Source organism: Oryza glaberrima, chromosome 6 (assembly GCF_000147395.1).
Source record: "Oryza glaberrima chromosome 6, OglaRS2, whole genome shotgun sequence".
In the NCBI taxonomy this organism is placed as follows: domain Eukaryota; kingdom Viridiplantae; phylum Streptophyta; class Magnoliopsida; order Poales; family Poaceae; genus Oryza; species Oryza glaberrima.
Genome location: NC_068331.1, coordinates 27,923,001 through 27,983,948, shown reverse-complemented (window position 1 = coordinate 27,983,948; position 60,948 = coordinate 27,923,001). Strand labels below are relative to the sequence as shown.

At 39.2% G+C, this 60,948-nt stretch overlaps 5 protein-coding genes and 2 pseudogenes across 7 annotated transcripts; 3 read left to right on the top strand and 4 right to left on the bottom strand.

Moving 5' to 3' along the window:
* Positions 1–12,900: 12,900 nt before the first annotated feature.
* LOC127777192 (L-arabinokinase-like) lies at positions 12,901–20,925 on the bottom strand. 2 transcript variants are annotated; one of them, XM_052303735.1, is made up of 28 exons: positions 20,696–20,925; positions 20,434–20,625; positions 20,262–20,345; positions 20,047–20,123; positions 19,762–19,828; positions 19,541–19,598; positions 19,348–19,415; positions 19,195–19,257; positions 18,782–18,835; positions 18,587–18,689; positions 18,393–18,502; positions 18,185–18,304; positions 17,882–17,938; positions 17,429–17,592; positions 17,183–17,342; positions 16,435–16,518; positions 16,035–16,157; positions 15,733–15,863; positions 15,573–15,654; positions 15,267–15,354; positions 15,044–15,087; positions 14,871–14,966; positions 14,693–14,769; positions 14,381–14,581; positions 14,126–14,291; positions 13,776–13,847; positions 13,441–13,644; positions 12,901–13,272 (listed from the first exon to the last, which is right to left on the bottom strand). In XM_052303735.1, exons 1-28 carry the CDS (start codon positions 20,804–20,806, stop codon positions 13,144–13,146), a joined length of 2,985 nt encoding a protein of 994 aa, XP_052159695.1. In that variant the 5' UTR covers positions 20,807–20,925; the 3' UTR covers positions 12,901–13,143. The 2 variants fall into 2 exon arrangements, with proteins under 2 accessions (XP_052159695.1, XP_052159696.1); XM_052303736.1 differs by having other exon boundaries at positions 15,327–15,354.
* Positions 20,926–23,235: 2,310 nt separating this feature from the next.
* LOC127775915 (uncharacterized) lies at positions 23,236–25,246 on the top strand. 2 transcript variants are annotated; one of them, XM_052302228.1, is made up of 2 exons: positions 23,236–23,401; positions 23,898–25,246. In XM_052302228.1, exon 2 carries the CDS (start codon positions 23,921–23,923, stop codon positions 24,932–24,934), a length of 1,014 nt encoding a protein of 337 aa, XP_052158188.1. In that variant the 5' UTR covers positions 23,236–23,401; positions 23,898–23,920; the 3' UTR covers positions 24,935–25,246. The 2 variants fall into 2 exon arrangements, with proteins under 2 accessions (XP_052158188.1, XP_052158187.1); XM_052302227.1 differs by having other exon boundaries at positions 23,236–23,409; positions 23,898–25,245.
* Positions 25,247–25,724: 478 nt separating this feature from the next.
* LOC127777917 (uncharacterized) lies at positions 25,725–28,115 on the bottom strand (annotated as a pseudogene).
* Positions 28,116–34,679: 6,564 nt separating this feature from the next.
* Positions 34,680–36,836, top strand: LOC127775502 (uncharacterized; annotated as a pseudogene).
* Positions 36,821–41,009, bottom strand: LOC127775503 (methyl-CpG-binding domain-containing protein 2-like). The gene is made up of 5 exons (XM_052301751.1): positions 40,819–41,009; positions 38,862–39,474; positions 38,337–38,390; positions 38,023–38,174; positions 36,821–37,630 (listed from the first exon to the last, which is right to left on the bottom strand). The coding sequence occupies exons 2-5, from the start codon at positions 39,455–39,457 to the stop codon at positions 37,356–37,358; spliced, it is 1,077 nt and encodes a 358-aa protein (XP_052157711.1). The 5' UTR covers positions 39,458–39,474; positions 40,819–41,009; the 3' UTR covers positions 36,821–37,355.
* Positions 41,010–53,409: 12,400 nt separating this feature from the next.
* On the top strand, positions 53,410–55,163 carry LOC127777390 (auxin-responsive protein SAUR19-like). Its single transcript, XM_052303969.1, has one exon. It carries the CDS (start codon positions 53,690–53,692, stop codon positions 54,110–54,112), a length of 423 nt encoding a protein of 140 aa, XP_052159929.1. The 5' UTR covers positions 53,410–53,689; the 3' UTR covers positions 54,113–55,163.
* Positions 55,164–55,759: 596 nt separating this feature from the next.
* Positions 55,760–56,702, bottom strand: LOC127777383 (auxin-induced protein 10A5-like). The gene has a single exon (XM_052303963.1). The coding sequence runs from the start codon at positions 56,602–56,604 to the stop codon at positions 56,200–56,202; it is 405 nt and encodes a 134-aa protein (XP_052159923.1). The 5' UTR covers positions 56,605–56,702; the 3' UTR covers positions 55,760–56,199.
* Positions 56,703–60,948: the final 4,246 nt, after the last annotated feature.

The following is a 60,948-nucleotide window of genomic DNA, read 5'->3' as shown; positions in this document are numbered from 1 at the left end:
ATAAGTAAATTTGACATCTTTTCGCTCATCTTTTGGCTAAACGGCGCCTTTTCCGTGGGCAGCAACGCGTGGAGTCGTCATGGCGCATGCAGGCCTCTCATTTCGGCCCTTTCAAATATTTCTTACTCACCAATGTCACCATGCATGCATCATGATTAGAGCTTTTGTTTCAAAAGAAATAGTATGCATGATTAGTGCTCGAAAGCAAGCTTTTTAATGTGAGGATTATAGAACATATAAAAATGCACAAAAGGCATAGATTCCGGACCATTTCCAAGATCCTCACTTTTTCATATTCTGTTCAGCTTTCCATTTTTTTCCAAGATGAACATGTACTCTTCGAGTACCAATGGCCAATTGGCGAGCAATGAACTAGTAGAGCAGTTTTTGTTGCAAGCTGCCCGTACGTGGTCATTTTGTGTTTGGAACAAAATATTTACAAGATGATGGATCGATGTTTCTGCATAAAACAAGATTAAAATAATTTCCAGTAAAAATTGGCAGTTTATCCACCCATTTGATTAATCAGGCAATCATAGTGATGTGTCCACGGTAAGGGTGAAATCAATCGCGGAAATTCCCAACTGACTGATGCTCGCTTTTGATTTCTACTACCGACCGAGCCACGTGTAAATGAAAACGGGTGAAAATGAAAATAGTAATAGTAAAAGATATGGAAAAATCGTTTCCATATTTTACATATTATTGAAGAAATTGCCATTTTATGATATAATAGTTACCGTATTTCTAAATACCATAGTATCTATGCTCCATATTTCTGTTTGAACCATAGTTAGAAGCCGTCAACTCCCTAATCAAATCTGTGACCTAAGTGATAGCTAAAGGAGGAACACATTCTAATTTACATAGTGCAAGATTAAATTTATCTGGTGATATCATATAGTTATGCTAAGTTAAATACTAACTTGAGTATGTGATTTTACAGTTCAATTTTTATTACCAGTTTTCGATTGATACTGATATGTTCCTTTCCGTATGATTCTATTTTTGGCTTTAGCTCGGCTCTCTTTGATTCGCATGAATTAAAACAAATCTTAATAGGAAAAACGTAGGAATTAGAGTGGTATACTTCTCAATCCCATATGAATAAATAAAAGGAAATAAGACATGAGCCCTTTAAATAGTGTCATAGGAAAGAGCCCATGCCTCTTGATATTTTTTCAATAAAAGTTTACCTATTGAAAGTTCTCTTTCTTTTCAAATGAATAAAAGGGGCATATATGAAAAATTCTACTCCTATATAAATTTAAATCCTATAACAATCTTTTGCTAATCCTACGAACCAAATGGATCCTGACTGTTTACCGTTCCATTTCCAGAAGATAAAGAACTGGTTTGGTTTGAGCCAAAAACAACTTTCCCACCATTTTGGCTTTATTTGGGAGAGCTTCTCCTAGCTGCAGCTTTTCTCAAAAGCTTAGAAACTGAAGAAGCTAGGTTTCAGAGCTTTTCCAGATTCTGAGAAGCTGACTAACAAAGAGCTGCTTCTCAGAATCTAAACCTCTCCAAACAGGACCTTTGACCGTTTCCGTCCCTACCAGTGACATGTGACTGTGAGCCTCGCCGGTACATGCATGTACACGAAACACAAAGGTCATATCGGACGGCCAAGATCCGTTGATCTCGCCGCGGGCAAAGGTGCATCGACCGTCTGATGATTCAGTGAAGAGTGAATGTACTCCCTCCGTCGCAAAAAAAAAACAAACCATGATTTTCGTGTCCAACATTTGACCGTCCGTCTTATTTGAAAAAATTATGAAAAAATTAAAAAGACAAGTCACGTATAAAATATTAATCATATTTTATCATCTAGCAATAATAAAATATAAATTATAAAAAAATTTCATATAAGACGGACAGTCATTACGTCAAAACTCACAGGATATGGTCGGAAAATGATGTGATTTGATTTGATTTGATTTGATTGGACGAGAAGCGAGAGTGCAGTGCAGTGCAGGCTTTTTCACGCTCTCCGGTTGGGGCGTCAGGGGACACTTGCATCGACACCTGGGCCTCGCTTCTCTTCTTTTCTCTCCTTTCGGTTTTTTTTTTACTACTCCATATTTTAACTGCGCGCGTGTAGGATGGAGCTGAGAAATCGTTGGCCGAGGAGTAGTAACTTTTGGGGGAAAAAAACGGAAAGGCTTTCAGAAAAAAATAACGATTGATAGGGAGAGATGTTAGGCTGTGTTTAGTTTCACACTAAAATTAAAAGTTTGGTTGAAATTAAAACGATGTGACGGAAAAGTTGAAAGTTTATGTGTGTAGAAAAGTTTTAATGCGATGGAAAAGTTGGAAGTTTAAAGAAAAACTTTAGAAATAAACACGGCGTTAATGTGGTAGTATTCGGATGCATGTGACTAATTAGTCCCTATTATATTTAAGGTTGGGACATTAATTATAAGTATTAAACGTAGATTAATGATAAAATGTAATCTATAATTTTAGACTAATTCACGAGACAAATCTATTGAACCTAATTAATCTATGATTAGCATATATGATGCTACGGAAAACATGTGCTAATTATAGATTAATTAGGCTTAAAAAATTCATCTCGTGAATTAACTCTCATTATGCAATTAGTTTTATTATTAGTCTATATTAATACTCCTAAGAGCGCATATGACAGGGACTAAAATTAGTCCCCTCTCATCCAAACACCACCTCAAGATTCTGAGAAGCAGCCGGTGAGAAATTAACTGGTGAGAATCTAGAGAAGCTGGGAACCCAACTTTTAACTTATAGGTCATTTTCTGAATTATACAATTACAGCTTCTGATAGTCCTTGTATTTAGGAAGACGTCTGGTAACATCAACTTTTAAAAGAAATATCTAGCTTTTACGAGAGGTGATGCAATTCAACGCTTCAATTCATGATTGGTCACAATGACACTCACTGGCTGCATGAGATCAACTCCGTATAGTAGCAGCAGCAAGTGCAATGGGAAGCAATAGCACTAGGCATATGAGAGAGAGGGAGAGATGAGGCTGGGGCCCTGCGGTGCACGGCGGCTGCATCGCGAGGAAACACCATGGATTTCCAGTGTCCCCTTGCTCTACGACACCACACTCCCCTCTCACTGCACCATCTATACCACTATAGCACTCACTATGCTGCCCTCGTATCTTCAGAGCAGGTATAATAGCAGCTATAAATATATTTTAGATAAAATAAAAGAGAGAAGTGTAGCGGGCTATGGATCTGTAGCCAGCTGCAGTACGGACTCTAAGACGTAATATGTGTATGACATGTGGGATCAGATATTAATATTATAGTAAGCAACTATTGTATGAATTGGCTATTAAATTGATTATAGATAATTGAAGCTAGTAGTTAGCTATATTATTAAACTTGCTCTCATGAGATATTGTACTAACTCCTTACAGTACATGGTCAACCGGTCATTACCACAAATTTCTGCTTACAAAGGCCAAAAGAAAAAAAGAAAAGGAGATGACAATGTACCGTAAACAACTGGAACAATTACTCAAAAGGTCAAAACGACTCATATATAGGCCGTGTTTAGATTAAAAAATTTTTGGCAAAAAACATCGTATCAAATATTTGGACACATATATAAAGCAGGAGCATTAAATGTGGACGAAAAAAAACAATTACACAGTTTGCATGTAAATTATGAGACGAATCTTTTGATCTTAATTACGCCATGATTTGACAATGTGATGCTACAGTAAATGTTTGCTAATGACAGATTGATTAGGCTTAATAAATTTATCTCGCAATTTACATGTGGAATCTTTAATTTATTTTGTTATTAGACTATATTTAATACTTTAAATGTATGTCCGTATAATTAAAAAAAAAATTGGCCAACGAAGTAAACACGGCCATACTTGTACTCCTGTACTACTAGAAGAAACAACAGAGACAGAATTATATACTCGTTGACGGAGAAAAAGTTGGCAATCGATCACAGGTACACACGCATGTATGAAGTGAAGATGATTTGCTCCCAAGTCTGAAGTTGCCATTGGCCAGACAGCCAGTTCATCTACCTGTACGCTTCTGCCGCTGCCAGTATATGTACTCGTACAAAGAGTACGCTAGTTGTGGCCGTGTACTAATTTGCTGGGACAAGCTATATATTGAGGTACGGTACTTGGACGCAAAATGGCAATGAGTGTGCATCGCTTGTATCTACTGGCCACCCCACCACCAAGTGCAGGCAGCAGCTAGATTATCTACTGCACTCTGCAGGGTGATATCTCTCGCAACGATTCTTTTCATGTCTCACTCGCTTTTCTACGTACTCCAGCAAGTGCACCTCCTCTCTCTGCACACAAAAAAGAAAGAAGAAGATAATTGGGCGACATTGACCAAAATTTGCGGCTAATGAAAGAATCTCTCATTTATATATCTTTGTAAAATAAAAGATATTCTCATGATCCTAAAATGTAGCCATATTAAGTTAAAAATCCGACTATACTTTTAGAACGGAGGAAGGGAGTATACTATATTATATATTAATTAAAGGCTTCGACAAGACCAAGCACGACCTGTTTAATGCCGCAAACCCCCATCCAAAGAATTTTATAACGACATTGTGGATGTCCTTAATCTATAAAGGAGGCTCCAGGCCAACAGATAGAGGGTTCTAACTCTTAGCAGCTAGCACTCTTACAAGATTCTCATCTCATTGTAACTCATTCTCAATCGCTCATAGTCCATATACAGAAGTAGGGTAGTATTACATATCTATGCAGCATGAACATGTATAATTCCTCGTGTTCATTACTCTGGGATTGGGGCCCGGACTCGAATTGCCAAATCTCCAAGGGAGAGTATATACACTTCCCCGCTAGAGAAGTTTCACACTATGATAAATGTAATTGCATTCTCTATTTGGTTAGCAAATAATAATAGGGAGTAGTCTAGAACCAACTAATATACATCTTCACATGTCCCAGTCGTGACAAACTTTGGAGGCATCTATCTAGACGGGTATATGAACCTTTTCCCTCTTTTATAAAAGTGAAAAAGTTTGTTTGCAAATGCACTAATAACCATCTACTAGCTAGCACTACTCGGGACGGGTTGATATACAGAGAAGGCATATAGTAGCTTGGTAGCCGACATGATCATCCAGGTCCGAGAAAATGATAAAAAGGATAAGCTGCTTTAGTTTGCTGCACGAGCTAAGGAGAGCTAGCTAGCACTCGGCGGCCACACAAGCCACATCTATCCATGAAATGACAGCACCAAGCTAGCCATGTGATATGTGCGCATCTTACTAATTTGGTAAGGTGTGATTGACTGAGATTGCCGTATACTCCCTCCGTCACATTTTTTAATTGAAGTTGTGGGTTTATATATCTAATGTTTAACCGTTCAACTTATTTAAAAATTTTATAAAAAATTATAAAAATAAGTCACACATAAACTACTATTTATGTTTTCTTATCTAATAATGATAAATATAATAATTATAAAAAATTTTAAATAAGACGAACGGTTAAATGTTAGACATGGAAACTCCCAATTGCACTTAAAATGGGATGAAGGGAGTAGATATGAGTGCTAATTTCCATAATTAAGACAAGTGATGATTAAATTAACTTTGTTTTGACTCTGGATGCATACTATATATGCTACAACAGATTTTTTTTAATTAGAAAATGATAAACATAATTGGGAGTTACTTTGTGCACTACTCTGGTCCAAAACAAAAATCTGTCTTTAGGTTTTCTAGCAGAAATTAATGTTAAGAGAAAAGTATTGGCAATCTATATTCTATGATACTGTGTTTGAGAGAAGGAGAAAGGAGGAGAATGGGAAGATATGTAAAACGAGGTGAGCCATTAGGGTATGATTAATTGAGTATTAACTATTTAAAACTTCAAAAATTAATGGATTAATATGATTTTTTAAAGAAACTTCCCTATAGAAAATTTTTGCAAAAAACACACCGTTTTAGCAGTTCGGGAAGCGTGCACGCGGATAACGAGGGCAATGTCCTCTTTCTCACAATCCCTCAAACGCATAAGTTTGTTCCAATTCAACGATTTCTATTGACACTGTTCACTTCTGTAATATATATACCGGAGACTTTATCAATTGTCCTATAATATGTCATCCGACTAGTATTTTTTTAAATTTTTTTTATCCAAAATACCTTAAAGAAATACAAGATTAACAATCGATTGATTTATACCCTTAGAAGTTTCAATTTTTTTATGTAACATCCTTACATAACATAGATATTTGTATATAAGTTTTAAGTTTTTTTGGGAGTTTTTATCCTTTTAAAAGTTTTTGGGGTATATGAGAGCGAAATTGCTCACACAAAATATAATAGCACAAAAATATTGTGTGCAGCATATGAAAGATTATTTGCATTAGAAAGAGCACGGCAAAAAAAAATTCTATATAGTATATAACAGATAAATTATATTAAAAAATAAAATGCATAAATCTTCAAATTTATACATAAACTTTCGTATATATTGTGTAATATAAAAAAGACTAAAAAAATCATAACTTTTTCTAATCTTTGGATAGGATAAATCAATTATGAAACTTGTATGCCTATATAAGAGTATTTTAGAGCAAATGTAAATGCTGGAATTGTTTATATTTTAGGACTGATAAATGGAGTAATTAACAAAAATTAACTGACCCAGAGGCACAACACAAGTGCTTAACATTTTTCTCATTTGTGAAAAACATACATGCTATTTGTTAATTCCACACCGGCCTAACTATTTCTTTTCCAGTATGCAACCCTTGGTAGTTGCATGCATATACAGCAGCTTCGATATGATCAGCTGCTTGCATGATTATATGCATACGCGCATGCACGCTTGCATTGTGCAATATCATTACATCCGTACGTAGATGAAGCACGTCATGGAGAAAAATATATAAGCTTATTTATACAGTCAAACTAATCATGCTCTACCTCTAGATTATTATTAGCTAGGTCAAGTCCATCACTAAATAGTAATTAATTATTAATAAAAGCTAAACTAAATTACATATACTAGCTGCTTGCATGTTGTATATGTGTTTTGCACGCATCAAATTGTTAATGGTTATACTGATCATTAGCTAGCTTTAGGACGTAAATTAAACTAAGATAGTTAGGATACTTAGCTACGTAGCTGGTGGACACAACTACCGTACAGAGTGGCCCTTGCAACTGCAAATGCAATCACTGTCCTGGCTAGCTAAGCAAATCAGAAGGGTTGTTCACTAAGCTAATCCCCTACGTGCTGCTTTTCAATCTTTCGTACAGGGAAAAAAGACAGCTAGCATATATGTACAGAAAAGGACAGAATTTTTAATATAGTGGCATGTGTATGATTAATCTTACTTAATTACAGTAGTACTGTGTGTCCTTAGTACCACTACTCCATTCGTCACAAAATATAAGGATTTCTATGTGTTTTCAAAATATATCTAGACAAAAAGATATACATATACATTTTTAAAAGATGTGCAGAAATTATTTTGTAGTAGATGTAGTAATATCTCTACTATTATAAAAATTGAATATGTTTTTCCAGTATTTTGGTACATTATTCGTGTATGAGTCGGTTATTTAAGTTCGTTTGCTTTTGAAAATACATATCCGTATTTGATCTGTTTAAAAAAACTCGCATGCTAACTTGAGACGATCGGACTTCTAACTACAGCTCATGATTTTCTAAAAATATATATATCCAAGCGAACTCTCACAGTAAATTTCATCATAACTAAACCAAATAATAATAATAAGATTAAAATAGAGTTCACCCGTTGCAACGCACGGGTATTTTTTTTCTAGTTTAGAATAAAATTTAGAAAACTGTAATTACTTGGATAAAACTATCACTTTACTATAATTTTAACTTTGTAGTACACCACAAGATTATAACAATAACAAACGATTTTGTCAGAAATTAAACTGTAACTTTATCTCATATGTGTATATGATATGTGAGTCCAATATAAAACGGTATGAGCATTGCAAATATATATATGACAGGTGGACCCAACATCGTAACACTCTCTCTGTTAATATTTTAGTACACGGTTGTTGCATCAGCAAGGGCCAAAGGGCACCTCCTGAACCACACAAATGCTAGAGTTTTTTTACCCACGCCATCCATACATGAGCACACGTGAAATATATGCACGGTAGGAATTTCTCTAATGTATGTTTGTAACAATTTTAGAGATAAATTTAAGTTCAATAAATTTTACAAAGAAATACGTGAACCGTAGGCATAAATGAATAACCTTGTCTCTATCCTTTGGAGCGACTAAAATTGCACGGAAATTCTTCGGCGAAGAAAGTGAAACTAAAGGCATATATTTCCTCTGTTACTTTATTTTTTTAAAGTCCCTTTCATTTATAAAAAAATAAGTTTATTTTTAAAGTAAACATTGCATCATAGTTTGTGAAAGTAGTGAATAATTATATTGGAAATAGATAAAAGCGAGGAATAGTTACATACTTAATTTAATAAAGTAGGAATATTCTATTTTTTTAATTTTGTATTGGTATACGTGAGATGTGTGAAAAATAAGATTTATTTTGAGACTAATGAAGAGTGATAAAGGTGAGGACACCCAGAATGCAAAAGCAAACACTGCATTTTTCCATCAACAGCGACGCAAAACGGCACGAGGGCAAACGAAAGCATTGGAAATTGGAAAGGATCGGATCGGATCAGCCGCTGGGATTGCGAGACTTGTGTCCTCCTGTCCACTGGGTGATATTGATTCAAGTGACACCTGCGTCTTGTTCTGCCGCTGTCATCCTCTCGTCTGCTTTTGCCGACACACATGCTTAATTGGGCTGATTAATTAACCCCTCTCGTCTCTTTTGCCGACACCATATTAACCTCACGGCTAGCTTGTCATCCAACAAAGAACAACCTGTCAAGATTTTAAATCTCGACTATAGCAGTAACTATTTTCGAAGATATCTATTTGAGTAGTGTCTAGCTATTTGTTCTTATAAAAGCAAGCTTAATAGGAGAGCTTACTACCAGCTACTCTCTCCGTCCTAAAATATGTACAGTTTTATACTGTTCATGTTCAACGTTTAACCGTTTGTCTTATTTGAAAATTTTTATGATTAATATTTTTATTGTTATTAGATGATAAAATATGAATAGTACTTTATATGTGACTATTTTTATTAATTTTTTTATAATTATTTTTAAATAAGAAGAACGGTTAAACGTTAGACACGGATATCAACGGCTACACTTATTTTGGGGAGATAGTATTAGCTTATTTAAAAGCCAACATATATAATAGATTAGCTATTTGTCCTTATAGAGTACTCAATTTTATCTGCTATTAGTCACTATAATTTTATTTAGCCTGCTATGAGTTATTTGAGAGGACCTACCGTTAATATATATCTTAGTCCGTTATCTAAAAAACTTAAGTCATGAGAATTTCGAACCAATTCGGTATATATGTAGGAGAATTAATTGATCCTGCCTGCTAATAATGTCTAATAGTAGCTAGTACGAAACAGTGATAATCAGAGATATATATATATCGCTGATAATATACAGCAGCATATCGCTCTTTGTCAAAGACAGATCGCGCAACATGTGCTTTTCATCCGGTATATTAGCTGAGAGCATTCAGCATTTCGATCTCTTTTCTCAAGTGGTGTCATCTCATGCTGGCCACTGCAATAATTCACTTAAAATAACTGAAATGGGTGTTTTTATGCTTATCAATCTCAATTAGAAATGGGTCATGGTCATGGATTCTTTGTTCAATCTCCTTTATTCGGAAAAAAGTGTATTCATCCTCGAGAGGATATCTTCTCATTTATTTACATGTTACCTGAATAGCTATTAATTTTCTTTTAAAAAATAACAAGATAAATTTGTATAAGATATATATCACTATGCAAACATGTAAGTGACTTCTATAGAAAACAAATATATATAACTCCCTCCACTTGAAGTACTCATAGCTACTCCCTCTGTTTCATATTATAAATCGTTTGACCTTCTTTTAGTTAAAGTTCTTTATACTTATCAAATTTATAGAAAAGATAGCAAAATCTACAACACCAAATTAGTTTCATTAAATTCAGTATTAAATATTAAATATATTTTAATAATACATTTATTTTATATTTAAATGTTACTATATTTTTCTATAAATTTGGATAAACTTAAAGATGTTTAACTAAGAAAAATAGTTAAACGACTTATAATATGAAACGGAGGGAGTACTATTTTAATTCCAACTCTCAAATGCATGCTACAGTACTACTTAATTAACCCAATCCACAGTTAAAGACGGCGAGAAAAATATCGATCGGATGTGCAAATTTGGGTATGAAGATTACGCATCCACGACATAGGTAGGCGACGTGATTCGATCACCGATTCCGGCACGTACGAACGGTTGCGAGTGACGCCTAGTGCATCACGCATTCGCTATCGCCAGATGGATGTGATTTCTCTGCGCTACGGTGTTTTGCACCAAGAGATCAGTGGTAAGATTCTGGCAAGATTTGTTGGAAATCTCCCACTTTGTCCATCCGAATTGGCTGACATTGAGGTGATTTGGGCCTAACCTTTTTCTGCTAGATACTTGGGGGTTTATGCTCCAGGGAGTTTGATACCAACATGTCGTGTCAAGATGCACTTGATAGTGCAGTGTTAAGGGATATAAGGTTTTAACCCCGTGATCCCGTGTTCAATCTCTAACACGCTCACAATTTTTTCTTAAAAAATGTTTGGAGGGACGTCTTTTCGTCTAAATCTGGTTTTTTCAACATGTCGTGTCCATTTTAATTTTCTTTTCTGCCCCACTTCTTCCATGTGGAAAATTCTCAAGCTAGGAGTGAACTGAACTTGTGCCTTAGCTATGGGGAATCCAGTTAATTTGATGGCCCTCACAACTTCCATTTTAATTTTCCTTTCTGCCCCACTTCTTCCATGTGGAAAATTCTCCAGCTAGTACTGAACTGAATTTGTGCCTTAAGAGCAAGTTTAATTGTGTAACCAACTACTAGCTCCAATTCATCTATAGCCAATCTAATAGCTCATTCATACAATAGTTACATACTACAATATTAATATCTGGTCCCACCTGTCATACACACTGTCTTGGAGTCCGTGCTACAGCTGGCTATAAATCTATAGCCCGCTGCCCTTCTCTCTCCTCATTTATCTTCTTAAAATATGTTTATAGCTGGCTTATAGCCTGCTATTGTAACTGCTCTAATTAGCTATGGGGAATCCGGTTTAATTTGATGGCCTCACAACTTACAAATGTGCTTTAGTTTTGGTGAAATTAATTTTAGGTTGAGGTAGCTAGCCAATTAAGGTCGTCGTTGATTTGGTCAGAGATACATGACTGATTAAACCATGGTTGTTCTGGCGTAGACGCTGGGCTAACTGATCTGTGATCGTCCTTTTAGCTAGTTTCGTTCTTTTTTGTCCCTGTAGTAAATTTTGGCAGAATAGCGAGGAAACGGCAAGTGTTTTGGGTTCATCCCCCGTCGCCTAATTAGCCGTAAATGCGAGCACTCGTATCAAATCTCTAGAATTTGAATCTGGATGGGCTAGTTCCACTGCAAGAAACCCAACCAGTTGAGACACTTTCACTTCACATCTAATTATTGATGTGATATAGTAGTTAGCATGATACAATTCAGTTTGGATTAGATGTGACCCAGGAAGCACAACGTCATGCCACTGCTTCGACCAACCAGTATTTTTATTAAAGCTATGTTAGATAAGCCATGGAAAGAAAAACAAACGAAACAAACAAAAATAATTTATGTTCAAAACAAAGCTAATACTGAAAAATGACTGGTAAAAAGGAACTAAAAAATTAAATTCAAACAAAAGATATAGAAGTTAAATTTTTTTTATTGGGCCGATAAACTAATGAACAGAGGAGACGAGGGGAGATATTACATTCCTGTTGCTTTTTTGTTTGTAAAAATAATTCCCTCTCTGTCAATAGCTTGGTATGGTAGCGTCACACAAGACAACAACCTCACCTGGGCCGGTTGACATGTTTGGCAGGCTCAGCTCGGCTCATCGGAGATGCGGCCCGATCTGTGTCAACAAGGCCTCTGCACACGCTGATGGGCCAGGCCGAACAAACTACTCCCTCCGTTTTAAAATGTAAGACTTTCTATCATTACCCACATACACAGAGATATTAATGAATCTAAACACATACATGTGTCTAAATTTATTAACATCTAAATAAATGTAGACAATACTAAAAAGTCTTACATTGTGAAACGGACGAAGTAGAAATAAGTTCGCTTTAGATCTCTCAATTTGTCGGCCAGATTGATTTTCGTCCCTAAACCGAAAACCAGATATAACCCGTCCGTCAACTTACAAAACCAGTGCAAACGATGTCCTAACGTGGTTTGGACGGTGGTTTTAGCTGATATGGCGCCTATGTGGCTAGTTCATCTTCTTACATGACGTTGACGTGGCATTAGAAGCTAGAATTAAAAATTTAAAAAGTAAAAACAAAATAGGTGGGTTCCACCTGGTACTCAAATAAAAAGCTAAAACAGTGGGACCCACATGTCAGTAGGTCAACCCCCTCTCATCCCTCTTCTCTCCCCCTTCCTCTGCTCGAGTGCTCCATCACCGCCCACTTTTGCCGGTGCCTGGATCGGCTCATCGCCATCGTCAAGACCCCCACGAGGAAGAGGAGATCGCGGATGCAGATTCTGCCCACCGGCGCGATGGGCTGCGGCTCTCGATGCGAGGCAGATAGGTGTCGCCGGCCGTCGTCCTCTCCTCGATTTGCAGCCACCCAACAGATTTCGCGAATAGTAGTAGTATTTTTTTAATACGGCAAAATAATTGCATTGGCATGGATCCAATTGGGTTCTAACCCACAAACCAAAGTACCAAACCACTAACCTTTCAGAAGAATCCAGTATTTCACATTTTCACAGTTCCACACGAAAGCAACCCAACGAATTGGCTGTCACACGAAATCTACAATTGCAACGACTGTGCCCCAGAATGGAGCAATTAATCAATGAACGAACAATTGCAGTTGACAGGATGGCACAATGTTTTCAATCAACGGTCTTGATGAAACTCATTGACAGACCGAGTTGCACGACAAACTGAAAGCCAATCTCTTCATTTGGCAGCAATTGGTGACGAGGGGCGTCGTCGGATCTTCAGGTAGCCGAATTTGGCAGCGCCTGGGGATGATCCATCGAATAGGATTGGTAGGTAGCCAGTTGCTGCCTTGTACCTTTGCTGAATCTGCAAATGCCCAAGGCAAAGCATAAAGCTAATATCTCTCGCATGATACAAAAAGAAACTAGTGCAAGAGTGTAACACTTAATTCTGATGTTAGAGTTGTTTTCCAGACGTAACGTAGAACATCTCTTATTACTGATTATGATCGTAGAACTGGAATTCCAAACATACCTCGATGATCTCCTCACTGCTTTTGAGGCAGTTTTTCCCCATGACGCAAACTGAGCCTCCGGAACCTCCTCCGGTAATCTTAGCACCAAATAGACTAGGACTTTCACCTTTTGACATATTTCTGTGCTGCATTTCTTGTACCAGATTAACTAGCAGATCAGTCCCATCAGAACCAAGACCACATGCATTATAGCTGTAGTGGCACTGCCAACAGTATGGGATGAAAACATGTCAGCAATATACAACAAATGTCATCAACTGTACGTTTAGATGGTTAATCTTATGGTCAAATAAGAGTACACGATACACAAAGTAGTGGAGATGCTCAAATTCACCTGGTACATAAGTTCTCCAAGGGCTGACAATTGCTCATCGGTATTAGCTGCTTCTAAGAGTGCTTTGAAGGTCTATATGCCACAAATTAAAACAACGTTAATAATACAATCAACATTTTGTTGGACACGTTTCAGACCCCCTTTTCTAAGTAAAATGTTCTGCAATTTTGATGGTAAAAAGCACAGAGCATGTCAACAATATCACCGCAGCATGTTTCCAAAAAGAGTAAATTCAAACAACAAAAAGCTTCATAAGGGTTCCCACCATACAAATGTATTGCTGCCTCTCAGTTTCAGGAAAAGAAAAACAACTGCATCAAAAGCAAATAGTCCAAATGGAGAGATCTAACCTCAACTCGAAAGTTCTCATATATGGGATGCCTAGTAGGAGCCTTCACATTGTAAGATCTTTTAGGGTCAATTGCTGTTACTGTATCATCGTGATCTCCATATTTCTTCAAAAATGCATCTCCAGTAATGACCTCTGGAATATCTTTTGAATAAATAGCTTCATATCTGAAATTGAGATGTAACTGTAAGATATCATTATCCGCGCAATACCTGAAACGATGTGTGTTTTGGTGAACACTATGATAAGAGTGAACCTGTGAGGTGGTATGTTGCACAAATACTCCAGGGAAGCTTCGGATTTCAGTAGTTCTATGGCATTTTGTTTATAGTCATTAGATTGAACAGGAGCATCAGAAACTGAGGATTCTGAAGCTAAGTCGGATGCTGCACACTTGATCATTTTTCGTCCCATGTAAGTGCCTACCCTTACAGATCCGTAATCTCCCCCACCAACACTACCAATTCAAGCAATAGTAGAATACTGCAATTAGCTCCAATTCTTGCAATCACAAAAGTTCAGCCTTGATAAATTGATAACAAAAGGCCCGGTCTGGAAAATTTTCTACCTATGCCGTATCCCTGAGTCCAGACCCCAAAACCGCATATGATTAGGAATGGCAACCAATTCCTTCACTTCTGCAGGCTGCAGCAAAACTGCGATCAAACAAATACAGAAGCAACATTGTTTTTTTCACTGGGTTAAAGATTTGATCTACCTTGCAATGAATATTGAACGCTACTAACCTGGCAAACCATCGCAAGGAGTTTGTTAGCTTCTCCACAAGCAGATGTCATTTGGTCCATTACTCCACATGGAGCTCCGACAACATGATTCTCAACCTGAAAGACCATAGGCCCATAAACGTCAAGGACTTAATGAGTTGTATTTTACCACCAAACATTTCTTAAGACCATACCTTCTGACAAAGCAAAGCGAGGTCCCTTGGAGCAATGTTTAGACCTACATACCAGAGCAAAAAATACCAAGGATGCTATTTAGTACATGAAACAGTGTTTAGTTAAATATATTTCAGAATTACACAGAATTGGTTATAAGCCCTAAGTTAACTCATTGTCTACTCTGTCCCGAAAAGAGAAAAAGAAAGTAGTGGAAAAGTAACTACTGTCAATTCTACAAACCATAGGCAGCTGCAATAGCAGCCATAGTTGCAACCTCCACTGATGCAGAAGAAGAAATACCTTTGCCTTCTGGCACATCAGACGAAACCTGAGTTTCAGTGCATAACAAAAGTAATCACTATTGGCCAAAATATCATTGTCGCATATGGGCAAAAAGAAAAAGGAGGAAATGTATGTCTGTGCATTTGTCATTCTACTTGAATCCCTAAAAGAGAGTTTAGAAAATAATTTCCCTAGACCAAAAAAAAGAAAAGAAAATCACACATGCACAATAAGGGAAGACAAAAAAGTGAAGCTTAGGTGTACCAGAATGCTCATGCTGTCAGTGAACTTCACATCTAGCTCAGTCATCAACACTAGAATTGTTCCAGCGACATAAGCAGCCCATCTGAAACAGGATGGAGTTAACAAACATGTCAACACAGTTGAGCAGTTTAAGCTTCTGTGGGGAATAGAAGACATTTACTTCTGGGATGGGTTGCGACAAAAAAATTCTCTGGCTTTCTCGTAGGATATTGCTTTGTCGACATCCATTAAATCTGACAATTTCATATCAAAAGTTGGTGAACGGTTACTCAATTCAGACCCAAATGATACCTGTGAGAGAGTTTATTGGTAGTAAGCACCATATGAATTTCATAATTGAGATTTTTTTTCTCATGTAAGAATTAGCCAGGACAAGCATTTTCAGCATATAACTAATATGCAGTATCCACGTTCACTGAGGATTAATAAAAAAATATATTTGGATGATTGAGTAGAACATACTATTTGTACCACAGGTTCCATGCCTCCGTTCTCAAGCCGTCTTGCCTGTGTATTTTCCCATAGCTTCTGATTGCTTGGGTGGTTCCTCTGTACAGCAACATGACAGGCTTCCCGAAGGGGCAGCTAGTAATTGCACCAAAACTTTTAATTACAACTGACTAAAACAGAAGATGTATTGTGGTGATGCCATTAGATGGTTCATTTGCTAATACACCATCCACCAGTGCCAAGCAATGCTTTTGGATCAAACAAGGAGAATCACAAAAAATGGGACTTACACATCCCAATTATTAATTATTTAAAAGTCGGGGGGGGGGGGGGGGGGGACAAGGGAGAATAAAATCGCCTAACTTAAAGATCAAATACAGAAATATGATTTTTCACCTGCAATTGAGCATACCTGCAAGACTAGACTTCCTGAATAGTCACCAATGCCACCCATGACATCTAAACGACCAGGTGCCCTTGCTATATACATTTCCTCCTGAAATGGAACCACGCAAAAAACAAATAAGGGATTATGATTACTCAGTCATTTATTAAGCATTTTGAATGACTTCCTTCAATTGTTAGAACAAAAGGTTAACAAGAATAATTGATTAATCAGTTATCAAAGCCCAGTTTCGATAAGAGTTGAGAAAAAGAAAGATCGGTTAAAGAAACAATTCAATGGCCAAAAAAAAGAGAGAGCTGTTTGGACATGTTCTGCGCCATGTAATAGATATGGAAATTATATGATACAAATCGTGGTCAACAATGCCAATCACAAAAAGGATCTGCAAACTGTATTATCTTAAATGTTTCCCTTGAATTATATTTCGTAAGAAAGCATGAAACTAACATATGGTGAATTGACATGTGAAACTCACAAGGACCATGTATACTACATCAAAATGAGATACGATTTACTTTGATCAAACTAATATAGTAGCTTAGTGAAACTTAAAATGAAACATCACAGGATCATTGTTGATATATTTTGTGCATTTAGGAAGTTATTAGCTTATTATCTGATTGTACATTGTTGCACCTTTATGCACTCTTGCAACAGCTACACTCTAGACATGCTACATGAACAGAAGAAGCAAAATTTGGTGCATGTGGTAGTATAGTTTAGCAGTAAAATGAATACAGGGAATTCCAAGTACCTCCCAGTCAAAGAGCACAGATGCAGCAATTCTCTCTTGAGGTTGCTTCCCATTACTCTTTAACTCACTTTGATTAAGTTCAGATAAGCTCTTCAAAAAGGACATGGTATCTGGTAATCCTTGCAGTTCCCCATGAAGTATCTCAAAGTCTTCAAAACATCTACCAGAGTTAAACTTGTTATGTCAGTAACGAAGTCTATTGTTCAACAACTACCCAAATATGAAAAGAGAGGGCATTTAACTCACGATTCGGTGCTTTCTTTTGTTTTAATATTTTCTGAGATTGGACAGGCACCAACTTCTGTCTCGGAAAGAGAATACCAGTCAGGAATCGCTATATCTCTCCCTGGAGCCCTTTGTAATTGATACCCTAACACTATGGCGTCTTGCAATCGTCTTGCTCCATTGAACTATAATTACAAATAGGATATGTTGATTGGCTCAGATGATTGTACAACAGGGTTTCCAAAACAGATCTAATTTTTTTGACAATTTAAAAGAAGGAAACAGAAGTTCCCAGTTCAATGAATGCTGGTTTTACATAGCATGGAGCATAGAAAGTTTCAAAAGAAGCTTACTGTCCTCTAACCTCCCTGAGAAAAGTTTTCCACATGAAGTGTAAAAACTAAAGAGCTCAGGATGAAAACAGGCATATGAGCAAAAAGGTAGACATGGAAATCCAACCCTGTTGTAACTCACTTTGTCAGAAATACATTTCTTCCCAACAGCAGTGTCCTCGAGGATTCGTGCAGCCACCTGAATGGACAAGCATTAGTTTATCATAACAAAGAATACTTATACGGAATACAATCGATTTAGTGACTATGCATCTATCCTTTTCATTTTGGTCTAGATAAATGAGTATTGCTTTTATCTTATCACATCTGATTCTGAACAAAAAAACAAAATAAAATGTTGTTGCATTAACCACATAAATATTGTGAATTTTGGCCAGTTTGCATGAAATTATGCAATAACCTGGGAAATCAGTTGCAAAATTACCTCACCACCATTTGTTGGACCATCATAGCATGGTTGAAGTGTGAGAGCACGGAGTAGATAAGGTTTCCAGTGCCCATGAAGGAAGTCCCTTCTGGTCATTTCAATACTGCCCTGGTAGTGCTGAAATAGAATGGGACATGGCGGCATTTTTAGCATAGCTGTACATAAGTTATTCCTAGCATAACTTGATGATTAGAAATGATTCAACCTCAAGTAAATTCCGCAAAAATGGCTCTTCATTAAAATAATCTCTGCGGACAAAGATAAATGGCAGCTTGTAGGCCAAAGCCTCACTTGCAGTTCCATATCCAATTTTCCCTATAGGGTAGTGAGAGTAAGCAGTGCATAGCAAAATATAGAAAATATGGACTAGTATTAAAAAATGAATATATCATGTTTTACCAAGCATGCAGTCAGATGCTGCCATAGCATCAGGTGTGTAAGCATCTTTTGCAAGCTTAATGAAGTTTGGAGGAACCTCTTGAGAATCAGATGCACCGCAGACCTTTCATGAAGACAGTGCTAAGTTTTAGACAACCACACCGGGCAGATGCTTTACTTATTTAAAGGATAGAAATCCAGTATAAAAATCTATACCAAACAGATCCAGCCATCAGGCAGCCATTCTTGCTTCAGGTTCCATCCTGCTGGCTGGGGACAATAGTACATTAATAATTTCGTTTTATTTGTGATCATACTTCTTTAACTCGAATAAAAACATAGGAGCATTCAGTAATGAAGTCAAGATTGGGAGCTTTCAACAAAGCATATAATATGAAACATGCTGTTAAAACAGTACTACAGTGCAATCATGGTTTTTTTTTCTGTTGCGGGAACATCACGCGATGATATATCTAGATACTAGCTAAAGGCAACATAGATTCAAAAAAAAAAGCACAAGATTTATTTCAGGATAATTTAAAACACAGAGTTATATAAAACAATATCAAAGGGGGAAAACAGAAACATTTCACCTAAGCTTATGAAATTTAACCATAGGGAACGCCCACCTGTCCCCCAAAATTAAAAACCACCACCTTCGCATTTTCTGCTATTCCAAGTTCCTTCCTCACCTAATAGATCAAAATAGGGAAGTGTAAATTAAGAAAGCAGAATGTTGTTCAAGCCCATGGAGCATCATTCATCAGTAGAATCACACAAACCTCTGATCTAGATTTGCGTAGCCCTCTTACCACAAGAGGCACATCAGTGACATCACGGAAAGCCGGCACTATGGATTGAAGGAAAACTCATTTTTTTAAAAAATTAAAACTGAGAAATGAAATACTGACAATTTTGTCCGTTCGAAATATGAACATTTTAAAGAAAGAATAGGAAAAACACAAATGAACATACTAGGGCAGTATCCAGGTAGTCGAAGTAAGATATCACAATGAGAATAATCCTCCGCTATCTGCAAAATATTGAGTAGATAGTTGGATATTGAGCAGGTAATCGTATCTGCACATGGAAAAGGGAGATTGCTAGAGGAGACAATAGTGCAGATAACCTAAAGGCCAGAATTTGACCACTCTCAACAGGAAAGGGTAATGAGCTGATGTGGGAAAAAAACAAACCTGCCAAACAATAGAACGGTGATGATCGCCAGATGCCACAATATATTCTGCATATATGTAGTCCCAACTGCAGATTGCACATATAGTGAAACAATAGCGTATTATCAGTGTTGCTTGATTCCGCAATGCTAAAGTATGCATCCTTATACTATGATATGCAATTCTATTTGGCATTCTAAAGTTTGGCAAGACATGGAACTGAACATGAGGTAGAGATGAGTTGTGATGTGCCAACTGATTCATTCAAAACAGATGAAGTAAAGCGGGGAAGAGACATAACCCCACCTAAAATTCCCAATGCAGACCGAGGGGATACCAACATCTGCAGCCACCCTGCAGGCCACAGGAACAACATCCGAGATCTGCAGGCCCCAAAAGCAACAACAGCACCCACATTCACTTCAGTCCAAGTAAATTTCACTCTTAACAAGTAACATCCCCCTCCTAAAAATAGCAAAATGCATCGCAATGAGACAAGAGCAATCCAGAAGTAGTAGTACCACTAGGTCTGCGTTGATGGAGGTGAGCCACTCCGCCTCGGTCCTCAAAATCGACTCGCGGGGCACCACGGCCGTCTCATGATACTGCATTCCACAGCAATTCAGGCAAAAATAGGTGGAAAATGAAGAGAGAAGCAGCAGCGTGGAAAGCGAGGAGGGCGTGGGTGAAAACCTTGAGGAGGGAGGCGAGGGGGTCGACGGTGAGGGCGTCGGTCTGGACGGCGCCGCAGTCGAGGATGGCCCTGCGGATGTGGAGGAGGCCCTGGGAGGACGGGGAGCGCGGCAGCTCGGCGGTGAAGACGAACTCCGGCACCGCCGTGGCCACGTGCACCTCGTGCCCCGCCGCGATCAGGTGCCGCACCACCTGCGATGGGAAGCGAACGCTACTGAACTGCTCCAGTGAACACGAAGCGCAGCAGCAGCAAACGGAGTACCTCGATGGCGCGGGTGGCGTGGCCGAAGCCGTGGCCGGTGAGGTAGAAGGCGAAGACGAGGCGGCGGTGCGGCGGCGGCGGCGCGTGGGCGGCGTCTCCGGCGGGTGGCATGGTGTGGTGGCGGAAGGGAAGGAAGCTTTTGGATCGGAAAGGGAAGAAAAATGGATGGGATCCCGTAGCGTTGGTGGTTGCGCCTTTTTGCTCTCGTTTTGGAGGGACGCTTGCTTCAACTGCCACCACTCCGACTATTCGCCTCTCATAACAGTCCACTCCCCCTGTCTCTCTCTATCTCTCTCCCCAATAATACGTACTCCCCCGTTTTATTTTAAATACAGTTATAGATTACGATGCTTAACATTTGATTATCTGTTTTATTTAAAAAAATTTAAAAAATAAGTCGTACATAAACTACTATTCATATTTTATCATTCAATAATAATAATAATAATAATAATAATAATAATAATAATAATAATAATAATAATAATAATACCATATTAAACACAGAAACTAATAACTACACTTAACATGGGATGAGGGAGTACCAATTTTTACATAATTAAGAAAGTACTAAAATAACTTGGGGCATAAAAAAAAGATATTCCCTTCGTTTCACTATGTAGCAATTTAGGACGAGATTAGACCCAGACTTATCCTAGATTTATGAATCTAGACATACCCGTGATTAGATTCATGATATGGTATGTTCAAATTCATAGTCGGATCTATAGTAGATTGGTACATATTGGGACGGGAGGAGTAATAGGTCGAGGGATAAAATAGGAAAGAGCTAACATATGGGAGAATAAACTAGTACACAAATTAATAGATAAGAAATAAAAATATGTCTCGAGATTATAAAACCCCATATATCATGAAACAAATTAGAATGTCAAAATCACTTATCCTATATTTTTTTTGAGGGGAAGAAAACATATATTACTCCGGGTCAATGAATCCACAGACTATCTGTGGAAGAGGATTACAATTTCCTTCCGACCAGAAAACCGAACAAGACTCCACCCTAGCTTTGTTTGCAAGGAAGTGGCTAACTGAATTTTGACTTCGGCTCACTTTCCTGATGACAATCTCTCTGTCACCACCAGCGACAAGCATCTTCGCTTCCTGAATGATGCTATACTACCTCGCCTCATCTCACCTCTCTTGTTCTTCTCTAATTTTTTTTCCAACTACATGATTACATCCCTCTCACACTATTGTGCCTTTCGTTTTCTTAACAAGAGAAAAATATCTCACGACTGCTGACTATTATTACACATTCATTAATAATAAGAAAAGGACGTGACTACACTGAGAGTGCTAGCTAGATAGAGTTAAAAAGAGACACCCTTCTTTCCAAAAAAAAAAAGCTACTAGTACACTAAGTATCTATATATTTTTTCCTTCTTAGAGAAGTTTCTCTTAAATTACTTATCTGATTTATAATCCGATTACGCCGTTGTGTTCATTGCAATTAAATCTTTACAACAAGATCTCACATGATTATATTTTGATGAAAAATTACAAATTACTTTTATGATATGTCTAAATTACTTTTAGATTTCACTAAGTTACTTCTTAAACTATAAAAGTAAATTCAGTAAGTCTAAAAGTAATTTATATATATTATAGAAGTAACTTAGAACAAAACGAATGTAACTTTGGCATGTCATTTGAAGTAAATCCGTTGTAGAGATAAAAACATGACTCTATCTAGAAATTAAATTAATCAGCACAAATTATGGAATTAACTAAAAAGTCATATTTTATCCCTACAACGAATTTACTTCTAATGTCGTGACAAAGTTACTTCCGTTTTGTTTTAAGTTACTTTTAGAATATATGTAAATTACTTTTAGACTTTATTGAATTTACTTTTATATGTCTAAGAATTAATTTAGTCAAATCTAAAAGTAACTTATACATATGATAAAAGTAACTTATGTATATAATAAAAGTAATTTACAAATATAAATATTTTTTATCGTAACATAATCATGTAAGATCTTGTTGTGAAGATTTAATTATAACGAACACAATGGTGTAATCGGATTGTAGACCGGATAAGTAATTTGAGAGGAAACTTTATTTGAATAGGAAAAAGACATCCACGTGAACTTTATTTGAAAGGAAAAGACACCCACGTGGATGGACATCATGACGACGTGCACAGTTAGACAGCTCTGAGATGCGTCACGCTATAGAGCTAAACCGAGAGCGCTCTCGAAATAGATTTCGCGATAAGAAAATTGTGTTTAACTCTCTCCATCTCAATCAAAAATAAAACAGAACAAAAATAACTATTTGGGCCCCCTTGCAGGCCTGATCTTTGAAGCCAACATAGCTAAAGATCGGCCCATGTCCAGAAGGCCCCTGTATTGCTGGGCGGCCTTCTCCCCACTAGATGGGCTCCCAAGTTTGTTGGGCCTCGTCTCCGAATCTATCACGAATTTGCGAGCCCACTACATAATTCTCTTAATATATTTCCGAATCCGAACTGTAGACGAGTCCTTTTTTTTTTGTTAGGGTAAAAGGTCTTTTTATACGGATACCCTTCGTCCCAAAACAAAATCGAATCCCCACCTCTTCGCCGGCGCCGACGAAGGCCGCCGCGCCCCTCCTTCCGCCAGAGCCAACAGCTCGCAGTCCTCCTCCTCCACCACCGCGGAGTCCACCGCGCGCGATTCCTCGCTTCACACAGTGCAGGTATTCAGGTATGGAAGCCCTAGCTAGCCTGACTGGATCGTTGGCTCCATTTTATTTTATTTTTTTATTTTTGCTGCGTGTGCGTGGTGAACAAACAGTCGAATCAACCATGATCACGGGCGGGGTGTTCAGGGTGAACCACCAGTCCACCGCCACACCCCGCCCTGCGTGCCAGCGCTTTGTGATGTTTAGGTTCTTGGATGCAAGCACGCAGTGGAAGCAGTGTGCCATCGAGCACTCAAAAGTCACAAACTAGAGACACCCAAAGTCACACTAGGAAGAAATCTAGTAGTATGAGCGGTTCTGTTCAGGTTTCAGATGGCACGCTTGGCACTAGATGGGGGTGAGACACTTCTGCTAGTTTGGTATCTGGAAAAAGAAAAAGAAAAAAAAGTACATGTTCCTAATCCATCAGACTTGAATATATAGGGGTTTACTGCCATATCTTATGAACAATGAGCTGGTCTTCTAATCCATACACTTTGCTTCTTTGCAGGTGTTTTTGTGCCAGGTTGAGCCATGGAAACAAATGGTACAGAGAAGAATAACTGTTCCAAAGAGTTGATGGTACCCTTGGCCCTTTTCGCTGTGGAATTGAACAGCAAGAAGCGACTGCTGTTTGATGTTTCAAGCCGAAAGATCCATGGGGTAACCAGTACGGTGTTTCCAGATGCTTTCTGTGAATTTGAGAATGGTGGGTGGCTCCTAATGGCGCAGCACAAGCCGTTGTCCTTCCAAGATCAGATCGTGTTCCTTGTTCATCCTAGCACCGGCACACACTTGGACCTACCGGTACTTCGTTCTCCTAATGAGGGGTTCTTTGTTTTCTATGTTGGTTCTCATGGAATGCCTCTAGTGGTTGCATTCATTGAGATCATGAGTGCTGTTCCAACTGCCCATATTGCCTGTCCTGGAGATGTGTACTGGAGCATCTATAAGCATATTAGTGATCCAGAAATGTCAGAAGCTATGCACAAGGTCCAGAGTGCTTTGATCGTTGATGTGGTGTTGCTGGGGAAACAGGCTGTGTGCGTCGATTTTCATGGGCAAATCTTGTCCTTCAGCATCACTGATATGATTTGGAGAACAGTGTCATCTTGTCCTGATTGGAGTAAACAAGATTCTCATTTTCTTGTTGCGTCCAATGAGCAAGTCGTGGCCATATCGCATCCTTGTAAAACAGGGAGTGCTTTCAAGTTCTTTAAGCTGGATCTACAAGCAATGGAGTGGTCACTGCTGGATGACAGGGAGTTGGATAATACCAGCTGGTTCCTTTGTAAGGGCCAATCGTACCGTGTGAAGGAGGAAGGGAAGAGGAGAGTCTACTTATTTGGTCCAAATAAATGTGCCGGCTCAATCGTGAATGGAACTGAGGTGGCCACCTTCACTGGTTCATTAGGTCCTTCAACACTGAAGTCCATCACAAATATTTATGCATATGATTTAGTTGATGAGACTGTTGAGACAGTGATACCAGCATCAATCGTTACAGAAGTGCACCGTTGGATTCTCCCTAGTACATTCGCTACTTGAGCTAAATAGTGCCACATATTGGACATGTGGGCTTGAATTTGATTCTACTTTTACTTTTTCTTCTTATAGGTCTTGAATTTGTGCAAATCTCTGTAGGAAACATTATCATTTCTTTTGACATTTTATGGAGGCATACCATGTATATACATGTAAGCAGCTTTGTAATTGTACTGGTTACAGAATGATCAGTGGTGAATCTTTATGGTTTTTGTTCCTATTGCTATTTTGTAAACTCATTATTTGAGCATGGGTAATAACTGTTGTCTTTGTTTCTTCATCACCATCCCCAATCCTCTGCCTACATGGCTACATATAATTTCAATTACAAGTTATAACTGTGGGTTAATGTCTTTTGAGGCAAATATCTCCTCTTTCAACTAGAGATTTGATATCTTACTCTCAACCTTGAACAGCAAATTTTCCAATCTGTCAACAAAATGGGGGAGCTTACATCTTGAATTTCCCCCGACTTTCAGCTCAAAAACTATACTCTCAACTTGAAGTTCACACTTTTCAAGTGAACACAAAAATCATAGCCAACCACCATCAATATTCAAATCTACATTTGTACCTCCCAAAAATCACATAAATGCCTTTACACTCTCATCATCAAAAGGTTTCCATGCATATACTTCAAAAAGTTTGGAAAGGAAGAGAGATGTTAAAATTATCACGAGAAAGTATCCGAGTTTGGGGAAAACTGTGGCAACTGGTTCACTGACAAAGAATTATGTTGTCAGGAGGCAGAATAAAATTGAACATCCAACTGGCAACCGTTTTACTTTGTTCAAAATATATTCTCTAAAGAAAACGAGCAGCATACATCATTCAGTATGTGAGAGTTACATTGCTCTGCATGTTTTGCAGAAGATCACAGTGTATCAACCTATAGAATGAGGCACAGATCATCCAGCATAGGACATAAGTGGTAGCCCAACAGGAAAAACAGCTTATTCCAAATGTTATCTCACAGTTGATTCATGCAGTATTGCGACAGCCGACAGGCACTGGCAGTGGATAAAGCGCAAAGTACATGGCGCAGGTTTATTGAACAGGCTGGCAAGAGTTGCCTCTACCTGTATTGATCAAAGAAATTCAGTGTCAGAATTTTATTGAGAACGATATCAGACAGTATATAGTAATTAGTTTCAAAGGTATCCGGACTTCCTCATATGGAAATGCATCAAAAAAAAATTATCAACTCAATGAGAATAGAGAAGCATTTTATGATTATGGACATGAATCAACATCTGTAGTCCAGTTTAGCGTTCTGATAATTAACTAATTAAGAAAATTAAAGTACACTAGTACAGTATGTGCAGTCTCAATATAATTACTAACTCTTGGGTAGTTCCTATGGCTGCGATTGAAGCAAGGTCAACAAATACAACTAGAAGATACTCACAAGGTAGTTACTGGAGTTTTGCTAGGTTCGCCTCTTGGTACGCAGCATAGCCCAAACACTGCTACAGGTAGCGTGGCGAAGAAAGTGGCAGGGCTTTATAATTTCATTTTGATTGTTTTTCCAGCTGTACCTGCAGAGAAATATAAGCATTCAAATGTTATAAGTATATTTTATCCAATCAAAACATTTTGCATCAAGTAATCAGGCGGTGTTATACTTACATAGAGCAGTCGACATCCGGTATCATGTTTCCAGTGAATAACTTGCATTATCCGCTTCGGATGATGGGAGTACAAAACCTCCTTGTCTTGAGACTGTAAATACGTCTTTCCCCTTCAACCTCTTTTCATCAACAAGAAGCTCATCTCCAACGACGATTTGGTATGATTTAGCTACTTCATTTGGGAAAAAACTGCCACCGTTCACAATTTATAGGTAATCAAAATGCTTTACCAGTGAAAAGTTCATCCCATATATTCTCACTGAGCCGTTCCAAATCATAAGTTCTAAGCCCTCAGATGTTTGCCTCGCACAACACAACGAACCGCTGTCAGTTAACCAAAAAAGCATGCCCTGATGAATGGTGAGGCTATTCAACCCGCTGTGCTCATAATCACACCTCACCAACCCTTTGCTCCAGCCACCAACCTTAACCGATCTGAGCCAGATTGCAGTTATAGCTTCTTCTCCGAGCTTTGGGGGATGTTGTCGCACAAGAGCTATTGTCACATCGAATGGTGGGTTCCCGATAAAATATCCCTGATGAATAATCTCCTCAGCTTCGCCAACAAACCATCGCTTCTCTGTGTTAACATTCCAAAGGCTGATTATATTTGCCTCTCTTAGTAAGAACCAGCTACCATTGGAGTACAACACATCGTCAATATCAATCTCCATATTCTCCCTGTAGAAGGTGCTCTTGGTATATGGAGAGAAACAACTCATTCCAGGAGAATGGACGTTGCATATAAGCAATACAGTTCCGCACATTTCTTTTTCATAGGATCCTAAAGGAGGCAGGCGAAACAGAGGGGCCTCAGGATTAGCTGCCAGTTGTTTGCATGCATTTCGAGAGGGCCTGAAATTTTGCAACAAATATAATACTTAAGGTGAGTACATGACATATCTATGCTAAACAGCATACACAGGAAATGATAGACAGAGGACAACATAAACAGGAAGTGACAAAGGAAGGTTGAACTGTGTAATGAAAAATGAATTGCCAATAGAAGTTTCAGAAACATCGACGTACGCGTAATCAAGTTCATTGTCCTGGATCCTGACTAGAGGGGCTTGAGGAAAGCTCATCTTGAGACCTGGCCATAATATGATGCCTTCTTCTTCACAAGTATCTTGTAATTCACTACCACATGATACATCCGTAACAGCCTTGACACGAGTACATAGTTCATTTCCTGAATATATACACAGTATGCAGTAATTTATATGTGAGAGCACTGAATGTAACTCATGGAATAACCATAGCAAGAACTCCGAAAAGGAGGGGGCCCTTCAAAAACATGGATGACAATATGCATTAAACATAAATACGGAAGACCAACATGAAGAAACTAAGAACTTGACCAAACGAAGCTATACCTATCAGAAGCATAGCACAATTAGCATAATAACATATTTTCAGTCCTTCCATCTCTAATCCTAATAGAGTGCATCAGTATGTGCTGCAAGGCATACAACTAAAGCATTGGTGATTTACATTGCGTAGACTAACCTTTTGAATCCTCAGTTTGATCAGTATGAGACTGAGAAGATCTCGAAGCACCACTAATGTTACTGCATGAATCCTCAGCTTGATCAATATTCATCATTATGTCCCCCTGTTGCATCCAGGAACCCAACCGTTAAACATGACACCAGAGTTTAGAAAGTGCCAAATATGCGCATAACAGTAAAGAAGCAAAGACATTTGAAAGAATATACCTCCCAATTCACATAGAATATAAATCATTCAAATAAAAAAGAGAGAAATATCAGAACCAGTTTTGTTAACAACTAAGATCAACTGTGTGCAAATAATTTCTCCATAAAGATGCAAATTAGCCTAATGTACATAACCGGAAGGTAAAAATGATTTAAACTGCATGCCATGTGATAACTAGTAAGTGCCAAATGGAAAGGGAATATTTGCCATTCTTTTACTCAAATGATGTTGATCATGTTGTTGTACTTCATGTGAATATTCACTACTGTGTAAATCAATCCAGTATGGACACACCATTATATTTGAACCTGCCCCCTAGTTTTGTTGAGGAGTAAATTTTCAACTAGAACAATATTGACACTAGGAATCATTTTCCAGTTTGAGAGAAAGCATCTGCTCTTGTGTGAAAGAATGCATGACTAAATGTGAAAGACGACATGAGTACATGACCAATAACATGAAGAAATCATGTAAGACAAGCATCCATAATGAAACAGAAAGGCTGCAATTTAAATGCGGGATTTCCTTTGTGAATAATGGCCGGGATCACAATTGCACTTAAATTCCAAGCTTGAAATATCTTACTGAGCAACCATTTAATGTAAATAATTGAAAATGATAAGAACACAGCCATCCAAACTACATTGACACAAGGATGTTCCTGACTTCCTGTATAGTGACTTACTTTATCAACTGAAGTATACAGCATATACATCAGAACGAAAAGAACACAAAAGATAAGTACGCACGAAGTTCGTTAAACATTTTTTAGAGAAGGACGAAGTCCATTAAACATGAGAGCTAACTTTTGTATTGGGACAAAATGACATAAATTCGTTAAAATACGGCATTATATGGATCAAAGAACCACTAGTGCGATTTATTTGATCAGTAACTAGAGGAATAAACCTCAGGAGTCAGGAATCCAATAGTTTCTAACAGTTGATCGGGCGGAAAAAAAAATATGATGCCTAATCACAAGATTCAGAGGTAAACCGTCAATTGGGGGAAGAACTAGAAGCAGAGGATGAGGTGAATTAGAACACGTACATGTCGCGCACACGAATGGCGCCGACCAAACGGAATCGGGCTGAGCGCACGGGGCAAGAAGTCCGTAAAAGCAGGGGAAGAATTTTCCGTCGCCATCGCACTACAAGGAAGTAGGATCTCGTTCGTTCCCCGTCCCTGCAACGCATACGCATGAGCAAAAAAATCCATCCAAGAAGAAGGTGTCAAGAACGCACAATCGCGCAAGAACCAGGAAAAAGAAGAGGAATTTGATCGCGAAAGAGTTTCATCTCCATTAGTTGGGGGCAAAGAAGGCAACTCACCCGCAGATTCACCGCGCCCGCCCGGCTGCGAAAGGAGATCGAGAACCCGATGGATCGAAAGCGCCGCCGCCGCGCGCTTCCTCCAACAACCCGAGGGATCGAGAGCGTGCTTCCTCGGGCCGGCGGAGGAGGCGCACCTCACGCTCGCGCTCCGGCCGGATTCTCTCCCGACGGCGAAGCGGACAACCCCGAGAGAGAGGGGATCGAAACCGCCGCGTCCTCGGGGAGGACCAGGACGCGCGCCCCGGCCGGCTTCTGCTCCGGCCTCCCTCGCGCTCGCTCGCCGGAGACGCCGCAGATGGCTGAAACCCTAACCCTCGACTCCGAGAGAGAGAGAGAGAGAGAGAGAGGTGGAACGCGGCGGCGAGGAGGGGGGCGAGCTCGCAACGGCGAAGAGGATAAAAGAGAGGGAACCGAGAGGGCTTCGCGAAACTTTGAAAACCCCAGGAGTCACTGACCCGTGGGCCCCACCCCGACCCCACCGTGTCAGAAAGACGTTTATACGTGTGCCTGTACCGCCTTGACCAGTTGACCAAAAATTAAGAGTATAGATTGTTGGATTGAAATATGCTTATCAAAAATAAATTTTTTAGATTTGGAAATATGTCTATCAAAAATAGATGGGGGGAGTACTGCTGACTGAGACGATCTCTGTAGCCGATTTCCCTTGACACTTGTAATCTTTTGGTTTTAAAAGTGTAAAAAAATTGTAATATTGTACTTCATACTTTAAGTCATTTTGAATTTTTTTTCTTTGATCAAACATTTTTAAGTTTGACTAAGTATATAGAAAAATATTACAACATTTCTAACCTAAAACAAACATATTATCAAACTCTATTAAATATTAGTTTTAATAAAACTAATTCAGTGTTGTAGATGTTGCTAAATCTTTTCTATAAATTTAGTCAGACTTTAAGAAGTTGGACTAGAAAAAAAAATAAAACGATTTATAAACTATAATATAAAAGAGAGAGAGTGTGTGTGTATTTCATATAGAAAAACGTCAATTTTACTCCCCAAAAATAATTAGTTAGATGATTTGATATCCTAAACTATTGTTAAGCTCATTTTACCTCCTAAATTATTAAAAATGGTTTACTTTACTACTTAATAATATTTCTCTTTTATGTTACGTTTTATACCGGTTGTATTCTAGTAATAGAATTGGATGGAGTATTTTCTTGTAATAAAGCTCTTACATTTATTTCTATAAGTGCAATCATATTTCTCACAAAGTATAGCAGTTCTAGAGCTGTTCAGTTCAGGTTTACACGAACCGTCCAAATTAAGCTTTGCCTTTCAGGAGTGCAGGGCAGTGCAGCACGGTCAGCGCCAGATTTGGCGCGCCCTTTCGAACTGATGTTTCATGGGCCGGGCCTAATTGGTTAGAGCCTAAAGCCTAATTGAAGCAAACTCCCCTCTTAAAAGTTGTACTTATTAAAAGTCTTGGAATAAGATCACTTTGACTCCCTTAACTAGTGACCGAATCTAATTTGCATCCTTCAATCGTAATACCAGATATCTCGACCCCTCAACTATTAAAACTGGTACAATTTGACTCCCTCGATGGTTTTGGAGAGTGGTTTCGCTGACGTGGTGTCTACGTGGCAGTGTTGACTTGTCTGTGGCGTTGATGTGGCGCTTAGGTGGCATTAGAGTTAAAAACATAATGTGGGTCCATTTGTCATCCACACACACACAAAGAAAATGTGGGCCCACTGACACATGGGACCCACTTGTCATCCTATCCTCACTCCTTCCTTCTCACTCTCTCCCTTCTCTCTCTGACTCTTTCTCTCCCCTTAGACCGCATCACCGCCTGTCGCCGCGACGAAGGGCGAGGAGTCATGGCGGCATGGAGCGCTCGCGGCGGTGGAGGGCCTGCTGGCTGCTGCTACTGCTCCGGTTCTCTCCATTGTCGGAGTCGACGCCGCCCGTGCTGACAGAGTCTCCCAAGGAGGCGACGAGCACACCGAGGCTCGGACCCAGCTTCGTCGGCGGGACAAAACGGGACTCGACGAAGGCGGTGGAGCTCTCCTCCTTCTCCTCCTCCTCCAACACCACCTCGTGTAGCTCCCCTCTCAGTGCGCCGGCAGGTAGGGGTATCCGTCACCGCCGCAAGATTGGGGATCGGGGGGAAGAGATGGAGGGGTGGTGAGAGAGAGAGAGAGAGGCGGCAGCGCGACGAAGCTTGGTGAGGGAGCTCTAGGGTGGCGGGGCCGGCTGTGATGGGGACGACGGTGACTGGGGGCAGGCTGGTGCACCTGCTGCTCCTAAGGCTACGTCAGCGTCGCTGTCGACCTCTCCGCCGAAGTCGCCGCCTCCGACTCCTCTCCCATCGATCGAAGTGGGGCAGAGCGGCGAGCGAGGAGGATGCCGCCCCCTGCTCCAGGCTCTCCTTCCTCCTCCCAACTCACTAGCCACGAAGCTTGCCGTCGGCAGCCTCGTCAGCGCCGCTCCCCGTCGTCATCCCGTTGGCGCTGCAGCAGGATGGTGCGGCTCCGCCTCAATTGCCTCCTCACCGTGAGTGCCAGCATTGAGTCTGCAGCTGCCTTCACCGCCCACGGCTGCGATGGCGCGTCCCTCCCGAGGATAGAGGGGGAGAGAGGGAGGAAGAAGGGGTCAAAGAGAGACTGACATGTGGGGTCCACATGTTAGTGGGGCCCATAATGTTTATTTTGGTGAATGAAAAATGGTCCTGCATATATTTTTTTTAATTCTAATGCCATATAAGTGCCAGTCAACACCACGTTGGAAGAAGACAAAGTCAACACCACCACGTAATCGCCACGTCAGTGAAACCGCTCTCCAAAACCACCCAGGGAGTCAACTTGCACCGGTTTTAACAGTTTAGGGGGTCAAAGATATCTGGTTTTGCGGTTGAGGGTCACGGATTAGATTTGGGTCACTTTTAAGGGAGTCAAAGTGAACTTATTCCTAAAGTCTTTGCTGGCTTGCTCGGTTCATTTAGGCCCATTCGGCTCTAATCCTTTAAATGTTAGTGTGAACCTTTAAATGTCAAACCTTAAAATATGGCTGAATTTAGGGACGTTAACGAGCCGAGCTTGAGCGAGGTCGTTTGTTGAAACTCGACACGAGTCTATTTCACCCCCGAGCTTTTGAGTAGGCTTCGTTCGAGCTTGATTAAGGTTGACCTTGGTAATCTAGCTCAACCATGACTGAGTAGTATAGCGTATATTTTAGGGATATTCTCTTATAAATATAATTATCTTGAGAAAATTAACTAAGATTTTGGGATGGCCTGTCGGATTTCACTCGACTGCTGGGGTTCTCTCTTCATATTGTTTCTTTCCCTCTTTCCAATTGCAAATGCCCCGACTCATTGAGAACATATCTGGTCAAAATGAGCTTAAGTGTTGGAAAGTCGTCAAAATCAAACCTAAAAGTTTTATAAATTCATAAAAAAATACTAGAGATAGTGTAGATATGAAATACATTCTCACTAAATATCAAGTTCAAACTCAACTTTATTTAGGAGTAAAAAAAAGACAAATTTCAGGTGAATAGTAACATGACACTATTCATCTAAAATTTTTTCCCTCTTAAACGAAGTTGAGTTTGAAGTTGAGATTTGGTGAGAATGTATTTTATATCTGCACCTCTCTCTAGTATTTTTTTTATGAATTTACAAAATTTTTTGGTATGATTTTCATGAGTTTTCAACACTTAGCTCTTTTCACCGGATATGTCCTCCGACTTATCAGAGTAACTATGACAATTCATCTTGATGCCATCCAAAATGGATTTATCAGTTGGGTAAGAATTGCTGGTAATTCAAACCCATGTTAGCTGGCTGCCACATGCATATTTTATCTATTCTTTGGGAATATATCTTGTGCACACAAGATTATGGTCCATTGGTACACAGTAGCTAAACAATATCACAGTTTTTTTTTTTAAAAAAAATCTACATGTACTCATCCTCCATTTAAGTAAAAAATTTCAAGTTTGGATTCATTACACAAAGAGCAGCAGGCAATAGAAGATTTTGCAATTTCTGATTTTTCCTTTTTTATTACCGCTAAAATGAAATGAATTTAATTTTGAAGTTTTATGCATTGATGGAGTAACAGTAGAAGTACATGAAGACCTTTTCTTTAGAATGTCTGATGTTTTTGTTAGTTGATCTATATTGTGAATACATCCAAAATATGTCCGCATACGCTATCCTTATTCAAATAACAGACAAAAAGAAATCCAAGCCATTCATATCTGACTTGATTCAAAAAAAAAAAAATCCGTGTTTGGCTGAATTCGTAGTCCAATACATATTAGAGGCAAATTTGTCACCCCATGTCTAGCACTCCCTCCATTTCATATTACAAGTCATTTTAATTATTTTTTAATCAAACTTATTTAAGTTTGGTCAAACTTATAGATAAACATAGCAGCATTTTCAACATAAAATAAATCTCTATCTCTACTATTATAAAAATTGAAGATGTTTTTGTCGGTATTTTGGTACGTTATTCGTGTTTGAGTCGGTTTTTAAGTTCATTCGCTTTTGGAAATACATATCCGTGTTTGAGTTAGAAATATAAAAGGAGTCGTATAAGAAATCTCTTTAAAAAAAACTCATGCTAACTTGAGATGAAATACAGACTCCTAATTACAGCTCATGATTTCCTTAAAAAAATATTCAAGCGAATTAACACAGTGAATTTTAGCTTACCTAAACCGTATAACAATTATAATATAAAAATAGCATTTACCTGTTGCAACATACGAACATTTTTTTAGTCGTATTAAAAATATAATCCTTATTATATTTAATGAAACTAATTTAGTGTTTTATATGCTGCTAATAAACTTGATCAAACTTAAAATAAAAAAAATAAAACAACTAATAATATGGAAGGATAGAGTACTAGGCAAACAAAAGTTTCCAAATTCTAATCCAAGCCAGTCAGGTCAGGTCCATTAAAAGACTTTGGAATACGGACATGGTCGCGTCACTTTCGGCCCGGCCCAAACGAAACCAGTCCGCCTCGGTCTCTTCTTCTTCTTCTTCTTCCCAATTTGCATCCCTACTTCCACGGGAAGCATCACCGAATCGGCGAGCGAGAGCGACTCCTCCGATCCTCATCGCTCCCTCCGCCTTGCCGCCGGCGCCGCGCCCCCGCCGGAATCCTCATTCGCTTCGCCTCGCTTCTCTTCTCCGAGGTGAACTTCCCTCGATCGATCCCTTGTGCCAAGCGCGAGTATTAGGGTTAGGTCTCTCTCTTGATCCGGTGGTCGATTATTTGCTCTGCATGCGCTGTGTAGATTAATTAATTGTCCTCTTGGCCTCGATCCCCCATGATTGGTGATGTAGTTAGGGCGCGTGATATTCTTTTGTCTGTTTTTTACCCGGTATCTATATCCAACCAGATATATGTGATATTTTTAAATCGAAAACTTAGCCCCTCAAATAACCCAATCTAAAATTTACTCCTATGGAGATTTGAACTTAGGACTTTGGAGTGCTACTCTACGTGCCCTTTCGCTCTGAACATAAGTGGGATTTGGTAGCTAATAGTAAGTATTTTGGAATTAGGAAGCATTAGTAGGATTCGAACCCATTGTTAAAGAAACCTATTCACCACTCACTATTTGTGACCATAATAGCATTGCATTGCAAGTTATGTAAACCAATGGTTAAATTACATTATTCTGGACTCTATCTATTAGCATGCTACAACTTGGCTGCACAGGATGGTAGATGCTAGATAGTGTGCCATGTAGTATTACATTTGTATAATATAAGCACTACTCTAATTGTACCAAATTATCAATCTTTGTTCTTTGCTTATATCTCACAGATTTGGATATAGTATTACACTGTATGTAATATAAGTAGAGTTTTCATTGTACCAAATGATCAACCTCTGCCCTTTGCTTATCTCAGATCTGGAGGAACTAGCTAGTACCAATTAAGATTCACCATGGAGCCAGATGCTTCTCCAACAAGTACCACTTCTTGTTCCAAGCAATCCAAGCTACCATTGGCATTGTTAACTCTGGAATGCAACAGCAACAAATGTTTCCTGTTCGATCCATCCACCAAGCAGACCCGTGGAGCAACTGACATGGCCGCCTTCTTCCCGGACGCCGCGACATTGGCGTTCGAGAACCGCGGGTGGCTGCTCATGGTCCAGAACTACCGCCATAGCCCCCGGCGAACCGTCTTCCTGTCCACGCCGGCAACGGCCGGCGGGTGGACCTGCTGGTGTTCCGCTCCGTCGCCGGTGGCCTCTTCGTCTTCCACATCAACTCCCATGGGGAGCCACTGGTGGTGGCCTGCGTCGAGACGGCCTCCGATTATCCCACCATCCTGCCCCGGCGACGTGTACTGGACAACCTACAAGAACACGAACACCTCCCCCCCCAGCAAGCTCGCCACGGGTGGCGCCGCGCCGCGTTCACATTCATCGTGGACGCGGCGTTGCGCGGGAAGCAGGTGGTCTGCGCCGACTACCGTGGGAGGATCTCCGTGTTCGACATGACGGAGATGGCCTGGAGGACGCCGGTGCCCTTGCCGGGGTGGAACTGGCAAGAGGATCACTTCCTCGTCACCGCCTCTGGCGAAGGCGGTGGCGAGGAAGAGGAAGAAGAGGAGGTCATCCTAGTCTCGTGTCGCCGTCGCGATGATCGGTTCTGCGAGTTCAAGTTCTTCAAGCTGGATATAGCAATGGCGCCGTCGCCATTGGACGCCGGCGATCTGGATGGGTTCAGCTGGTTCCTCTGCCGTGGTAGATCCTCCCGTTTAAGGGAGGAGAAAGGTGGGAGGAAAGTGTACACGTTCTGCCCTGACCGGCTGTGGGGTGAGAGCAGAACGATCGATCTTGGAAACGGAAAGAAGAGGAAGATGGCTCCTTTCAATCCACGAGGTTTGATAGAGAAATCCATCACAAATGTATATGCACACAATCTGGTTGATGGTGTTGTTGAGGAGCTTCTCCCGGCATCGATTGTGACTGAGGCACGCCATTGGGTTCACTCTGCTGTCTTCAGTGAACCATTTGCCTGATTCTAGAATTTGGGTTAATTGGACCTGATGATGCTAAATTTTCAAACATGGCATTTCAGTGTAAGCCTAGTGACATTGTCGGAGGAACTTCACTGCTTTCATCTTTTGACATTTTCTTCTGGGTAATCACATGATAAAACATGGTTCCATTCACAGGCCCTTGCAAATACAAAATGTTCTTGGCACATACTCATGCGTAGCTCTTCTTTCAGTTTTCTGGATAAGCAGATTTTCAGTGTCAGGATTTCCTGAATATGAATCCTTAAGTATCTGACTGGTTAATCGAGCATCAACACAAAGCATCCAAAGACAAGAGACAGAAAAACGAAGCATAAAACATCTGGCACACTGATAACACTGTCTGTCTACTCCAGACTTCCATGTTACAATACCAGTACAACTACCATATCAACATATGTAGCAGGCTGTCCAAGGAAAATATTCTGCCAAGTCTATCAGACTAATGCTGGCTAACATATTCTGCCAAGTCTATCAGACTAGTGCTGGCTACCTAGTTTTGTGGATGCTACAGCCTATGTCATGGCCATGTTAAGACGTAGTTAGATTACCAAAATTCGATGCTTAGCGCATCTGATCAAACCCAAAACATTGGGCATATAGGTCGAAGTTTATGTTTCTTGAGAGGAGGTATAGACAATGAGACGAACCAAAAGGCAGACTGACAGAGACAAAGGCACTGCACCCAGAGTTCACAGCGAAACAAACTCGACGTCGCTTACGCATCCTCCAGACTGATCTTTGGATGAACCAGGTGGAGTCGATTGAGGCCCCGTTGCTGACACTCGCCCTCGTTTCATAGTTTTCTTCTTTGTGCGTGGAGGTAGTGGCGCAGACTCCTCGGGCTGGTGCAAGTCTACAGGGTATGACACCTCAGACTGGCTGACATCAACAGATCTTGAGGTTGAAGCGCCAAGCTCACCAAGCAGTTCGCTGCGTGTAGGGGGTGCCCAGCAGAGTGGATCCACTGAAAAATAACAATGCATACTCGATAACAAATATATCAGCAAAAGCTCCCAAGAACAGGTAGTTTTGACAGGATATAGCTATGGGATGAAACTGGGGGAAAATATATTCAGTTAATATCACAACACTAAATGATATTTAGATGGTGCTAAGATCAAGAAAGGATGTAAAGTAGCAAAATGCAAGGGCATCATGAGTACATGACTTCTCACAGCTCATTTGACTGAAAATAACTAGACATGCTTGCATTGCAAAGATACCTCCAACTGTGCCATTTGCGCAGCAACTTACCTTGTTTGAAGCACGCCTCCTTTCCAACAATGTGGGGAACAAGAAGTTAAAAATGAAAAAATAAGTAGAATAGATGCAACAAACCTAGGACTGATAACACACCTTGCGCAGTCTCAAGAAGCTCTGGTAATTCAGGAGTTGCTGCATATGTATGCTTCCTGACACAGTCTTCTTGCAGAGGCTTGGGGGTGGCGAAAGAGAACTGGGTTAAGTTAACCCCTTGCCTAATGTAGTGTGGGTTCTCTGCCAAGTACCTAGTATATGGACATAATAATTACATCATTTCCTGGGAAATATTTCAAGAACTTTCCAGAGCTTCGTTTTGTTGTACCAGACCAACTAGAACTAGGTACCCCAAGTAATACACTAGCCACACAAAATATGCAACAAAAAGAGCACAAATGGATGAATCCCACCTCCCAACTTCTACCAATGACCTCAACTTCTTCCCAGTTGGAGAAGTGTAGTACCTGAAGGAAAAAAGAAAAGTATTTCACATATGTCAACCTCGAGTATCTTGTGTGTCCTACAAGCAATGTTGCTGTTCGAAATATCATATAATGAAAAAGTTCCTGAGGAAACTGTCAAACATAATAATGGCTGTTTGCATTATTCAAGCAGGCATATCATAAGGAATTAGTGAGATATTTGCTATGGTGTTACAAAGTATTAACTGAAAACTGTAGAAGCTTCATGATCATAGGTGGTACTAGTATGAATAAACTTGAGATCGCACTAATTATTTAGAAAGTGTTAACTAATCTTAGCAGTTAGCAGCTAGTCAAGGCATAAATAAACAGGACCAGTGTGCCACGATTAACATGAAGATGCTATTAGGCACATAAAGAAAGAAGTTTGATATCCGAATATGGAAACGGCCAAAAATATGGAACCAAATATCAGGTACTACTGCAAATCCAGGAAAGGAAACAGTGACATACACATCTGCAAACTTGCTGCAACCCTCTCCTCTGATTCTGACCTCTCTATCCCAGCCAGGAGGAGTCTGGGAAATGCTTGCCTTGTCAATCGCCCACACCCTACTTCCATCCTGTGATATATCTTCAGGATCAACGCAAGATATAACACGGTTCCATTCACGAGCTCTTTCACATACAAACACATCCTGACAAATATTCTCACGTATCTCTTCATATTTCTCTTTTGTTGGGATGATCCTCCATTTGAAGCAGTGAGCACATTGCACGGTGTAAGCACCGATAGATGGTAAAACAGTGTTATATCCGTGTCTTGGCTTCATGTATCTTTGGTTCAGCGAAGTATAGTTATCTATAGGCTCAGTAACTTCAACTTCCCCTTGTTTGTCATACGTGATCTCAGGATTGTACATGACAAGGTGCTTTGATGTGTCTTCCATTGAGTAATCCTTGTGGATAGTCGCATCACCATCACTGTCATCATCAATAATGTGTACCTCAACAGTGTCATAGAACTCGCGAGGCTTCTTTTTTGAAGGTTGAGACTTGCGAGAATGAACTTTCATAGTGTTGGGGTTATGACCTTGGAAAGTCCTCATGACATGCTGTCTTTTACCTGTAATAAGGAACACAGGGTTCAATAACAGCAGCATGATTTCAGAAAGGGTATCCCTTTCTGTTCCCCGTTAAAGAAAACAATACAATATGATAGTAATTCAATGACCAGAAGGAAATCAGTACATCACATGAACTGCAGCATCAAAAAGATTATATAAAAGAAGTTGAAGTTCATCACCAGTGAAAGCTGGGGAATGAAAGCAATCAATTCTGTTAACTACCTCATGCAATAACTAATAAGTATATGTCTTTGATAAGGTTCCAGTTATTATGTCTTTCACATGATGAAATGGAAAATTCATCCATTTTGATGGCCGGATAATTGTTATATGCTAGTGCACAGATCAACCAAGTACACAAAAATATTGGTATACCTAAAACATGAAGTAACAGAAAATCTGGGGGGAAAAGTTATATCATTTCCTTCTGCACCTAAGTAACAAATAAAACTCTTGACAGTTTAAGAGCTACCTCCATGAACTTTGTACCCTAAATTCAAGACAGGATCTAGTGATGTGAAGTTGACACCCACTTTTAGCGTCTATCAGTCACTAAAGCTATGTTAAACACAACACACGTGCCAGGCCATTAGGCCAGGCACAAATAATTTTTTTGCTGCAATATGCAGGTTAATAGTAGTGGTTTGTACATACCAAACATCAAAAGTACCACCTTTGGACTTTGGAGTCATTACGAAAGATAAAAATCCACATGCAAGAAACCAGCCAAACAACCAACTAGAGTACTAGACAAATGGGAGGGACCAGAGCACTCCTGTTCCTGCAGAATGGAGCCCAGCAAGAACATTTACTCTCTGAATCCTAGCAACAGATGGTTTACTACAGCAGAATGAATCTTTCTCGAAGAAAAAAGAAAGAAAAGAAAGAAGGAAACCAGAGAAAAACAACAGAAATAGTGGGGTTGTATGCTAGTACTAATCTTTGACCACCCAATCACAAGTAAGCTAAAACAAATACAAGAGGGGAACAGAAACAGAAGCTTCTTGTACTTTAAAATCCCCACACTACACACAGCCCCACAAAAAGAAACCCTCTCTCTAATCGCGACACCGCCGCTGAAATTCAGTGAGGCCAGCCACGCGAATCGATCAAAGAGCAACTAGAGAGCACGTAGTAGTACGCAGGGAGAGCGCGAGGATCTCCCAGAAACTAAAGAGACGCGGCGAATGGGGATCGTTCCTGCCTGCCTTACCTAGGTCGTCCCGTAAAAAGAAAAGAAAAGAAAAGAAGATGGGGGGATGCACGCGGCGCCTCGCGACAAAGGGCAACGCGATCAAAGGACGAGGTAAAGAGAATGGAGAAGAAGAGGGGAGGGGAGGAACCGAGTATGTCGCCGCCGAGTATGGCCTCCCTCCGGGGAGACGAGGAGGAGAAAGAGCGTGCTCTCCTCCTTGCCAATTCTTTTCTCCCTCATCAGCCTGCTCTCTGCTGCAGCTTCTCTTTTTGGGACGCTTGGGTGGTGTACTGTACTGTACTGGTGAGGGCGTGAGATGAGAGAGAAGAGGAGTGGGTAACGGATTAGCACGACGCAATGCATCATGCATGTATGGTATCAGACGGTTTTGGTAACTCTCGCCGGCGTCTTGCCGGCGCGCACTCCCGGCTCACAAGGCCCACGCGCACGAGAGAATTTTTTTTTTCTCGCTAACCGCCGGTTTTTCCGTTTTCTCTTCCAAGTTTTTTCGTTTTTGCTTTTTTTGCGCTTTTTTCATATTACTTTTCTTAATCTTTTAGCACATGTGATTTTTTCAAATGTTTTGAGTTGAAAGTTTTTAAATATTGACTTGAAAATTTTCAAATCTAGCCTTGAAAATTTCAATTCTCGAGTGAAAATTTTTGAATCTTAGTTGAAAGTTTTCAAAATTTTCAAATCTGGACTTGAAAGTTTTCGAATATCGAGTTGAAAGTTTTCAAATCTCGAGTTGAAAATTTTCAAATCTCAAGTTAATTTTCAAATCTAGACTTGAAAGTTTTCGAATCTTAAGTTGAAAGTTTTTAAATCTCGAGTTGAAAATTTTTAAATCTCAAGTTAAAAGTTTTCAAATTTTTCAAATCCGGATTTGGAAAGTTTTCAAATCTGAGTTGAAAGTTTTCAAAATTTGACTTTAAAATTTGAAACTTAAATCAAAAGTTTTCAAATCTAACTTAAAAAATTAAATTTTCAATCTGTTAGTAAAAAAATCTCTCAAAAATCTTCAGAATCTTTTCTAATTACTACTAGTATCATTAGGGTTAAGTATTAACTAATAAATTAATAGATGTAGTTAAAGTCTTAAGGGGAGGTGCTCGCTAGCCGCGCGCACGCGCTAGCTATGAGCCCCCGGTATCAAACTCTGTATCAGTACACTATAAGTATATGTTTGTAGGTAACTACTGTATATATTAACTATTAAATTAACTATAGATAATTTAGAGTTAGCAATTAGCTATACTAGCGAACTTGCTCTACTGTAGAGTACTACTCCTTTTAAAATAAACGTTGATGTTAGATTTTTTGTAAATCATTTGATTATTTACTAATTTAAAATTTTAGTATAATTATATAGAGGTACTGAAGTATTTTTTTTAATAGATGCTGTCGTTGTTATTTTGTCACATGTTTGACTATTCGTTTTATTCAAGAAAATTTACGTAATTATATTTTTTTTGTTGTGAGTTGTTTTATCATTCAAAGTAATTTAAGCATGGTTTATGCTCCCTTTATTTCATATTATAAGTTATTTTGACTTTGGTTAAAGTTAAACTACTTCATGTTTGATCAAGTTTGTAGACAAATATAGTAATATTTACAACACTAAATTAGTTTTATTAAATCTATCATTAAATATGTTTTCATAATATATTTTTCTTGAGATGAAAATTTAATTAACTTTTTCTCCAAACTTGGTCAAATTTAAACTAATTTGCCTTTACCAAAGTTAAAACAACTTATAATCTAAAACGGAGAGAGTATCTTATATATTTGTATAAAATTTTTAAATAAGACGAATAATCAAACATGTGTTCAAAAGTTAATAGTGTCATCTATTAAAAACCGAAGAGAGTATCTCAAATGCCCGGATTTGCTGTATGAAGCCAAATCTTGAGGTGAACCTCTAGATTATGTTTATCATAGCAGAGGCCGGTCATAAAGAATATGGAGTTATGGGCGAGCCGTGGTGGCTTTACTGGGCATATTACACCCATGGTTTTAAAATAAATCAACCTCATACGAAATGTGACACATCATAGTATTATAAATCTGGATATACGCCTTTCGTCCCAAAATAAACCAAACCTCGAGTAGCTAGCTAGGCACTATATGCTAGTACGTATATGTGCAATTAAAGTCTAATTTAAGAGTGCATTTAGTAAAGTTTTAACTCCTAAATCTAACTTAAAGAGTGGAGTTGCGGTGTGGCCCAAACTACGCTCCATCCTATGCCTATAGCCTGTTCCGTTTTCTTTTTGAGCGAAGTTGAAATATTTTGAGCCCAATTTAAAATCTGACAAAACATGATAGTACTCCATAACTCCAACAAAGTCAATGTTTTTGCCAAAAAGAGAGAAAAAAAAGGTCAATGTGTTCTATTTTGGTGCTGTTCTGGGCCTTCCACCAGATCCATTTGTATTCTGGAAGGCCCATTCGGAATCCATATAGGAGGAGGAGATGGGCCCGGCCCGGCCCATATTTAGCGACCTCGCGTTCCCCCTCCAACTCCAACTCCAACCACCCCGCGTCGTCAACCTCTCGATTCCCCATTCCAAAACAAAATTAAAATCCTAGACCGCCATGTTCGTCCCCGACCTCCCACCCGCGCCGCCGCCGCCCCCACGCCGGCGACACTCGCCGCTATGGCCTCTACTCCCCGGAGCAGCAGCACCAGCGTGCAAGCTCCTCCACCGCCGCTGGTGACCGACGTCCCGTTCTCTCCTCGATCGCCGCCTCATCGCTGTGCAAGCTAGCTTAACTACCTTGATCGATCTATAGGATGGAGTTCTAAGCAGGGTTCAGAATTTCGGGTCTATAGATATGAAATGATTTCGCCCGGAATTTTTGGATTTCTTTTCAATTTTTTTTGTGTATTTGTTCAGATTTGACTAAATTTTGATCAAATTTTAAATTATTTCAGGCCGAAATTTAATTCCAGTATAACCTGAAAACGACAATTTGAACCCTATTTCGAAGTATACTCATTTGCTTTTAAGACGCAGGCGCATGTACGAAGACGAGGGAGATAGACGCAAAGATGATCAGTATGTTTTGATCACCGGCACACTGCAGGTGAGCTTATTATTTCATGACTTAGGGTGAGTTTGAGGAGAAGGTGATTGAGGAGATTGGGAAGATACGCAAAACGAGGTGAGCCATTAGCTCATGATTAATTGAGTATTAATTATTTTAAATTTTAAAAATGGATCAATATGATTTTTTAAAGCAACTTTTTTATAGGAAATTTTTGCAAAAAAACACACTGTGCAAACACACTGTGTTATCTTCCTCAATGTTACCCGAACGAACGCAGCCTTATATATCTGTGCAAACTTAACACCGTACGTGAATGAAAAATCTTAAGTTTATCTAATGTGCAGATCTATTGGTCATCACAAGAGAAGCTTAATTAAGCCCCTCGCAGCTGAGTACTTTACCGTATGATCGCTGCAAGAGCCCTCCTGAAAGATTTGATGGTATACGTAGTCCAGTGTAAGAACATGGTAGTGTTCTTTTCTCTTGAAGATGAAGATGAAGATAAAGATTAAGTATTTTATATAAAATGAGGTGGTATTAACGTATGATTGATTGAGTTTTAATTATTAAAAACTTGAAAAATAGATTAATATGATATTTTAGAACAACTTTCATATAGAAAGTTTTCGCACGAAATACACCGTTTAGCAGTTTAAAAAACATGCCACGAAAATCTTAATCTTTATCCAACTCTTATTGGAGAAAAGGATAGGGCCTATATGGAAGAAACTCTTATGTGATTGACATGGCCTATGATATACTACCTCCGTCCCAAAATATAAGAATCTAGAACTGGATGAGACGTTTGCTAGTACAATATATATGGACAAACATCTCATCCGATTTTAAATTCCTATATTTTAGGACGGAGGGAGTATATATTTATGTGGCACTTGTGGTAGGATATTTGAAAGCATGTTTTTACCATATGACACTCCGCTAGTGGTCTAGTGCGTTTGGCACATGACACTCGTAGTGCATTATTTGGCCGAGGAGAGTTTTTAGAGGGGAATTTTGTCCTCTAAGTTTTATATGCTTGGGGTATTTGGGGTGTTCTCTATGATTGGGTTTAAATGAACTCTCTTATTCAGTGTCGACGTGGGAAACGGAATACGGTTGTCGGACAAAAAGGTCCCGCCAAATGATTAATCGAAATTAATTATACGGAAATTTAACGGTTGTGTTATAGAGTTGTAGTAGGATACATAGGCAAACAACAACTTTTCAGCAGGTCCACGGTATTATTTTTAAATGTATAAGATCTCAGCAGAATGAGGAGGATTTCCAGTTGCAAAATTCAACCAAGACCGGCGCCCTGCATCCATGATCCATGTGACAATTATCAAAATCGTTGGTTCCTTTCATTGGGCAAGAACAAACGATCCATGCCTCAGTGTGTCTTACCAAAGGTCAAACTAATCTATTTATTCTTACCGGCCTAATTGAAGAACAGCAACCGTTTGAAAAGTAAAGATTAATGCTTTGGTCGTCTATAAGTTCTGGCTCACTTGGCATGATAACCACTTTGACTTATATTTTTCATCCTTTGGCGTTTCATAGGCTGTCACAGACCCGGCATCTCACACAGATCGAGTGTCTGTATATCAACATAGAGTACACGCCATTCAAGGATATGACTAGCCAATGCGAAGTCCAGTGGCTAATTACCATGCTAACTAATCAACCCAGCCAGATCTGCCTCAAGGTGTATTTATACACAACAATTCCAACTCTTAAGGCCATACTTTAACTTGTTATATATAGACTGAGAAAAGCATACTGCATTTTGATCGACATTAATTTACGTTTAACAATCCGTTGGCGATAACATGCAATTAATCTCCAGTACATGGTTCCATACGAGGTTGCAAGTGCAATTACACAATTACTCATTACATGTGGTGCAACACCTTGTTTATATGCTATTTCGGCCAGCTCAAATGGAATTTGGAGATGAAAATTAACGGCGCCAATCTGCAGCTAGTTTATGATTGTTAGCAACAGTTCTTGAGGTTGCTAGCATAAGAGATGTACTTGATAGTGCAGTAACAAGGGGTGTATAGTTTTAACCCCGAGATCCCGTGTTCAATCCCCAATGCGCTCATAATTTCTTCTTAAAAATGTTTTGAGGGATGTCTCTCCCTCCAAATCTCGTTTAGGTTGCCAGCGTCAATCCTCATGGCTGCTGGTTGTTGAGGTTGAGCCTGAAGCAGCAACTCTCAATTAGTAGTTCACAATTCACATCGATGAAAAAAAAAAATCTCAAACTGATAACCAAATGGTTTGGCATTTTTCCATTTTTCAGCAGGAACCATGTCCACATGTATGCAAAAATGTCACATGCTGCAAATTGCAGAGTATATCACGAAAATGATGTGTCTATGAACAACACAAGTTCCTTTCCTGCACCAGAAAGAGGAAGATCACAGGGCTCTCAAAGCATCGTACGACCCAGTGATTCTCCTTCACAACTTTGTAATCATTCTGTAAGCAGGGGCATCATAATCATCTTGTTGATCATGCATGTAATGGCATCTCTTTATCTCGCTTTCACCACCCAACCTGACATGCCATTGCAGCCATTCTTGAAATCGTGTAGACGCCGTGGGTCTGAACGTGAGACCTGACACCGAAATCTGTTGCTGTTGACTGCTCGTGTATCTGGAATGTGACAGCTACTGCCAACTGATGTGTATTACATTCTTTTTGCAGCCTCTGGTTTCAGGATGCAAAACCAAGCATGATAATCGGTGAAAAACTGAAAATTCAGGTAGGTGAACAGTGAACTAATGATTATATTGAAGGCTGATATATGTAAAAATTGGTCGATCATCGTGAATTTTGGTCCACCACTGTGCTGAACGCCTTTGCTTGCAGTTCAGTTAGCTAACCAGTTTCTGAATTTTGGTCACATTATCAGTCGACAGCTTCAGGTCCATGGATTTTCATATTCTCTGAACTTTGCAGCATCTCTTTTAACTACTCCATTATATGGTGTTGCTTGGTTACTTGAGCTAATGATATGCCAAGCTTGCTTAATTAATCTAATTGTGTTACTAGAAAATCATGGACCGTTTCAAATCTTCAGACAAGTATTTTTCTGACCAGATTTGGCCTGCCTCCACTGCATCGTACGTACGGACACCCAAAACGCAATTTGCTCCTCTGCTTTCTACTGACTTTTGATTTTAGTCACGTCAGGTTCTGGAGGCAGACTTATAATAATAATTTGTTTATGTATATATTTGACCATATCTGATTGCCTAGCTAACGTAACCGACGCAATGTGTAGCTTTTGTTTTGTTGCAAAAAGGCTACATTTTTTTTGGTTAAAAGGGAAAGGCTATATATTCTCTTCTGCTAGAGAATGATGAAGCTATTTCTGCTAGAATATGCCTCTTCGATTCAGTTATTGTTAATTGTATGTATTTCAACATATATGTCGTCCCTTTCTATTATATTACATGTAGATATTTAGTGCTTTTCCGGCGTCTAGAAAAATATAAGATAATTCTCGACATATATAGGATCTCATGCAGTATATTCCTTCAAGAAATAATGCATGTCAGGACAGGATTTTCAGGATGATATTTTGTTACTGGAGAAAATAAATCTATAGTGGTTAAACATTATTAATTAAGGCCATATGCTAATTCTGCACTACTAGCACACAAGTGATCAACAGGCCAATTCAACTGAAAGAGACGCAAAAGAAAAGATCAATCCATCATGCATGCATTCACAAGACCATATAGCTCTACCTAATATCTGAAGAAGAAGAAGAAAAAGAAATTAACTAGGAAGTTGATGGAGAAAGGCTCGCTAATCTCAGCTTGTCATTTCCTCGGCCGAAGTCACGGGTCTTGTCTGCGGGCAGCTAATTAATTATTCATTTGCGTGAACCCAATCTTCAAGATAATTCCATTTACCTATCTCAAAAATCTTATTAATTAATTTTTTTTTAGAAACACAATATAAACGCATGCGCTCACAACGTGCGCACACTCACCCATATGAACGCACACACGCACACCCTATCCCTATAAGCACCTCCGGAAGACTGGGCCGGCATATCTTGAGATTGACGAAGTCACCACAGGCGCATCGCTGTCGACGGGTACGTCGCCTACCATTGAAAGAATAATTAGCCGTAAATGCGAGCACCCGTGTCAAATCTAGGATTTGAACCCGGGTGGAAGCCTTCTTAAGAAACACATCATAAGTACGAAATGCTCACAACACATGCACACATATCGTATATTTTGATATTAACAAAATCATCACGGACGATTCGCTATCGACATATACCGTTGAAAGAATTACTATCTGTAAATGTAATCGCGGTAAGAAATCTACGCACTTGAGCTTTACTCGCTTTGCTATTATTAGAATTATTATACCTACATATGTCCATCTGTATATATATACACTCACTGATCGAGCTCGACCTCCTTGTTGTCAGTTGCCTAATAAACAAGAAATCGTGTGAAATTAAACCTCACCGGCAGCACACCGACAAACATAATTTGGATTTTGGAGTTTGAAATTTCAGTCCTGGATACTGAAGACAACGTACAAAACTGTCTGAAGAAAATGTACGTAGAATTAACAGGTTGAGACATAAGATTATTATTCAGGGGCCGTGCTGAAAATGATTGATATTATGTCATTGTTAGACTAACTATACAACCCGTGTATGTGTTTGAACAAAACAGTTGCCCCACTTGTCCATAGGAATGGCCCCCCTTCTAACAATGATATTTCTTGGCTTAAATTTCTTTTTTTGAAACTCAATACGAACACCAATGTATATATTATACACTCACCCCCGTAATAACTGCACACCTTATCCCACATCACTTATTACTGAAAGTGTATATATATGGTCGATCTTAAATATGAGCACTCATGTAAGTCTAAGATAAATTAACCTAGAAGGACAACTCCCACGCCAAAAAGATTAAAAATAAATTACGTACACCGATCGAGTTCTCTCCTTTTCCTTTATAGTGAAAATAGATTACATATCGATCTTTGGCTTGTATCAATAGACACAATGTATTGATCTCTTTCTTGGCTTAAAATTAATCTTGATTATTGCAATGCGTGCATCCATGCACGTACGTGCAGTGTGAGTTTACCTGAACCACAAAATTAATCAAATGCATGCGAGAAAAAAATTACAACTCTACTGAAAAGGATTTCTTCATCTTCATCAGGGCTGATCAATCTGTGCGTGCGCGTATATCTTCTTGCTTTGAATCTGAACTGTTCAAAGAAGAACACTGTTCATCCAACCCCAATTAATTAATTAATTAATTAGTGCCATCTCCACTCAAATCATTTCAACCAATTTGACCAGCGCCCTCTCTGAATTCGGCGCCACGGTTCCATCAGTCATACGGCGACATGCAATATAATCAACGTCCAAATTATAATCCGATGCTAATTCTGAACCGTGATAATTGCGTGGTGCTTAATTAATCAATCATTCTCTGCAGCAATAATAATTTAGTAGTTATCCAGACAGTTGCGTTTAGATGCTGTCACCACGCGGAAATTCAGACAAACTAAACCAGATTAGAAAATTTTGCTTGGCAATTGGTTGACTGGCTTGGCTGGCTGACAATCGTGCAGTTCACGCAGCGGGAGACGCGAGATGATGAAGGGATTAGAGATGAGATTACAATAATTAATTAAGAGAGGGATTGGTGATTAATTAAGATATTTGCATAGATTAAGGGGGGTGAAAGTGGCCGGCCAACTGATCTTAGGCCGTACTCTAGTCGTCCCCAATTTCGTACTCCTCTTTGTCCTCTCGCTGTACTACCTGCTGCATCACCAATAAATTACTTCTTTCTTGCATCCGGGTCCATCTAGCTAATTAGTTGAATTATTTACCATGTATATATCATGTGTGCACGTACAATAATTGATTTGGCCATTAATTATGTATACTTGGCACTTGAAAGCATATTTTTCTCATATATGTACATATTGTAAGCTGTTTATGTTTGTCCCAAGTTAAATTTATTAAAGTTTAACTAAGTTTATAAATGAATTAACAATATTTTCAACACAAACAAATAGTTGTACTCCTTAATTTAAAGGAAGATATATGGTGATGCCACCCCACCTACTTTAATTGTAATTTTTTTAAAATTACTACTCAAACTTCTTAATATTGAGAAATAATCGTATAGGCACATATAAAATTGAATTATGGTGAGAACATACCCTATAGAAAAATGATGTGTAACACATAATATTATAATAAAATTTCTTTTATCCGTATTAAGCACATGCATTCAGCTAGTGCTATAAAATATATTAATATTCAAAAGTAAATTACATTTTGCACTAGGTAGGTTGCACAGGGCCGGTTTATCATGTACTTTGTTCACATTACACCATGGTGCATTGAAAAGATTTCACTTTAATACACTATCAAAACAATGAAAATTTCAAGAAATCTGAATGAACTTTCGTAAAACATGGTCTAAATTCGAAAGATTTTGTAAGCTCCACTTTGATATTTTATAAGATTTTCTTTCAATTGTATGACACCACCTATAGTGCAAAGTGAAACTTAATTATTTACACTTGTGTAAAGTAAAAGTATGTAGTAAACCTAGTGTTAAGTGAAACATGATACAATTTCCTTGGTGCAAAATACAATTTAGATCTAACGAAACTAATCTGGTGCTATAGATATTATTACGTTTTCTATAAATTTAGACAAATTTAAAAAAAAAGGTTGTCTTAGAACAGGCTAAATTAAACACAATGGAACAATTCAAAAGCGTATATTCGCGGGAGTAACACGGTGTGCGGTGATATGAGTGTTACATTTCTTAATTATGTACCGCATTCTACACGATGGATTAGAAAATGCTTCACATATTTGAATCCGGATTTAGTATATAATGTTGCTATCCACAAAGGGATACGTGTATGCAGAAGCATAACTCTGGTAGTACATAAAAGAATACCAGCGAATTGAATAGTGAAAAAAAAAAGAGAGATGAAGTGGTCGGTATGTCCGTTTAGTTCATCTAATAATCCTGCAAGTAATTATAGAGTCAATGGGTCATTAGTACTACGGAACCGTACTTATTATAAACTTAATTATCCGGCCGTACATTGCTAATCTCATCGATACATCTGGCCACTTATCCGTTGATGCATGATGATTAGTCAACACAGCAGGAGTATTGTGTACACGATTTGGTAAGACGATTATTAATTGGGATGTGGGCTGTGGCCAAGTTCACACGTACGTACTAGTATTTTTAAGTTAATAAAATTGCGTAAAACACTCCTAGAATTGCATCTTATCTCCTTAAATTAGATATCTACTCCACTCGATATCGATAGCAAAAGAATACCTTTTTGGACTTTAAAAAGTTAACAAAACAAAACTAAAACCACTTATTCTTTACATAGATTGAAAAACAATCACCCCCACCATTTTTTCACAAACATGTAAAAGGACTGCACGCTAATATATTAGAAAAAAGCAGGGTTTTGGTTACAGCTAAAGATCAGCCATTGCCAAGGAATAAGAAAAAAAAGGGAAAGAAACTGACCATGCAAAGGCAAATAATCTTGGTATGCTACTGACCACATGGTGGAGCTTATGGTTGGAAAGAAACATAAGAATTTTTCGTGCAAAAAGTTGGAACAAGATCGAGGTTGAGCAGCTCATTTTAAACCGCCCTGAAGGGTGTCCCTTTTTTTTTTTAACTAAGTGGACTTGTGATTCTCCTCTAATCCCCTTGAGCCTCTAAACTTCTTTCTTATTATTTTTTTGAACTTTACTCCTCAATATATCCGGTAGAGCTACTGTCATAGTTTCCTTAAAAAAGGTATTTGAAAACAATAATCAAATATACAAGTGTAATACTATAATAAAGTTTTTTCAATAAATTTGACTACATTATTTTTCATATGAACAATAAAGATTACATTTTAAATTATACTCTATCTGTTTTTTAATAGATAACGCCGTTAACTTTTAAACACATGTTTGATTATTCGTCTTATTAAAAATATATATGATATAAATCATGCTTTAAGTACTTTGAGTGATAAAACAACCCTCAGCAAAATAAATTATAAATACGTAATTTTTTTAATAAGACGAATGATCAAACGCGTGATAAAAAAAAATTTAACGGTGGGATTCATAATTTGGAATTACAAAATAAATGTCTTTTGAGTAAGTGGTTGTACAAGCTAATAAATGAGAAAGGGGTTTGGCAGAACTTATTGAAAAGGAAATATCTTTATAACAAGTCTATAATCCAAGTGGACAAGAAACAAGGTGATTCCCTTTTTTGGTCAGGGCTTATGAAAGTCAAAAGTACTTTTTTAGATATGGGCTCTTGGATTGTGAATGATGGGGAACAAATAAGATTTTGGGAAGATAAATGGCTAGGTAACTTGGCTTTCAAGGATAAATTTCCATCTTTATATGCTATAGTCCGAAGGAAATCATCCACTATTGCCACTGTTATGGGATCTCTTCCGCTTAATGTTTCTTTCAGAAGAGCTTTAGTTGGTCAGAATCTTGTATATTGGCATGAATTGTGTGCTTCTATTGTACATATTCAATTAAATCCTTCTTCTGACTGTTTTAGATGGAATTATCATCAGAATAGTAGGTTCTCAGTAAGGTCAATGTATCTAGCTTTAATTAACAACGGTTATATTGAGAGGAACAAATATACATGGAAATTTAAGATGCCGCTTAAGATTAAGATCTTTATGAGATACTTGCTTAAGGGGGTTGTGTTGACCAAGGATAATGTGGCGAGACAGAATTGGAATGGTAGCTTAAGATGTTGCTTTTGTATGAAAAATGAAACTATTCAATATCGAACCGTCAGGTCCTTAGTAGCGTTGACATCTTCATAGATTGTCATTATGCAAAATTCATATGGAGAGCAGTTTAGTTTTTTTTTGGTTTTAATCTTCCAACTAATATATCTCATATATTTGATGGGTGGCTTTTGGGGGTTGATAAGAAAAAGAGTAAACTGATACTGGTTGGAGCTTCTGCCATTTGTTGGGTTCTATGGTTGAGTAGAAATGATTTGGTTTTTAATAAATCACCATCTATTTCATATATGCAGGTAATTTTCAGGGCAACGCACTAGCTCCGGTTTTGGGCACAGATACAAAGGTGTGAGGATGATGGGGAGTTCCTAAAGGTTGCATGCCGCAAGTTGGAGTCGATGGTTATGCAATTATTTGCCAATTATGGATGGAGGTTCACAAATAGAATTCAATAAATGTGTTCTCCTTATTTTGGCTTGGTTTCCTCTGTTTTTGTTTGGTGTGTCCTATTTAGCTGAACTACGCTCTTTTCTAGATTGCTATAATGTAATAATTGGCTGTAGCTCTTTTTGAGCAAAGGTCGGGATGTTAAATTCCATTATCTAAAAAAAATCTATTAAAAACAGAGATGATATTAAGCACGAGTAACTTCACCTTACATTGACTGCACACGTCGATCCTAATTAAAATAACATTTTCTTTCTTACCAGAGTGAAGACTGACGGTGTGAGGAAATCAACTGAGTTTATTTAATCTCATATTTAAAAAATTAACCCCCTATCAAATTACAACTATAAAACACTCACCCCCTTAGCTTCCCAACCTCCTAATCATACGAGTTTGGTTGCCATTTGACACCACCACGTATAGGAATTGAAGTGATCGAGAAAAGCTGAGACCACGTCGTCGTCGTCGTCGTGGTTGTGCTTCTCCACCACCACCAATCCGAAAGATCCAAAGAATCAAATTAAGAGCTTAGCTAGCGATCTCGATCGATCGATCGAGCAGCCGCCATGGCCGCCACCAACTCATGATACGACCAGAATCGCCGCCGATCGACGACGACCAAAAAACGTAGTGCGGTGTGGTGTTTGATCTTGCTGCGGCCTCGCCGGCCGGCGGCGATGATGGTGATGGGCTACTTGCTGGCGCCCAAGAAGGGCGGGAGGAGGAGGAGGGGGAAGGATCAGCCGTCGGCGGCGGCGCATCACGGCGAGAACGACGATGGACTCCGGGAGACGCTGCTGGAGCAGCAGCAGCAGCCGGCGTCGTCGTCGTCGCCGACGGCCGGTGGCGGCGGCGTGCCGAAGGGGTACTTCGCGGTGTACGTCGGCGAGGAGGCGCGGCGGTTCGTGGTGCCCACGGGGTACCTCCGCGAGCCGGCGTTCCGGGACCTCATGGAGCGCGCCGCCGACGAGTTCGGCTTCGCCCAGGCCGGCGGCCTCCGCGTGCCCTGCGGCGAGGACGACTTCGAGGATCTCCTCCGCCGCCTCCGCCGCAAGAACGGCGGCGCCGCCGCCGCCAAGGCTAAGAAAGCCATCAGCTAGCCACGCGTACGTATACGGTATATATACCGTATATATATATACACGTACGTATTTACACTAATTTTATGGATTATATAGTACCTAGAATACTGGATTGCTTCAGGTGCAAGTGCAAAATATAATGTAGAGACGAGAGAAAAAAAATTCAGAATTAGCATGAATATGCATGGGTAGCTAGCATAGTTGCATCATGCTGCAAGCAGATGCATGGCGTGTTCTTGGTGACTTTTGCTTTCAATCCATGGATTTCTGGAGAAGCAATTGGCTTAGACAGTAGCTTTGATGTGCATGCAAGTTCATCTATGGAGTAGTACATTTGACAGAGTGATTAATTAAGAGATTAATTAATTCTAGTTTCTTTCTTTGAGCCATATATATATAGTTCATGGTGGAGAGAGACAAATCAAATTAGCAGATGAAACAGCAAAGCTGTGAACTGCAAAAAAGCATCTGCAGGAGAGGAATTTCTGATGATGATTGGTTGATCTGAACTTGGAGGAATTTCGGTTCAGGTTATTGTACATAAACCCAGAAGATATAAATATCTATAGGGTTTTTGGAACTTGCGCTTTTGCGTTTTTCAAGTACTGAAATTCCGTGCTGAATATATTTATAACTGAAGAAATAATTTTGTTTTTATTGGTAGTTGGAGGCGATAGGAATATGGGATGATAGTATATCTATCTCACCCATCAATTGAACGTCATGGATCATGGATGAACAGATGCAGTACCCTCTATGTCCATTAAAACTGAATGGGTTTTTGCAATTGGCAGCATGCCTAGTTAATGTAAACTGGTCATTTTCAAAACAGAATTGATAAATCAGTCTTAACAATTTTGTAACTTTGGATCTGGATCTGTGCAATTCAAGAATGCCTGGATGATCACAATGAGTGCAGCTCTGTGCTGCATTTTGAAATTCAGGAATTTTTGTGTCTGTCAGTCAGACTGTCACTAACTTATCTCTGCAAAAATGTACTTATTTCCCAGAATTTTGAGGGTGCTGCCAATAGAACAAATCTCCAAATAGAGCAATCATTGTACTCCCCTTACCAGTTGGGGCCAGACAGTTTCGCCTGATGGATTTGTCTTGTCAATATTATTTAGAGAAACCTAATTCAGTTTCAGGAACTCGCCTAAGTTCAGAGTACCATTGAGATTGGTTGTTTTCAGCTGTAACTTCAGATTCTGAGATACCACCAAAATGATATTGATCTTATTCTTTCACTCAAAAAAATGTTCTTTTAATGCTATCACGGCTATGTTTCTACACTCTACAGGAGATGATATATTCGGAGATGATGCTAGTTTAATTAGTATTAGCTTAATTAAGATTCACCAAAATATGGAGAGAGTTTGGTCCCAATCCCATACATGTGTTCCTTTGAGGACCAGGTGTGATTGCCATGTGAGCATGTACTATAATCTTAAACATTATACAAACTCACATGATTAAGAATATGCTAGTACCATCACTAGTCAAGATTCTTCAGAATGGAGCTTGCAGTAAGTAAAAATGGCTTCTTTTTTTACTTCAAGTGAAGAGTAGGTCTTACCCTGCCTGTGCAGAAGGTTAAAACGGTAAAAAAAAAATCCCTTGCACTCTTGTGACCTACCATTGCTAATCTCTTTAGATACTTGTATTTTGGTCAGTAATTATCATTATTGTTATCTGCACTGAGAAAATACTGAAGTGTAAGCCATTTTCAGCTTTTTCAGTTGCTTATAGGCTTCAGTTTCTGAACCAAGAATGCAGCAAACCAACATATACATATGAGAGTACTCTGTGACACAAATATATAAATTAGTAGCCTAAAGTTTGCATTAGATCATTGCAGTGAAGAATGAATCCTTCATCTCCTCCCCTTGTACAAACCATAAAATTTTACATATCTCATCATCAATTACTGTCTCTGACTCTCTGTCTGTTGCATTGCATCGCATTGCAGCCAACCTCTTCTCCTTTCTTCAGCAAAAAAAAAGTAGCCGCGAAGAAAGAAAGCGAGAAGGAACGAATGAACGCAAGAGAGGAGAGAGAGGAAAACACACACGCACACACAAATGGCGAAATGGTGTTGATCATCATCATCTGCACAAGATCTCGGTGTCGGAGGAGCAGGAGCACATGGCGGCGGCGTCGTCCTTGGCCTTGGCGTTGCCGTTGCCGGCGGCGACGAGGCGGAGGGTGGCCTCGAAGGCGGCGACGTCGCAGGGGATCCGGAGGGCGCCCTGGTGGCGGAAGCCGAACTCCTCCTCGGCGTCGCGGAGCAGCCGCTCGAACGCCCAGTGGCCGAGGTACTCCGTCGGGATCACGAACCGCCGCATCTCCTCGCCGACGTACACCGCGAACGACCCCTTGGGCACGCCGCTCCTCCCCCCCGGCGCCATGGTCGCCAGCTTCTTCCACCTCTTGAGCAGCTGCTGCAGCCTCACGATGTCCCTGATCTTGTTGCTCGCCCTGCCTACACCGCCACCCTGATGATCCTCCATTGCTGCTGATTGGAGTGAGGTGTTCTTGAGCAGCTGCAGGTTGGTTGGTTGAATGGTGGGAAGGAGAATGGAATGGAGGAGATGAGATGGTGGTGGTGAGGGTGAGAATTTATAGGAAGGAGGGGGTTTGCTGCCTCTGGCTGTGAGCCGCCGTCTCGTGAGCTCTTGACTCCTTTTTCGGTTAGTTTAACTGTACAAATCGATGCTTTTTTTTAATGGTAGAGATTAATGATTCTTAAACCCGGTTTGGGAGCTTAAAATTCTGAGGAGCAACTAATACATTTTTTGGATTCTACAACTGTTAAAATCTATATTGTTTGGAGGAGCTATTATAGTAGAAGATGCAATTGTCAGAAACTCCACCCTTAGTTTTTTTTGGGAAAATTGGAACCATGCCATTATAATTTTACAAAATTTAAGATATGCCATCATGACCCACATGTCATTGATTTATGTGGGTCCTACATATCATTGAGATACCTGTTTGGCAGGGCTCTCTACCTGTTACATTACGGCAGATCTCCACAGAGATGAATCTCCTCTGCAGTACATAGGGCTCTCTACCTGTCACTGATATATGGGCCCAACCCGTGTGGGGTCCATATGTCAATCACTTGAAGTCATAGGGCATTACTGCAGAGGATCTGTTTCCAACTGCACAAATGCAAAGGTGTTTTTTTTTTCTTTTACTCTTATAGTTTTACTACTCCCTTCGTTCGCAAATTATAAGATTTCAATGTGTGGGAACCAAAGTATTTTCACCCAATCAGATGATTAGGAGAGGAATTCAAGCAGTTTAAAATTTAACCAACCAGGTGATTGAAAATAAATCTTTTTCCTTAATATTAACATTTAGTAATGAACTGAAAAATCCTTATATTTAAGAACGGAGGAAGTACATTGATACTACGGGATCACTATAACTGAAGCATACATGATGTGGGTCAAGGTGATTGGTGAAAACTGAAAGAGAAATGCTACCCCATCTGAACATATTGACAGATTTACTGCACTCAAATACTCAATTATCTTGGTACCTAGTACTTACTAATACTTCCTCCGTCTTGAAATATAACTATATAAGAAATTTTGGATGGATGTGACATATTCTAGCACTAAGAATATAGATATATTCTCTATCTAGATTTATAGGACTAGGTTGCATCTTTTTCATTCAAAATCTCTTATATTTTGGGACAGATTGAGTAGAATTAAGCTGAATGTTCTATGGGTGTTGTCCTATCATGGTCAGTCAGTCAAGATTGTGGGTATGGCAATTGATTCTCTCAAGTACAAGATCACTCATTTGCTGGTTGTGATGTGGAAAATTCATGGGCTTTTGTTTACAGTTCAGAAAGAAATGCAGAGTTGGTGGTGGATAAAGAAAATGAATATTTTTGCCTTGGTTTCTGTGGTGTATGGGTGAAGGCAATTGCTCAAGAACTCCTATTATTGCTATACAACGATGATAGATTTTTTCTGTTCAATGAACCAGACAACTCCTTAACTTTTTCCTAGTGTGAAGAGAGCAGAGTGAAATTGCTGCAGGTGTCACTTTTATAGTTTTACTGTATGGTATCAAGGACTAGCTAGATGCTTCTTTGCATTTGAACAAACAGCATATTTCCCTTGATCAAGCACCATTTCTCTACCCCTAAAAAAAAAGCACCATTTCTCTGAAGTATCATTTTGAATTAGTAGAGCAGCATAAATGATAAATCTGCAAATCTGTATGTACCTGATCAGCATCAATTTGGCTGTAAGTATGGAACTTAAAAGTAAGACCTGAATTCAGAGAATCATCTACCTTACGTGTATCCAACTAATGAAACGCCAAACGAACTGCTCAAAAAAACTGAAAAACATTGGGAACCAAAACAAAATGCTCAGTGGTTTTCAGTCAGTTAATTAGCCTGCATATCACAAACAAAAACAAAGTTTGTTTTTGAGGCTCTCAACTTGCCATTTGGATTGCATCGGTAGATTCATATAATAAAAAGTTGGTGTACTTTTCTCTGACTAGTGCCTATGTTCTTATTTGATCTTGGTTCAAGGCTTCTAACTTTCTTTTTTCTCAGTTTCAAATTGTGTGCATGGGGAGAACATGGCAGGCCTGACTAGTGTGGAGGGAGTTGCATGCTTGCAAGCATGTGAGGAGGCTTCACATGGTATCATCAATAAAAATATGTCCTACTTTCTAAGCAAAAGAAAAGAACAATGGAAGTACTGCTAATTAAGATGCCTCTAATGCATAACAATATGATTAATCAGTTCTGACCATACCTGAACTTTTAAAGTTTCTTAACATGAATTGTGTTGAATAATTCAATAAAATGGGTTGATCAAGTGTGAAAATATTTAATGCAAGATTCCCTAATTGTATCAACCAGTTAGACTTCACATTCTTCTATGTATCGTTATAGTTTTCATGTGAATACAAAATAATTGTTTTCTGAAGGTTACAGGTACAATCCAAGTTGCTGAAAGATTCCTCCACCATGCTAATCATGAGCAGGAGGACCCAAATGAGCAATCGATCAGCACCTAAAACCCAATTAGTATATCTTGAACTACCATATGCTTGATTTTGTTCTCTAATCATTGTGCAAGAAGATGGCCGGATCATGGATTGAAAGGGACTAAGTCAGTATGTCCTGGTGCTCTAGGTAGAATATAAACTGCAATTGTAATAAGTTGCATGCACGTCTCAGTACAATTATGTAGAGTGTAGACATTGAATATCTCATTTTTGTACTTTGCTTTCTTTTGTATCCATAGTTTAAACCTGTTTGATTTAGATTATTGAGCAAATTATCCACTTTATCATATCGATAATTTAAATATTTTAAAAAATAAACTTAATAAATAGTTTGAAACAAGCTAGTGGTATAAATAATGCAATAGAAGATAGTTTTTCTAAAAAATATTTTTTATACACATGGAATAAATAATCCGTTCCAATAACTATTCAAGTAGCTGACATTGTAATGAATAAATTGGACTTCATTATGTTCTAGCCAGGTAGTGATTTAGTTCGTCAGAGTTCTCATGGTTCATCTTCTTCTGAAAAAAATGAACAATCTTCAGTTCTGAAATCTGATCAAGTCCTGCTCCCAAAATAAAATTTGCAAACATCCATTATCAAGCGTCAACGGTTGGATTCAAACACATTGTAATTAATCTTGAGTTCTTGACTCGAGGTCAGACCTGGGAGTTAGGAAGAACCGAAATTTCAAAGGGCAGAGGCAACTGACGAAGTAGTGGCGATTAGTTATTTCTTCCCTTTCAGTTAAGGTGGCAAGAAGCTGAAGATTGTGTTGTACGTAGTTGGTCAAGCTCGATCTGCTCGCCGTGCTAGCTTAATCAAATTAATTACAGTTAACTACAATAGATTGGTACGGTTTGGATTGTTGTCGTACGATCAAAGAAAAGATTCCCTTTCTCGCAGCCCAACAATAATCAAGAACCGATGCAGATCACCACTACACTACTGGAGTGGAGTAATTTGTTAATATCTCTGAACACAAATCTGAAACCTTAATTAATTTTTAACCATGGATCATGCACAATATAATACACCAAATTTTCTTGTTGGAAGAAGCTACCTGCATGCGCATGTGAAGCGATCATGGAGGTTTGTAGCAACTAGCAAGGGCATCTGTGATCGATCATGTGAAGTCAAATTGCAACAAAATTTTGTCAGGTCACTTCTGCATTTCTGTTTTGGTATGAAGTACGGCACAGGACAGCAGCTTTGTCATGCTGAAGCAGCAGCTAACTCTACTATATATAATGCACTTGCAGTTAGGACCACCACACTCTACGTCTGGCTCATCTTGAGAGATGAGCTAGCAAACCACTGTCCTGTAGCTGGAATTGCAGATAAGATAGATGTACTAGCATTTAGGACAGTAGTGCTATCTACGGAGTATCCATCTATCTACTCCTCTAACTCGGAATATAAACGGAAGCTAAGGAAGTATATGGAATTAAATGAAAAATGGTTGTGATCGATTGTTATGGGTATATATATAGCTGAAGAAACTAAATGAGATATTGTTGCGATTAGCTGAGATATGAGAGTAACAGAGAAATTGCTATACTATGGATAAATTTTAAATACTAAAAATTATTATAATTTAGGACGACATATTAACCGCGCCGGCCATTGATGTAATGCTGTAGCTTGTGAATGTAGCTAGCTAGTGCGGGATAACGGCAGCATCAACCATCAGGAATCGGTGGTCGAGCAGATCAAAGCAGCAGAGTAGGGACCAAACTGAACATTTTGGACAGGCATGCTTGCTTGCATGCATTCACAGTAGTTTCAGAGAACGGCAACCG

Coding starts and splice junctions, on each gene's coding strand:
- LOC127777192 (XM_052303735.1), bottom strand. CDS start 20,806: ATGCCACCCGCCGGAGACGCCGCCCACGCGCCGCCGCCGCCGCACCGC. Junction 20,124..20,261: donor CCATCAACGCAGACCTAGTG/GTACTACTACTT, acceptor TGGGGCCTGCAG/ATCTCGGATGTTGTTCCTGT. Junction 15,655..15,732: donor TGTCGCAACCCATCCCAGAA/GTAAATGTCTTC, acceptor ATCCTGTTTCAG/ATGGGCTGCTTATGTCGCTG.
- LOC127775915 (XM_052302228.1), top strand. CDS start 23,921: ATGGAAACAAATGGTACAGAGAAGAATAACTGTTCCAAAGAGTTGATG.
- LOC127777390 (XM_052303969.1), top strand. CDS start 53,690: ATGATGGTGATGGGCTACTTGCTGGCGCCCAAGAAGGGCGGGAGGAGG.
- LOC127775503 (XM_052301751.1), bottom strand. CDS start 39,457: ATGAGGACTTTCCAAGGTCATAACCCCAACACTATGAAAGTTCATTCT. Junction 38,175..38,336: donor TCATTGGTAGAAGTTGGGAG/GTGGGATTCATC, acceptor TCCATATACTAG/GTACTTGGCAGAGAACCCAC. Junction 37,631..38,022: donor GCTTCTTGAGACTGCGCAAG/GTGTGTTATCAG, acceptor GTTATTTTTCAG/TGGATCCACTCTGCTGGGCA.
- LOC127777383 (XM_052303963.1), bottom strand. CDS start 56,604: ATGGAGGATCATCAGGGTGGCGGTGTAGGCAGGGCGAGCAACAAGATC.